This window comes from Dermacentor variabilis, chromosome 8, assembly GCF_050947875.1.
Source record: "Dermacentor variabilis isolate Ectoservices chromosome 8, ASM5094787v1, whole genome shotgun sequence".
Taxonomy (NCBI): domain Eukaryota; kingdom Metazoa; phylum Arthropoda; class Arachnida; order Ixodida; family Ixodidae; genus Dermacentor; species Dermacentor variabilis.
The window spans coordinates 82,246,573-82,318,661 of record NC_134575.1 but is presented as its reverse complement, the minus strand read 5'-3'; positions in this window follow the sequence as shown (position 1 = coordinate 82,318,661).

Here is a 72,089-nt window from a genome sequence, read left to right as displayed (position 1 = left end):
AGTCATGTAAACAGCACAACAAAACATAAATCGAGTGAGCATATGAACCGTAAGGAAATATTCACTTCTCAAAACATTACTTAACAGTATGAGGAAAAATAACGAGGCGAATGAATTTTAGGAAGAACCTGTTTCACCATGACTTTCGACCGTAATGCGATTCTCACCCATGCAATGTAAAGACACAAAGTATTAATAAATACACGTTTATTTAGAATCCGTAGTGCTGATTTTGATTTTTCCGCGGCGGCGTCTATATGCAACATACATATGCTATTTCCAGTATTGGCTGCCTTTGCTGGCACTCGCAGGCCCATGAGCGCGACGGCATGATGACGATTCTGCGAAATGACCAGGGAAGAAGAAGAAATGACGTTCATGGAACAAACGCGATATGAAGACTACCGCTTGATGACATCAGATGACGATTGTGAAATAGCAGCAATGGTGTAGTGACGACCAAGCCATGGCAACGTCATGAAAACATTGGGATGAGGACGAGTGTATGATGATGATAGCCTAGCGACGAAGAGCATGACATAATTTACACCAGAAAGTATATTTACTAGAATGGAAAACTCGCGGTTGTTTTGCGACTTCGGTACGACAGTGAATGTCGGACATGAGCATTAGTGCAGGACAATGACCCCATGATGATGAAGCAATGACGACAATTCAATGAAAAATGAATCATATCAATAGAACCATGACAACAAGACAACAAATATTGACGATTCTGAAGCAATGACCATGGTATAACGACGTCGGCTTGATGAGAATCAGCTGTCCACCAGTGTATGACAACGATGGCGCGTCGACAATACCACGATGGCAAAGGCATTACAACCTTGACTAATGACTAGGTGATTAAACTGGAATGACGACTATGGATAAATCCGGACGGCATGACAATGACGCTACAACTGATACATGATGACGAACATTTGACGCACCTAGGACGATGATGACATAAGGGAAGTATAATAACGATTGGATTGCGCACATTTTATTAGGAGAGAATATCGGAGAAATGAATTCGTTGGAATGACGAAGACGGTATGATGACGACAGCACGACAACAATAGGGTGACGCTGCTGAAGTCGTGACTATAGTAAGATGACTGCGGGATGAGAATAGTAAAACAGAACAGTATAACTGTGGGCCGAAATGGAGCGACGGCGATTTGCGCCGAGGGTCGGCTAAAGGAGTAAGAATCACGGCGAATAGACGACCACTATGACATCACGACGACGGTATAACAATTGATGCATGACGGTGATGGTGCGACAGCGGTGGTATGACAAGCGTCGGATGACAAAGTTCGAATGACGATCGATGCAACAACAATAGCAGCATCATGAGGACATGTGACCACGAATGCGTGACAATGGCTGTTTGATGGCGGTAAAATGGCGACGATAGCACGGGAGCAGTTATGAGGACAAATGAATGACTACGACCACATACCTACTAACCCAAGTACATACACAGCTTGGGCCTCTGGGTTGGCGTAGACGGTGTTAAGACGACGGCTTGACGCGAATCAAAGGATTACGCTAGAGTAACAATGATCGGAAGTCCACGAAGACATCAAGACTCCCAGAAGATGCTGAGAGGCCTAAGTTGGCGGACAAATGACGTCCCTGGGCTGCCGTTAGAGCCTAGATTTCCTCAATATGCCTGAAGTAGTAAAATAAAGCCAATCGCAAGAGAAGCATAATGTTAAGCAAAACAATACCATTTTCAAATACCACTTCTAAAAAGAAATTGCTGCTGCAAGAAAACTGCAATGAAAGAAGGCGAAAACAAGAAAAAAGTTACGGCAGAAAAGCATGCTCAGTGATTATCCCAGTAAACGCGAAGGATTACTGGCACAAATCTTGAATGAATTCCCGTTTTCTCGGAGATACACTCATTCGAGGATGGCCGTAAACGCGGACCTCTACCCTCTGATGACCTATAATCCGAACCACAAGCGGTCGCAGGCGCTACTTGTTGCACTAAAGTCGCTTTCGGTAAAGTGCTTATGGAAGTACGCATCGGAGGCCTGAAGATCACGGCCTCATAATTGGCCCCACTTTCGCTGGGTATGTGCCCCCTTACTGATTCACCGGCTTAGAGCTTCGAGTGCCACTCCATCGTACCTACTGCTTTAGGAAGCCTAGATATATTCCACATCCTAGAAAAACAAATAAATGGAGATGTGCTTTAGGCAAATACGGAGTTACTGAGCATAGCTAGGGCTGGAGGTATTCTACGGCATGATCTGTCAAGCTATCTGAGCTCCACTGAACCAATATTCTAGGTACTCTGCTTATTCGCATTGTTGCTACATTATGCCTGGTGAGTAAAAAGGAAAAAAGAGGAAAAAACGAGGTAGACAGATTTACGCTCTTTTCATCTACCTCGTTTGCCTCCCGTGTTCGTCATTTTATACGCACAACTGTTCCCAACATAGCCGTGCACTGGCTCGCCCAGCAAGACGTTTTTCTAAACCACCGACACAAGCCTTATCTTGTTGGGAATATTTTCACCGGTATGGTTTTGTCCTTAGGCAACTATCAGAAGCATTAACAAGCAAGGCACGGCGTGTTGTGTGATCGGGAAGACCTTCTCTTCTAATTTGTTTCTTTCAATTTTTGCAAACCACTATAGTCATATTGTTTTCAGTCCTTTCATCCAATTTACTGTGCGTGCGTATCACTCTCTTTTGATGATTCCTCGTTGTCTACTTACAATTTCATGTACACTATACGTGGCTGCCAAATTTCTGGACCCCTTCTTTTGTTCTGTGTCGATGCTTTTGAGGTACCGATACTTCGCTACTTTTGTCACATATATATTTTCATTTGTGTTCAAAGTCAATTTTGCTCGGAACTCTGACACCAGAGGCTCAACACATGTCACCTTCAACTGCCTTATTTCTGGATTTAGCCGGGGCTCCAAAAGCCAGCCGGTCTTGCCAATTTCGTTAAAACGCCAACAAGATATCCCATTTTAAGCACAGAAAGGCATTTGCGATCGTTAGCACTGGTACCGTTAATTTTGTCTAGATTCCGCGCCCAACGTCATTACTATCGTATACTAAAAGTTCTCTTTTTCATTATTGCTACATTCCGCTTCCCATTCATTTTATTACATTCATCTATAACATAACTCTTCGTGTCTTCAAAGAAGAACCAGATTACGGATTTTTCTGGGCTAAACTTAAGGCATAGATGTGTCGCTTCATTGCTACACATATTCAAAAGGCTCTATATACTCATTGGATTATCGGCTAGTGGAGCTATGTTGTCTGAATACATCACTCCGGAGACCTTTTAAAGAACCGTCTGTTAAGGTAGTTGGTCTAACACTGTAAATTCCAAATACAGCGCAAAAGGTACACATAAACATAACGAAGACATGAAAGACGCGGACGACAGCTACAGTCAACTGTTTGTTCTAAACGACGCACCGTATGACTTTATAAATTTTGACACGCCCAAGTGTCACGCCCCCTTTGCCATGCGAATGTGATAAACATTATATCTAAAAGGTGACCAATACTGTTGCCTTCTTCAGATAGTAGAATTCTAGGAGTTTCAGAGAATTCAAGGGGTTCAAGGAAACCGCATGGTTTCCCGAACAGGCCAATAAAACGCCCTCCTCTTTTAAGGCGGTCACTTGCTTTCTTGAAAAGCGAATAACATTGCCTACACTGAGCGGCTTGTCTTATCTAACTCGCTGACAAGAGGCGAGGAACACGCTCAAGTGGAGAGGGATTCGGCGGGGCCGAGCCGCTGCACTATATATAGACAACCGAATGAAGATAGTGGTGTCGGCGTCTGCGATTGGTCCGCTTTCCCTTACTTAGCTTGCGGTGGCTGGTTGAAACACGGGGCTGCGTGCACCGGAAGGTTAAGAATGCCGCTAAAACGGATCCTCAACAAAGAAACGTTGGCAGAGCGAGGTAGTAAACGTGCCTAAAGTGCTCAAAAACGTTACATGGCCACGCGAAAAGTTTTGTTGCACGCAAATAAAGCCAAGCTGTACGCCAGCTGCGAGTTGCAGTGCATGAGCAACCCTGGGCAGCCATCTTTTATTTCTTTGAGACCGGGCCAGCCTGCAGCTATAAAGAAAAAAATTTGGGGGGCATGTTAATACATCTTTAACTCGTACACGTCACTTTGACTGGTGAGTTTTCGCGGTTTTGTGACGTTACGTGACACGCAGGTGAAGCTGGTGCAGCCCGAAATGTTCGGACTAATAGCAGAGGTTGAACGACGATAACGACATTAATCAGAAACAGCAATTTTTGGTTCAGTGCAGTCATGCACAATCAGCGTGTGCACGTTATGTCAGATGGGGAGCTATGGCGGTTTTTGTGACATCGCGTGACAGACAGGCAAAGTGGAGGTGGCCCAAAAAAGTTTTTGACCAATCGCGGAGGGCTGATTGCATAATTAGAATTGAAATGTTTGGAATAGCTATGCGTTATAGCACCCATTGTATGCTTCTGAAGCCACTTGAGCCGTCTGGTTCGCAGATTTGCCTAAGATAGTAGCCTCGGAAAAAAGTTCCTCGCAACCACACGCGATGATATGGGCAACCAAATGTGCCTATTTGTCTTAATTTATCTTAGCTTTTAGGGTATGCTCCCTGAGCAGGTCGTTGATGCACCTTTCGGTATGACCAATGTACATTTTTGCACACTTCAATTGAACTGAATATACCACTCCTGTCACACACCCTGCGTGGGGGTGATTATGTCTGGTTTTGGAACCTTGCTTGCTCTCAATGCAAATCTGATGGCAGAGCCTACAAAGTCTATTAGGAGCCTATTATGAGTTGCGCAAGCAACGGCTCGCCACTTACCATTCCTAGGTACGCTATCTCTCTGGCTTGACGGGTGCAACCGAATACTCTTCGCTGATGGTGCAGATTAAACAGTTCATTTGGAAAGACGCAGCCTGCAAACTTTTATTGCTGCCTTAGACACCAGAGACGCCCTTCTATTTTTGGTTGCCCACACCGGAGAACGTAATCCAGGATAAAGTGGCTGAGTGCATTCACCTTGCCCTTCACAATACTCCTGTCGCTGTGCCACTCATCAATGCCCCGGCCCCCACGATGCCCACGATGCTGACCCACACCGCATTTCAAGCACCACTGCGGACATGCCCTCGATGTTTGCGCCACAGTATCCCCACGTGCAAAACCTAGGGTGCACACCAGAGAACTCGCCGATTTTTTACTCTTATGAAATTGCTGGCCACGTGGCGTCTTTATGCCGGCGTCGTATGCTGCGTATTGCTCGCTTCTGGCAAACGACTTTTAAATACTCACCAAGAGAATTTCAACACTATGCTTCACAGGATCTGAATTTAGATTCTGTAAGTAAATTGCACGAATACGCTTTCGCCAGTCGTCGATCACTTTCCCGTCGCCGCCGCTTTCTTACACCCATGAGGCGCTGGCCTAGCACTCATCCGTAGGAAAACTAGCCACCGCATTTCGGGAGGCGAGAACTAAGTGCGCTGCGAAATCTTCAAGGCGTCTGGTTTTCCCTCGTAACGTAATGGATGTGATCGTGGAAGGATTACAGACGCAGGCACATGTAGACACTGGAGCCGCCGTTCAGGTTATCCATGCCCACCTCTGCCTCAAACTTCGGAACGTGAAGACAAAGCTTTCTGATCTTTCACTATGCGTAAGTGCGCAGCACATTAAGCCATTAGGAGCGCGCACAGCCCTAGTCGTCAACGAAGGGGAGCTCTACGTTAATGAACCTTTTGTTCTCGCCTCTTGTTATCACGACGTCATCTTGTGATGGGAATTTATTTCTAGCTGTCATACCGTCATTCACCGCGCCCACGCCGAGGTTGCGCTCCTTCCTCTTTGCGACATGCCACTAGAAGAGCAGCCTCATGCAAACTTGTCGTTACAGAATGCTTCGACACACGTGTCCAGTCGTCTGCAATCATCCTTTTGTCGTACGACTCCCTGTGGGATGGTAGTGTGCTTTTTATGCCGTCACAGCTCTTCGCGCATTGCCGAATGGTTCCTCTGCCAGTTACTGTGCTTGATTTGCGTACTGGTGCTGCTTCCTAGTATCTCTTTAACCCAACGGCGCTCCCGCTTCATTCGTTACTCCGCGAGCGCCTCATTTTTGAACATGGATGGAGACCCACGTGCCGCTTACGTCCCCGCTGTGGTCCTTGTGCTTTTGAGTTTCTCACCGCACCCCTTTAACGCGCCAATCAACTGTTACCTTACTATGACGCAGCGCGATCAGCTTTTCCGTCTTCTTCACCATTTCAGCTCTTCATTTGACTACCACATAATTTCTTTGGGTCGTGCGACAGCTGCCTCCCACACCATTGGCACTGGCTATCATGCTCCTCTTCGGCAGCGACCTTACCGTATTTCGTCCACACGGAGGCGGGTTACTGATGGCCAGATGAACGAGATGCTCACTCGAGGCGTTATTCAGCCATCAAGCGCTCCATGGGTAACCCCATCAGTTCTTGGTAAAGAGAGAGATGGTTCCATCCGATTTTGCGTCAATTATCGTCGTTTTATTAAGATTACGCGAAAGGATGTTTAACCGTTACCGCGCAAGGAGGATGCACTTGACTTCATACATTGAGCCGAATCTTTTTCTTTCTTAGATATTCGCTCTGGATGCTGGCAGGGGCCCATGGCGACGACGCAAGCTGCCTTACGCAAGCTGACCTGCAGCTTAAGCTGAAGTGTGTTTTCTGTGCAAAACTTTACTATGCTGGGCCATGTTATTTCCAAGCATCGTGCACCTGGTGCTCCCGCTTAGCTCCAAGCAGTGGTCAAATTTCCTAAGCGAATGATACTTAAAGAACTGCGCAGCTTCATAGGGCTGTGCAAATATTTTAGCCGTCTTTAGCGAAATTTCGCTACCAAGACTGCACCCCGGAAAATGGTGCTTGCCGGCACCAATGGCTTTTCCATTACGTCTAACGAGTGTAACGTCGCATTTATCACCTTATGTTGTCTACTTAGCTCGCCACCAATTTTATTTCTCTTCGATGGGAATGCTCCTAGAGAACTTTACGCTTATACCAGCTACGTCGTCCTGGAGGTAGCGCTAGCTCAAATGAAACCTGGCTTTGGCGAGAACGTTGTTGCCAACGACAGCCGAAATTTCGCGAAAGCTGAATCGAAGTGATGTTTTGCTGAAGAGGAATGCTTACCCCGAGCATGGAGTATTGCTAAATTAAAGCCTTACATCACGGTCGTCCTATCAACAACGTCGTCAGAGACCGCAATGCGTTCTGCTGGTTGTCGTCCCCCAAAGACCCGTGTGGCTGCATGACGGGCCCTACATATACAAGAATCAGAGCTGTCTACCATCCGTGCGCAAACTTTCTCATGCCGACGCTTCGGGAAGTCCATCCGACGTCGATATTGTGTTGCCCGTGACGCCCTCTCTGTCACGTTTGAACATCATCGATTTACCACAGAGTACCTAAAAAACCCCTCGATACCCGCTCTTCTGAACCTCGTAAATAATTATGTCGGACTACCAGTGTCTCGGGCGCACTGCTGTCAAGCGTCACATTTCACAATTCGAGATGGACTTATATACCGGCGAAACTACCATTGCGATGGCCCCAAGAGGCTTCTAGTAAACTACCGCCAAGTCGGTGGCTATCTCCGCTCTAAATTTCACGCTGACCCGCAGTACGGCCATGGCGGCGTGTCCAAGACCTACGCACAACTGCGACATCAATTTCACTAATAGAGCTTGTTTGATTAGGTCAGCAAATACGCCCAATGCTGCTCCAATTGCCGACGTCGCAAAGCGGCTCACCATCCAGCCTATTCGTTGCGGCCACATTCATGCCGAGTCCGTCTCTTTGACCATGTCGGAATTGATTTATACGGTACTCCCTCATGTAAGGTCATAGGTCATAAGGTCATAGTCGCGGTCGATCACCTGACGTGACATGCAAAACCACTGCCCTTCCAAAGGCGAGAGCGCGCGCAGTAGTTTTCGTCATCCTCCATCACCTCATCCCACGTGATGGCGCTCCTCATAAACTCTTGAGTTACCGAGGGCGCGAGCTTCTTTCTGAAGTAATGAAGTCTCTCCTTCATCAATGCCACATGTACACAGCCGCGCGACCACCTATCAGCCCCAGACCAAGGGTCTAACGGAATGGTTCAACCGTACTTTCGGCGATGTGCTGTCCATCTATGTCGCCTCGAATTATTCTGACTGGGACTTTGTTTTGCCGTTCGTAACATACGGATTCCCTCCAGTTTTAGTTCTGTACAGCCGTAAACCTTCCTATACAATCGACAGAAGTCTTCCGCATCATCCAGATGCTCTAAGGTGGACTGCTGTTTTCACCGGTCCTAAGCATGCCCGGGAATGTCGGCAGCCCACTCGCTCGCTCGCTCGCTCGCTCACTATCGCAGACAAATGCCGCACATAGCTTCAACGTGACAGCATCCGACCTGCTTTTACCTTCCCGACCAAAAGCCACCTACGAGTCCTGTGCGCGCTTCTAAATTAGTATTGGAGATTGATGGTCTTTATCGCGTCATTGACCAAACTTCGTCCGTCAACAACATCGCCGAGTCAGTGACACCTTCAAGAGGCCACTTTTGCCGCGGAAGTGAAATTGCTCATATCGAAAGGCTCAACAATATTATGAGCCCATCGTTTCGTTATCGCTTAGGGTGACAAAGATAGCTCGTTTCTCAGCAAGGGACAATTTTAAGGAAGAAGAAAGGCACTGGAAAGCCTTGCCATTACCCGCCTCTGAGACAGAAAAGATCGGCACGCTAGAATGCGCTGTCGCAGTCGCGTGTCAAGAGGCTTGTTTGATAATCTAGCTGAGCTATTGTTGCTGCCGCTGTGCTCCTGGCTGCCACTTGAGGAGTCCAATGAACTCTGTCACTCACTCATCGATACAGGAGCCCACCTCTCTATTATGGCTGCTGCCTTTCGACAACGGCGACTCTGAAAACTCCTCGCCCCAGCGTCAGCATGAGTGGCCTGTGTGGTGTATTGTGTCACTGTCCTATCGTCGGCATGTGTACGGCACATGTTCGGATCGCCGGTCGCCACACTCCCGTCCATTACAGTGTGATTTCTCACCATCCGCGTGAATTAATCCCGCAATCAATTTTATTTCTGCAGACACGATTCCTAATGACTACTGTGGCGGTACTCTTCGTCTTGAGTTGCCGATTCACTCAGAATATTTTCACATGATTGCTGGCATCAATAAAAGTTGACTCTCTCTCTCTCTCACGCAACACCATGCGGCTTAAGCCCCACCAGCTTTACTCATCTTCCGTTAAAAATCACTGGCCTATAATAAATGATCGTCTTCCCCACGTGCTCCAGGTTCCGCGGCCTGATATTCCACTACAGTACGATGTCACTGTGCAACAGAGTTTCCTCACTATTGCAGCGAAGCGGATTCACATGCCTGTTTTACCGCTGAATTGTCCAAGGTAACTAATACACAATGTATTCGACTTGCCAACGTTGACTTTGTAGGTGACCACGAAGTGGCGACTTCATGAACCGACAATTCTTGCGAGCTTAGCAGGCACCCCACGGCTGCCTCTGGCGTCCATGCCAACGTAAAGCACTCGCTGTGAAGACTGCCATCCATACTTGCGGTGCTACGCCTATCTACCGACGACAGTATCGAGTTTCGGTATCGGAACTCCACTTATTTGAAACTTAAGTGAAGAAGATGCTCCAGAAAACATCATTAGGGATTTTTTCCGTTCCTGGGTGTCGCGGGTGGCATTGGTTATCAATAGAGAATACGCATGGCGCTTCTATGTATGCTACCACTATTTGAACAAAATTATTAGGGCACCTAGCCGCTGCCAAGTATAGACGACGCACTTAACTGCCTCCGTGGTTTCAGCTACTTCTCCCTTATTGATATTCGTTGTGCGTAATAACAGCTTGCCCTTAAAATGCGGATGCATAAAAACCGCGTTTATAATCCTCGATGGCCTATACCAATTTGAAGCAAGGGCCTTTTGAATATTTAACGCTCAGGCCACCTTTGAGGGTATGTTGGAATTCTTGCTTCAATGTTTTAAATGGTCCACATGAATATTTTACTCCGACAACATCATCGACGTCTCGCCAAAGTTTCAAACTCGCCATGAGCGTCTAACAGCCATACCCAGTGTTTTCCTAAAGACGAAGTTGCAACTCAACTCTTAAAAATGTAATCTTGGCCGCCGGCAATTAACTCTATTAGGCCATCTTGCCGACAAATCTTGTGTACAGCCTGATAGTCACGAAAATCGGGCAGGCCGAGAATTTCTGGTCTCAAAAACAGCTGCAGACGAACATGTGGAGGGCTATGCTCATGCTTCGGTCGTTTTGTTGAAGATTTTGTGGCAATTGCTCGACCCTTGACTAAGCTTTTGAAGAAAGACGTATAGTTCTCGCGAGGTAACGCAGAATCCACCACCTTCGCTCGTCTCACCATCCTTATCATCTCACAACCGTTCATTCCCCACTTCAACCCTAATGCACCTACAGAATTGCATACAGATGCTAGCGGTCATGGCGTAGGCGCTGTGCTAGTCCAGCGTCAGCATGGCGAGGATTGCGTTCTTGCTTTTCAAGCGGACTCCTAAAAACATCGGATTCAATTACAAAAAGCGAAGGCCATGCGTTTGTCTGAGCGGTTGCGAAGTTCTGAGCCTACCTCTGCGGCCGTCATTTCTTCATAGTCACTCATCACCATGGTCTCAGCTGGCTTTAGTATCTAGCTAGGTAGTTGGACGTTGAGGCTCGAAGAGTTTTGGTATCCCGTGGTTTACAAGTCCTGCCGCCGATACCAATATGTTGACACTTCGTTGTGCTAGCGTGTTAACAAATCGGACACCTTTATGATGACTGTGCTGCTTGTGTTTTCTCTGTATCACAGCTCCTCCATATTGGCGACAAGCAACGTTATGATACTGACATCAAAGCACTCCTCCACCATTACGAAGACTCTCAGGTATATGCTACTCTACGCCCCTTTGCCTTCCGTGAAGGTAATCTGTACCGTTAGAGTACTCATTCGGAAGGCTCCGATTTCCTAATAGCATTTTCTAAACAAATACGTTAAACTGTTCTAAAAAATTCACGACGCACCAGCCGCGCCGCAACACAGTGTATCTCGGCTGATTACGCGGCCACATTTTTTTGGCCGAGCCTTGGCTATTTCGAACGAGGTTACATCGGTGCTTCTGACCTATGTCAACGATGCAAAAAGCCATCCAAGCTCCCAGCTAGTTACCTGCTGTCCCTCGGCATTCCGATTGAGTTCTGTCATGTCAGCTTAGACCTTCCCGGATGTTTTCCTTAATGTATATAAGGGGACAAATGTGCTGCTGTTGCTGCGCACTATGCGACCCGCTACGCCTTGACACGCGCTCTTCCAAACAGTTAAGCAAGTGATGTTGTGGAGTTCCTCCTACACGACAATAGTTTGATGCATGGTGTTCCGCGTCAAATACTCGCAGACCTTGGGCGTACATTTTTGCACGAAATCATCGCTTACATGGTGCTTGCCTGCCCTATACAGCATAAGCTTACCACTTCCTACCACCCACAAATGAATGACCTCACTGAGCGTGTAAACCGAATCCTTGTAGACACGCTATCGAAACACGTTTCAGCCGACCACCATGACTGGGGCCATGTTCTGCCTTACGTTCCTTACAAGGTTTCCCGTCTCGAAATTGCTGGCTACTCTCCGTTTTTCCTCGCGTATGGCTGACAACCGATGCTACATATACAGTGTGTTTCCGTCCACCACTACTCTAAGTAGCGTTAATACCAGTGATGCCAGCAGCCTTGCTGAAGATGCTAACCAATTAGCAAACGCTCGTCTGCAAGTGTGTCAAGAGAAAGAGTAGCGAAGCTAGTACATACGTTGCCGTAATGTCCACTTTTCATCCGACGCCCATCACGTTTTTCGTCACATTCGCGTAAAGTTTGGCATTGTGAAAATCTACTAACGAGTTACAGAGGCTTGTATCATGTGCTCCAAAAAGTGACTGATGCCCACTGTGAAATGGATGTACCACGCCCACAAGATGTGCCTCTGTGACAACCGGTAGCATTGTCTGTGTCTGAAGGCTCAAATTCTATATTAAATGCCCCGGGATGGCGCTTTTGCGATGGTTCGTAGCCTTACAATGCCGTCGAGAGATGCTGAAGAAACGAGCCACCGCGAAGATGATGAAAAGTCTGGGCTCTGGGCACGAACAAATATCTACCTTGTACTCTGACTGTAGAGAGAGAGAGAAAGAGAGAGAAAAAACGATGAATGAAAGGCAGGGAACAAGACGACGACTGAGCCTGGTTGGCTATTCTGCCCTGGGAGAAGGGAAAAGGGGTGGAAATATTAAGGAAAGGAGAGAATGTCCGCAGTGAATGTGGCCAATACAGACAGTTTTCTTATCTAAATCACAGACAGTCACTCAATTTGGTAGCTTTCAAAAATTGCGACGGGACTTTTGTGGGCTTTTATACTTGCGCTATTCGAAGCCATGGTCCCCGTGCGGGCCGTGTGAGGCCATTCACCATGGGCATGCGAGATCAGGCCAAGGTGGATGGTTTTCGGTCGAGCTGACATAGAGCTGTACCGAGATCGTACCTCATTTTGAAGAGATGACCAGTAGCACAGTAGGTATTCTTGTGTTCCTGAGATCAAAGGCATTGCACTCTGCACTATCAGTCATTACAATTAAACATATATATGTATTGGTGAATACACCACCCAGACGTAACAGGCACTTAATTGTTTCCTGACATAGCGGAAGCCTAGGTAACAGCCACAGTTGCATAGATGGGTTGGGAGAATGCAATCCAGTCTGGGTAAATTCAGGTGCGTGCCACTTCTCCATTGTTATACGTTGCGCTAGCTTACTTAAGTACTGGGCTGCGCCAGTGCTACGTAAAGATTTGTTTTTTCTTGTGCTTTGCTAGCAGATTCATCAGCGAGGTCGTTGCAGGGGCTACCGCAATGACCCGACAGTCACTTAAACACGACATCGTGTCCTTTCGTGATCATATGATGGTACGTTTCTCTTATAGGTGACACGAATTCTTCACAAAACTTGCGACAAACAGCTCATAAAATATATTTTAGGACCGCCTTCGAGTAACAAAATATTATCCATGGATAAGCCGATTTATCGTTAATATAATCATGGTGCTTCGGAGGGCAACGACCTCCGAATCAGTCAATATTTTGACGTGAGAAATCTTGTAGGTGATGCTTATTGAACGTGATAGGATAATCACTGTGCCGGTGGAGCTGGTGAGTGGATAAGCCAACCGTATATATAACTCGGTGAAAGTAGAAAGTATGCAACCAATCAAGGGTTCCTAGTTTTAAGGCCAAGGTAGGCAAAGCAGTTGTCTTTCTTATTCCTGGAAGGGAAAGGTGCACTTCTGGTTGTTGTAAACACCATAAGGTTGAGGATGAACGTGCAATGCATGTGAGGGCCGACGGTAGGGAGGCACGATGAGTGCTGACAAGGTTGGAAAACGACGCCTGTGGCCATTGTTCTGGCAGGGATTCATCGCGAACTGTGGCGAATATGCCCCCTAGCATGTCGGCGGCAATATATGTCGTGATCGGATCGTTTCCATCCATTATAACTGCGAACGCTACTGAGGCGATCCGCGGAAGCCTTAGGCAAACGCGCAGTACCTGAGCTTGCACATTATAAACTGATTGAAGACGTTCACAGCACCGACGCCGTTGAAGAACATCCAAAGTGTCGGTACCACATCATCACCCTCTGTGCAGCCCAGGCCAAGCGTAGTTGGCTCTAAGGACAAAGAAGCTTCGTACAACACGGCTCCTGACGCTCGGCCTGAACTTCCGACGTCACCTGTACATGCTGAGCGAGATTACACTTCTACAGCAAAGGGCGCATTGCCTGTTCCTAATAAATAGACCGACCAAGTTGAACAAATTGGTTTCATGCTCATCTCTCTGTTTCGTAGTATTCTTGTTCTTCTGGTAAAGCTACACACAACAGCTTGAAGTGCATTGCAAGTTCTATATGCCACAAATAAAGTTCACGCAAGTCTTCAGCAGTTCAGTGCTTGTGAACGCATACAGCAAAGCAGGCTAGTCGACAGCAAAGCAAGGGCTAGTCGACAGCAGCAGTAATCCTACCGGAATAATGACAGAAGCGCCTCCATATTCGAATCGAACGCGAGAGGCCTAAGATTACGTATTTCGAATTTCTTGCAGTTCATGCTTGAAAATCCATTAGGTGTATGGTCATCGCTTATATGACCCTTTCGTTTCAACCACGTGTGCCACAAGTATTAAGGTACTGGTTTACAATCGCAAGGACCTTGCTTATTTCACTCGGCACACATCTCGATACGACGGTAACCAATAGGTGCTTGTTACAGTGGAAGAGAGCCTGCCTTTTACTTATGGTTGTATCTACCTTTCGCCAACAGATCAAATCGATTGCAAGCAGTATAAGATACTAAGGCTGCGGCTCCAGGTATTTGTATAATAACAGGGGACCTTAACCCTCTCCACCTGAGATGACGAAGCTCCAGGATAAATTCTAGGGGCAGGTCACTCAAATCCTTGCATGAGGCGACAGCCTGTCTTTTAAATGGTGGAAAGGCGACATTTCTGCGAGGAACAAAATACAGCAACTGCCTAGACTTGACACTGGTGTCACGTTGCCTTATTCCGAGCGCGCAGTGGTTCAGTGATGTTGAAACCCATGGAAGTGATCATATTCCACCACTGTCCAGTGTGTGGCGCGCCCGACAAGACCGGCGCTCATGTCACCAGCAACGACACATTTTTAACGCCCTTGCACTCTTTCAAAACCGCTGTGAGATGCACGTTATGAAAGAATTTTGTGCGAAAATGGCCATCCGGACAACTTTAGATCCTGAAATGGTATTATAAAACATTTATAGTTCAGGAAGAATAAGTATAAATGCCCCATTTTTTATGCAAGAGCTAGTAGCTGCTATAGAGCTCTGTAGGTTCTCGCCTTCACCAAGGCCCGATGGTACAACACACACTGCTTTGCGTCACATAGATGAAGAAGTGCGACGAGAACAGCTCCGTAGTTTTAATAGGTGATGACAATAAGGCATCGTTCCACAAGAAAGCAAACGCAACCAACTGGTGCTGCAGGTAATGCCAGGAAAGTCATCGCTGTAACTAGTGTGGAACAACTCATGGAACTTCTCATCCTCGTTTGTCTCCAATGGTACCTCGAACAACCCAGAATTTACTCTGACTCCATGGCCAGATTTGATCGAGGCCATTCATCGATGGACAATATCGTCGATGGATTGTCATCTGTAGAGCAGGAAATATTTGTGGAGTGATTATGAGTAGCTTTATTGACGTTATGTGACGCCCTTATTCAGCATGCTATCTGGAGTCCTGGCGTTACTGAGCACTCTGCGTTTGCTGGCGCCCATGAAAACTTACCTAAAGGTGCCACAAGTGCCTTGTCTACATTTGGCAAGCAGCAGTTGCGGCTGATCGACGTACTTCTAAATATTACGCTTTCTTTGTGCAGCTTTGTAGCATTCCATTCGCTTTTTTATTATTGCTTGACTTCGTAGCGGTGGCTGCTGGCCGCGCCTCTTTGTTGTACATAGCGCTATGCCTTCGAATGCTTACTTTGCTAAGTGACTTGATGTTCCTGAAAGTCTGTTCATGGGTTGGCATGACTGTGTATTCGGCGACCTTGTGTAAATGCACTGAAAAGCTGCTTAAACTTGAATGTGAGCCTGACAATGCACGACTTTACCGGAAAGTTTTCAGCCCCTGAGCAATGTTTCTGACGACAAGAGAATGAAGCGGTGTGAGTGGAGGGCTCTCAACCGGGCAGTCATCGCAAGAAATTACGAGTTGGTAAAGAAAGCTGCTGATCTGGAAGAGTATTCTCGACTCAGCAATGTTTAAATCACAGGCGTTCCTGTCAATGAATTGAAGATTGCTTTGAAATGTTGAGACCATTAGCGATGCCTTCGATTGCCGTTTCTGTGCTTCTGACTTGTACATTGTCCATCTAGTGCCCAGGAAGTGCAAAGGAATGATTATCGCTCGCTGTTGTTGCCACAAGAAGAGCAATTTTCTTCCTGAGGGCCGCTAGGCCCATGTATGCACTGGAAAAATTGCATTTTCTAGTAACTCTGAGTTTGCACTGTACGTTAACGGCCACTTGATATCTCAGAAGAAACGTTTCTCTTGAAAATCACTAGCTTTTAAGAACGAGCTGGCAGTTTCTCTGGAGGTACAATTGCCAGATTAAGTCGCGTAGGACTTGCGGCAACAGAATGTTGCTTATAAACTACAGGAAGAACCACCGGGGTTTGCTCTACTTCGTGTGTCACTGAACTAACGGCCTTTTGAAAAATTTTCCGGTTCGATTTTTCTTCGGCTATCTGCTATCGCATGTGTCTTTAGGCTGGCGAGTTTATTTCATTGCTTTATAACAAACATCGCTCTCTAGTTAAATTCAATACCCGTGGCCTGCGAAAAGATATTGATAGCGTCATTGCTTTCATTCACTGACGGAAGAATATTCTTTCATTTATTTACGTACGTCAACCCGGCTTTCTGATTATGAAGGTTATATATACGGTTTTCTGCTAAGCGACGACAGCTGGGATCCGAAGAAAATATCGGCCACATGCTGTGCCACTGTCCACGGTACGCCCCAGAAAGACAACAATGTGCTAACGCTCTCCAAAAACTGGACAATCGGCCGTTCGCTGTGCAAGGGCTCATGGAACATCATCGGTTGTCGTCCCATCAAGCGGTGAAGGCGCTTTTGTGCTACTCAAGGACGACGGGCTTGTGTGAATGTATGTGATTATTAATGCAATTTCTATTAGACCACGCGCGTCAGCGAACTCACCGCTAATTTCGTTTCTTCGTTCCTTCCTTTCTCTCCCTGTCAACTTTGTTTTCCCCTTTCACATTCCTCCGGTGTAAGGTAGCTAACGAGACGTTATTCTGGTTAACCTCCCTGCCTTCTGCTTTTCCCTTTCCTGCCCTCCACAGGGGGGGGGGGGGTCTGGTAGGTTGCGAATAGTATTGCGAAACATCATTCCAGCTGCGTGTTTATTTGTGTGCCGGAGCATTGTTTCACGATTGTCCTCTGTACAAATCTGAGCCCTATCACCGTGCATTTGATGCTAACGAAGGCTCAGCCATTTTCACTTCTCCTGAACTCGATTACACTCGTAGGCTACATCATTCCATTGATATTTCACATTGGGAATTGCCTTGGGTATAAGTCAAACAACGTTATTTAACATACACGTGAAAGAAATTACATCCTGCTAGCATCTATTGCTCTCCTTCGTATTCACTTGCCCTATTCTTATCAATTCTTGAGACCGTCCTGAAGAGTTCATTTCTAGAAAACAAAAACATTTTGCAAGAAGGCAATATCAAGGTCAACTTATTAGGTTATAATACGACTAGCATCACCGCATATACTTACTTACCCACATTTCTACATACCCACATTAGATGTAACATACTTTTCCGGATGATACATTTCCAAACTTCAGCCGTCGGGGCTCTGGCGTAGCTAATGTAGACATTACCGATCATTATCTCTTATTTGTCATGTTTGAGAGTGCTGTAGCTGTAGCTGTAGCCGTAGCTGTGCTGTAGGAAACAATTGTACGCAACTAGTACGTCACTGAAAGCACAGCAAGTAGATGTCGTTTGGGGGTGCTTGGGGGTGCCTACGAATGCCTTATATGCACTTTGATAATTAGGATGCCACTTCTCCAATTACATAGTTAATTGCAATTGTCGAAATAAATCTCAGTAACCAAAGAAGTACTGGCGGCTGCTACACTGTACTGGAAACAATATGCACTAGGTTTTCTTCGCGCAACACAGTTGCTCTTCTTTTAAGTCTTGGAGCATGATAGTTGTGGAGCACTGTATATTTCGCTCAGTAACCGAAATGAGGCCAAGCCGCATTTACTCGTAATCAGAATCAACAGCAGCCATGTTCCATAACGCTTAATCTCGGGCTCACAGAAAAAACAAGAAACACAGAGATAGGCTGCAGTTTCGCCGGAAAGGCAAACTAGTGTGAGTGATAACGAAGTAAACGACAATTACACGAAGGGAGATTACGCCACCGAGAGAAGCCAGATTCTCGTATGCGGCTGTCACTTCAGTGAATAATTGTTCAAGGTCAAAGTTTCGTCATATGCAAGATATATATATATATATATATATATATATATATATATATATATATATATATATATATATATATATATATATATATATATATATATATATATATATATGTATATATGTGGGGTTCGGAAAGCTGGTCGGGCTCCGGCCTTTCGCCGCCCCCTTCCCCCGAAAATCAAAAAGCTTTATCCCATGATTTTTAACACCTTACCACCACACGTCAGGAAACGCTATTATGAAAATGAATGCATAAAAATGTAAGAACAAACCATAAACCAATGAAAGCTAACATGGTGTGCCTGCCAAAACTGGCGTAGCGTAAAATGACGGCACACTAAATGCTCGAGTTTTACAATGTGTCAAAGTAGCGCCTCATATATGAAACATGATAGTCACCGTTTGGCAGGATGTTCATTGAATTTTTACATATGCCTGACCTGAGCTCACCTATAATGAAAATAAGTTGCAATAAAGTCATTTATCACTCTGCTGATATCGGAAAGGTGGCATTTTATTATCTGAAAGATGTTTCTTCTGCTAAATTACCACGTTCACCTCACTTATTTCTTTATCCTTCCTTTTTCTGAGATAATAGCATCATCTATTCGTAATCCTAAACACACTTCTCCGTGTCTGGATAACGTTTGTGAACGTGATTGAAAGATGATACTTCATATGATTTCTGGTACATTTTTGCTCGTTTTTGCTGAACATTACTTTCCTGATTCATTAAAGCGTACGAATGTCAAACCAATATTGCGCAAAGGTGATCAAGCTGTAATACTGCATTATAGGCCTATATGTATGTATGTATGTATGTATGTATGTATGTATGTATGTATGTATGTATGTATGTATGTATGTATGTATGTATGTATGTATGTATGTATGTATGTATATATATATATATATTCGTGATTTGGTAACTTCATTGAACACTTTTTTTGTTGACCCACCTTAATACCTCCCTTACGAAACTTATTATTCCTAAACTTTGTCTGTTTGTTTTTCGCGGAGGAAGCTCCACTGACCATGCTTTAGTTTCTTTGACTGATTTCATTACACAGGCAGATGATAGTGGTAAATGCCTAAATTCTGTGTTTTTCTATTCATATAAATCCTTTTAAATGCTCAATTATTCTTTCTATTCGCCAAGCCCGTATCCTATGGTATCACCTCTCCCACCTTTATCTTCTTGAAGAGTTACCCGCTTAACCGACGACACATGGCCTTCACGGGTGGCTCTTACTCAAAGACTAAGATTATCAGTCATGGTATTCTTCAGAGGTCTTCATTATATTATATATGACCCCCCTAGCGTTTTCAGTTCTGGACATTGCGCGTTTTATGCTGACAATAATAAAGTATCCTGTAGAGGCTAAATGGCTTCCTGTATAACATCAAAACTAAACTGTTCCATGCATGAAGTTATCTCCTTCTATAATAGTGGTCCAACTATAAGCCCCCCTACATCAGAATTCGTAATTTTCAGAGCCATTCAAAAGCCGATATTTACTCTGGTAGTTCTGATGCTACGTCCTAATATAATCTTTGCTTGTGACTCTGTCTCATTTCATGCGGCACATTTTGACGTAATTCTTAATTTTGTTTTGCCTATCGTTGACGTAGACAAAATAAAACTGCTTTTGGTATTCGTACATTCAATAAATTTAGCTATATTTTTGACTAACGAATTGTTACCTCTCCATTTTGCTTCCATACGCAGTCATTTATTATGCGGTTTAATTACCTTGGGGAATACATATCAATCGTATATTTCAATGGCGCAGTAAATCCAGTACCCGGCAATCCTTATCACCACGCTCAGTCCTTCCCTTTCTAAGTTTATTTCATTATGTGGCAGCGCAATATTTTATATCTAAGGGAGTTATTTCAATTGAGTTTTACCTACTCGTATTGAAAAATAATAAATCGTCAAGTACTTTTGAAGATTTCAACTGCGACGTATCAGCAAACACTAACTATACACGTTTTGCATCCAGAGGAAGCTGATTATTAGCACAAATTTGCTCTAACAACGGAATCAAAACCTGGCCATTTACAGCCATCTCATTATCGAAAGTCTTTGCTGCTGAACCTAAAGTCGTTGAGGAGGAGGAGGAGGAAGTAAACTTTATTGCCCTAGAAAGAGTAATTCAGCGGTCGGGGCGGATGTCTTCATCTTCTATTGGTTGATGCCGATCTCCGGCCTGCATGGTTGGCGCCCCTATTCCAGGGCACCACTGAGCGTGGCCGCTCGTCGGGCATGATCCACCAGCCTCCGTTGGAGGCTAGGCTCACCGCTGGAGAGCACGCTCTTCCACTGCTCCGCACTCGGATTTTCTATTTTGAGGAATGCCTTATTCGTATTGCACCCCCATGTGATGTGATAAAGTGTAGGTATTGCGCCAGACCACGGGCATGTGTCCCTGTATTGACCTGGGAACATTTTGTATATTTTATGGAAATTTGGGAAAGTTCCTGTCTGCAGCTTTCGCCAGTAAACTGCCTCTTCTTGAGTGAGTGTATTGTGAGGCGGGGGATATTTGATCCTCGTCCCTCTATGGTAATTTAGTATGTCAGAGTACGTTGGGGTCACTGTCATGAAGTCCTCAGGATCTCTGTTTAGGTCCGCTCAGTTTGTATGCTCGCGAGCTATCCTATCTACCCTTTGGTTGCCCTCAATCTCAGTGTGCCCCGGTACCCAAAAGATGGCGTGTCTAATGCGTTTATTCTGTTGGCCAGCGCGGAGGAAGATTTGGAGCGCTTTTAGACCGATTCTGCCGTTAATGTAGTTTCGGCATGCTTCCTTGGAGTCTGTTAGAATTATAAGGGATCTATTTGTGCGGTAGCCCCCCACAGCTGCTAGAGCAACAGCCATTTCCTATCCCTCGGTTATCGTACAATCCCGTGCCGACGCGCAAGCGATTTCCCTATAGTCCGAGCCTATTACTGCCGCGACGACTCTTTGTTCTTTTTCCCTTCGTTCTCGAGGATATACCGCGGCGTCCGTGTATACCGTGTTCGCCTTGGTTGCTAGGTATTTTTCTACATACTTTGCCCTTGCGTTCCACCTGGCTGTGTGTAAATTCGGGTCCATGTTTCTTGGCAGGGACTCTACCTTGATGGTACTGCGATACTCATCGGGTAGGTTTGCCATTCTTTGTTCTTCCCTTTCAATTTCTTTGTGCCCCAGTTTTTTTAGGAGCTTTCTGCCCGTGGTAGCCTGCTGGAGTCTGAGTAGCTGCGACCATAATTGTGCTTCTTTAAGCTCCTCGAACGTGTTGTCGAGTCCGAGGGCCCGCAGCTTCTCTGTCGAGGCGTTGGCCGGCTGGTGAAGCACTGTTTTGAACGCTTTCCTTATGATGGCGTCGGCCTGGTCCCGTTCGCCTTTGTTTGTGTTGTAATATGCGAGGGCGTACGTAATCCGGCTGATTATGAGGCTCTTAACCAACTTGACTGTATCTTCCTCCTTCATGCCACTTGTTTTTTGTGAGACACGGGTGATCATACGTGCCACCTCTGCCTTCGCTTGCTTGAGTAGGTTTATGGTGTGTGTGCAGCGTTCATTGCTCTGCACCGACATTCCCAGAATCCTGACGGCTTCTTTTTCTGGTATTTTTTGTCCTTCTAGGGTGACGCTGATTTGTTCTTCCGAGCGTTTTCCTATTCTGACTCGCAGGAGCTCTGACTTCTCCGTCGTGCAGGCGAGACCTCTTTCCCTAACACATTCTTCCACGCATGTTGCTGCGGCTTGTAGTCGTTCTTCTTTTTGGCTGAGCGAGCCTTGGTTAGTCCAGATGGTGATATAGTCGGCATAAATGGCGTGATTTACGCCGTCGATCTCTTCCAGCTTCCGGGCTATACCAATCGTTGGAATGTTGAAAAGGATCGGTGAGATCACGGATCCCTGCGGGGTTCCTTTGTTAGGTGTGTGGAACTTGTCTGTCCGCAGGTCTCCTAACCCAACCGTGGCTGTTCTGTTTGATAGGAACGCTGTCACGTAGCCGTGGATTCTTCGTCCGCTATTGAGATCGTCCAGTCCCTTGAGGATGGCCGCGTGGCTGACGTTGTCGAATGCTCCTTTGACATCGAGTGCCATTATTATGTTTTCTCCGTTGTAGGGGATGTTGCTTGGAACCCCCTCTTTAATTTGTAGTAGGTCGTCTTGGGTTGATAATTTGGTGCGAAAGCCGAACATACTGTGGGGATACAGATCTTCATCTTCCATGTATTGTTGTAGCCTCCTTGTCACGATTCGCTCGTACAACTTGCCAAGGCACGAAGTGAGTGATATCGGCCGCAGATTTTCTACTAGTAGCTTTTTCCCTGGCTTGGGGATCATAACTACTTCCGCATGTTTCCATTCCTCTGGCAGTGTCCCTACTTCCCAATGTGCGTTGAGGAAGTTCGTCAGCTGTGTGACCACCTCATCACTTAGGTTGCGGATTAATGCGTTCCTAATCTTGTCCGCACCTGCTGCTGTCTTCCGGGTCGATGCCTTAACTGCTGCGAAAACTTCCTCCCTGGTGATGGGTCTGTCTAGGTCGGGGTTTTCTTCGCCTCGGTATCTTTGCGTGTACGCGTCGGGTTTATCTTGCCCGTAGCACTTTACACGAACTTTTTCCAGTAGCTCTTCTTCTGTCCCTTCAAATTGGTGTACTAGTCTTTGGATGGCCTTGTTACTTTCTGACTTGGTCTTGGTTGGGTCCATTAGAGCCTTGAGGATACGACAGGTCTTTGTGGTGCTGAGGGTTCTATTCAGCCAGTCGCTAAATTTTTGCCAACTTTGTCGTGTGAGTTGGGCTGCGTATTCCTCTGCCTCATTTTTAACCTCTGCTATCTTCTTCTTTAGCTTCTTATTTAGTCGTTGTTTCTTCCACCTTTTTGTTAGTCCACGCCTTGCCTCCCGTAGCCTAAGGAGTCGCGAGTCCACCTCCAGTGTTTGCTCTGACCTTTCGACCTCCTGGGTGTATTGTTTCTGTATTTCCTGAAGTAGTTTGCACCATTCCTCTATGGAGGTTATCGCCCCCTCCTTGTGCTTGCATTCTCTGCGAAAAGCGTTCCAGTCCGTTATTTTGGCTGTCCCTATCTTGCGCTTGATGTTCTCTGCTGACACTTGCGTTCTTATAATATAATGGTAGCTACCCAGGTTCTCCAGCAGGTTCTCCCACGTGGCTTGCCTTGCTCCCCTGACGTATGTCAGGTCTGGGCATGTGTCGGGACTAACGCTGTTGCCTAGGCGAGCTGGATGGTTTGCGTCCGTTAAAAGGGTGCAGCTTCTGATTTCTGCTGCGTCGCTAACTTGCGTTCCCTTCTTAGTGTCTTTTTGATATCCACAGCTCTGCCCCCTGGCATTAAAGTCACCCATTATTAGCAGGGTGCTGGATTTCGCTAGCTTGCTGGCTCCTATGAAAAGTTTCTGAAAATCCCCGTCATTTTCCCGTTGAACCTTTGTACGTTTAAGAACGCTTTGAATTTTTTTCCTTCTGTCATGTCAACCTTCTGATAATGCGTAGCCAACTTGCATTATTACATGGGTTCTCTCGTTTGATATATTCCTCGCTGTGGTTCTTATAGCTATGATTTTTTGTATTTTGTTGGAGGCACTGCTTCATAAATGTTACTTTTGTTTTCTTTTCACTCATCCATGTGTTGTTCATCTTTGTATCTTTATGATGGTCCCCCTGCAGTCTTCGGGCTATCGAACTAGTCTTTAAAATGAGTTTGCATGATCTATATCATTATTATTAAGATATATATAAATTCTCATATCTGCTGGATTATTGCCCTGCTTCGCAACTCCCGTTTTATATTCAATAAAGCGTGGCTAAGTTCCAAAATTTCCGCATATTACATATATGTGAGTAACACTAAAATATAGCATGCGTACTGAAGATTGAAAGCATCCAAACTGTTTTAATTGGCCATAAATATATACATTGATATAGGCGGCACTAAACGCTTCAGTGAAACCAATTTGAATGTACCCAGCGGCCAACAGCAGGCAAGCCAATTTGCGAAAATTGGGACTTCCGCTACAACCTGATATATTTTATTGAATTTGTGCTCTATTTACTTCAGTTTACATGCAGTTGATCTAAATTGCTTGCTTTCATTTACAGAGTTGGTTTCGGATCAAGCGCAAAACTGTAAGGAAAATTTAAACTTTTTATTTTTTATGCGGTGGGTTCAGCTTTTATTGCACGTTCCTGTAAACAGGGAAACAAAAAATTTTTTGAGAAACAGCCGTTTAGTCCAGTTCAGGCATGCTTACAACTGAATATTAGCCTAAAAGAACAGAATTTGGAACTGAAGGTATAAAAAAAGAATTTTTTTTCATCCAGAGCCAAACCTTAGCCAAACATCAGACTCCGTCTCGGGGGTTTTACCTGTCAACAAGGTTTATCTCTTTTTTATTGAACGCCACCGAAGGAAATCCAAGGAGGATAGTATATAAAGGGTTACATTACTTAACATGATTGGGATACTTAAGTAATATAATACATTACCGCAGACCCGCCGTGGTTGCTTAGTCGCTATGGTGTTGGGCTGCTGAGCACGAGTTCGCGAGATCAAATACAGGCCACGGCGGCCGCATTTCGATGGGGGCGAAATGTGAAACACCCGTGTACTTAGATTTAGGTGCACGGTAAAGAACCCCAGGTGGTCGAAATTTTCGGAGTCCTCCACTACGGCGTCCCTCATAAGAAGAAAGTTGTTTTGGCACGTAAAACCCACAGTTTAGTTTTACATTACCGCAGACCCGCCGTGGTTGCTTAGTCGCTATGGTGTTGGGCTGCTGAGCACGAGTTCGCGAGATCAAATACAGGCCACGGCGGCCGCATTTCGATGGGGGCGAAATGTGAAACACCCGTGTACTTAGATTTAGGTGCACGGTAAAGAACCCCAGGTGGTCGAAATTTTCGGAGTCCTCCACTACGGCGTCCCTCATAAGAAGAAAGTTGTTTTGGCACGTAAAACCCACAGTTTAGTTTTACATTACCGCGGCGTACGCACGAGTGGCCATACTTTTCATGTGCATGGGGACGACGCACGATCCTTATTAGGTGTAAAAAACGAATAAAAATTAAGATGTTCAAAAAAGATTATTGATAAGAGATAAATTGTAGGCCGGGAGCATGCCTAATCAGCGACACTTGCGGTGCAGAATGACCACTGATACTTCTTTGTACATACAGCAGCCATGGCAACATACACCCGCCATGGTTGCTCAGTGCCTATGGTGTTGGGCTGCTGAGCACGAGGTCGCGGGATCGAATCCCCGTTATGGCGGCCGCATTTCGATGGGGGCGAAATGCGAAAACACCCGTGTGCTTAGATATACGTGCACGCTAACGAATCCCAGGTGGTCAAAATTTCCGGAGTCCTCCACTACGGCGTGCCTCATAATCAGAAAGTGGTTTTGGCACGTCAAACCCCAAATAATAATATTATTATTATTATTATTATTATTATTATGGTAACATACACTCCACCTTTAGGCAAAGTGCCTCCATCGCTAAATAAACTTGACGTTGGCTCGTTCCGTTAGTCTAGTGGAAATATCCCGTATCTTTTTCTCAGGAAGGCTGCAGCTCGTATTGGAATCAAATAACTGATGATCAGTGCTCTACAAAGAAAGTGACGCGGCCTTATTCATCTGCTGGTAATTAGGACCGCAGCTTAACGAATTCGCGTGCTATAAGCACAAAGCGAAACAGAACAACTTGACTTCCAGAATATATTCGTGTTGTTGCAGTTTGTTGCTGTTTTCAGCCCTAGCACAATCGAGGCTCCCCGCGTATAAATGGGACTGCGAAATTTTTCGAAGCTTTATACGAAGTGACTGCACATCGCAATCATATACACTCCAATTGATCTCAATCTCAAAGCAATTCTCAAGACCATGCAAGTAGCAAATCAGGCGGCCCGATCAGTTGTACTTTTCGCTTCGCACTTCAATTTATAAGGAAATAAATTATTCGCTTTTATGCGCAAAACCAAGATTGGAATGTGAGGTACGCCGTAGTGGCGGACTCCGAAATTTTGACTGTTTGGGGTTCTTTAACGTACGTGCACATAAATCTAGCTTCACGGCTATTGTCGTATTTCGCCCTCATCAAAATGCAGCTGCCGTGGCCGTTATCTGACACGGCGACGTCGTGTTTAGCAGCCGAACACCATAGCCACTAAGCAACCGCGTCGGTTCACCTCAATTTATGCTAATGGTACTTTCGCTTGAATCGCAAACCAGTTTTTGAGATCACACTTGTGGCAAACGGCAGGAACTTTCTTATAGTCTAGCTTCGCACTCACTTTTGTGTCGCAATACGACAACTCCGCTATGCTCGAAGTTTTGCAGCATGTGCACCGAATTATGGTTGTTTCAGTCCTGTTTAATTTGTCTGGCATTCTTTTCTCAGAATCCTATAATATTCTGTTTCCCGTAGTTCTTTACCAAGCCGTATTTATAAATCCTTGTTCTTCGCCGCCGCTATATCAACATTTGTTTCACACGTTTTTCATAATATAATCGGCAGCACAAGGTAGATAGCACCACCAATTGGTGTTTTTCACCGTGCCAGACAGCCACTTAAGATTTTCACATCAATAATGCATGTTTTCTCTTTTACAGAACGTCGGATAAAAGAATAATAACTACGTACGTAAAGATTCATTTTTGTGGTCATTTACATTACACATTTTGACGCAGAAAAAAGTATACGAGACTAGACGGTTGAGGTATGCTAGTTGGAACATGCAGGTGTTTTTTTTTTGCATTTACCAAAATGTTAATGATCATTAGCGAATAGAGCACATAGGTACTAATTTAGATTAATTATTCAGATGTATGTACTTATTCTACGAAAAACGAAATCGCATATATCACTTATCATTTTTCATGAAATGATTTGGCACATATTGCAATTACTACGGAATTTAGTCGTTTTTCAAGTTATGTGCAATCATAACAGAAGTTAATTAGCATCACTTAGTGACAACCACTGTCGAAGCTGCCGTAAAAATTTTATGCTCCACCGTTCTCGCCAAAATGCTCTGAAGCTCCTAAATAGCTAAAAATCTAGTGAATTTTGTCTCAAATTTGAAAAATCATAGCTCTAAAGTGAAGTGACTCCTACATTTCTTTTCCGTACGAACATGTTTATTTATTGATGGATGTACGTGTTTATTTAGTGCTTCTACAGGCCATTTTTGTAACCGTACATAACTTCATTTAAGTGAAGGGAAGGAATGAGACGACAGGAAAAAGCACTTTATGAAACCTAAATGCAAAAAAAGCTCCTATAGAAAATAAGCACTCGAATCATACGTTATCACTACATGAAAACAATATCTATGTAAATCAAATACGTATCGAATGTCGCCTACGTACAATCCCAATGTTCACTGTGCCAATGTTCTAAGGTTACGAATTTTCGCATCACATACACACACGCAAAGCTCATATCATATATATTACCCGTTTTACTTCCCGACGATTGTTTAACCAACTTAATGTACATTTTCTATCAACCTCTCTCAAATTCCTTAAGTAGTCTAAAGTTGGGTTCACATGTTGCTCTTATTTTGATCACGTGAGTGTAGGGGCATTCCAAACCGTTTTTTTTCTATACCTTCCTCTTCGCCCCCGTATATTAACCCAAGTGTGTTGCTCAAGTTTGGTACAATATTATCGGCTGCACATATCACATAGCAACATGAGCTTCCATTATTCTACACCATACATGAGTTCAAGTTGCCTAACCACATACTCACACTGCTGCGATTCCTTATTCTCGCTTGTCAACTGGAGAATGAAATGGTCTTTCAGACAACATTATCATCATCACCAGCCCGAGCGTAATTTTTTTAGAGCTATAACCGATAAGCACTCGTCGTAAGCCAGATGCCAACTTGTTCATCATTTTCTATATTTGAAGCTGTTTTATGTTTCCACCTGCAGGGGTCTTTAGGGTCATTAACTGCATTGAGCTAATTTGTTCAGTAATTATAGTAAGAAGAAATATTTATGGTACTTTGTTTCAATTAGAATAATATGAGGAAATTAGGAAAAGCTCTGTTTGTAATGTGGAGGAGTGAACTTTAGTACACCAGATTAAGGAAACCTATTATCAATGATATTTTTTTACAATATTCCTGGAATAGCCTAAATAGACATGGTAAAGCTACTAAATAAATTTTATTCTAGACACTTCTGCGTCGTTCATGCGTCTTTAACGTTGTCATGCGCAAGCGCCCATATGGTCTATCAAGTTAAATAGGTGAAAAAAATAAAGCTCAACACCAAATTTTCCACCTTTTCTATTTTTGGAAATAAATGTTGGCTAAGGCCGGGGTATGAATACAACAATCAAACCCCGGCCCTCAGTCCCCAGCAGCCGCGAAGCAACTGACCACGGCGGCGGTCAGATCTGTGACGCTGCAGAGGGTGCTAAGAATACCTGGCTCCGGACAGGCCGCCATTGGAATCTGAACCTGGCAACGTTTAACGTTAGAACGCTATCTAGCGAGGCGAGTCTAGCAGTGTTATTGGAGGAATTAGAGGGTAGTAAATGGGATATAATAGGGCTCAGTGAGGTTAGGAGGACAAAAGAAGCATATACAGTGCTAAAAAGCGGGCATGTACTGTGTTACCGGGGCTTAGCAGAGAGACGAGAACTAGGAGTCGGATTCCTGATTAATAAGGAAATAGCTGATAACATACAGGAATTCTATAGCATTAACGAGAGGGTGGCAGGTCTTGTTATGAAGCTTAATAGGAGGTACAAATTGAAGGTGGTACAAGTCAATGCCCCTACATGCAGTCATGATGACCAGGAAGTCGAAAGCTTTTATGAAGACGTGGAATCGGTGATGGGTAAAGTCAAAACAAAATACACTATACCGATGGGCGACTTCAATGCCAGGGTAGGCAAGAAGCAGGCTGGAGACAAGACAGTGGGGGAATATGGCATAGGCTCTAGGAATAGCAGAGGAGAATTATTAGTAGAGTTTGCAGAACAGAATAATATGCGGATAATGAACACCTTTTTCCGCAAGCGGGTTAGTCGAAAGTGGACGTGGAGGAGCCCGAATGGTGAGACTAGAAATGAAATCGACTTCATACTCTGCGCGAACCCTGGCATCATACAAGATGTAGACGTGCTCGGCAAGGTACGCTGCAGTGACCATAGAATGGTAAGAACTCGAATTAGCCTAGACTTGAGGAGGGAACGGAAGAAACTGGTACACAAGAAGCCAATCAATGAGTTAGCGGTAAGAGGGAAACTAGAGGAATTCCGGATCAAGCTACAGAACAGGTACTCGGCTTTAACTCAGGAAGAGGACCTTAGTGTTGCAGAAATACACGACAATCTCATGGGCATCATTAAGGAGTGTGCAATAGAAGTCGGTGGTAACGCCGTTATACAGGAAACCAGTAAGCTATCGCAGGAGACGAAAGATCTGATCAAGAAACGCCAATGTATGAAAGCCTCTAACCCTACAGCTAGAATAGAACTGGCAGAACTTTCTAAGTTAATCAACAAGCGTAAGACAGCCGACATCAGAAACTATAATATGGATAGAATTGAACAGGCTCTCAGGAACGGAGGAAGCCTAAAAACAGTGAAGAAGAAACTAGGAATAGGCAAGAATCAGACGTGTGCGTTAAAAGACAAAGCCGGCAATATCGTTACCAATATGGATGAGATAGTTCAAGTGGCTGAGGAGTTCTATAGAGATTTATACAGTACCAGTGGTACCCACGACGATAATGGAAGAGAAAATAGTCTAGAGGAATTCGAAATCCCGAAGGTAACGCCGGAAGAAGAAAAGAAAGGGGACCCATAAGAAAGGGGACGCCAAAGACTTGAAAAATTATAGACCGGTCAGCTTACTGTCCGTTGCCTACAAAGTATTTACTGAGGTAATCGCAAATAGAATCAGGAACACCTTAGACTTCTGTCAACCAAAGGACCAGGCAGGATTCCGTAAAGGCTACTCAACAATAGACCATATTCACACTGTCAATCAAGTGATAGAGAAATGTGCAGAATATAACCAACCCTTATATATAACTTTCATTGATTACGAGAAAGCGTTTGATTCAGTCGAAACCTCAGCAGTCATGGAGGCATTACGGAATCAGGGTGTAGATGAGCCATATGTAAAAATACTGGAAGATATCAATAGCGGCTCCACAGCCACCGTAGTCCTCCACAAAGAAAGTAACAAAATCCCTATAAAGAAAGGCGTCAGACAGGGAGATACGATATCTCCAATGCTATTCACAGCATGTTTACAGGAGGTATTCAGAGGCCTGGAGTGGGAAGAATTGGGGATAAAAGTTGATGGAGAATACCTTAGCAACTTGCAATTCGCTGATGATATTGCCTTGCTTAGTAACTCAGGAGACCAATTGCAATGCATCCTCACTGACCTGGAGAGGCAAAGCAGAAGGGTGGGTCTGAAAATTAATTTGCAGAAAACTAAAGTATTGTTTAACAGTCTCGGAAGAGAACAGCAGTTTACGATAGGTAGCGAAGCACTGGAAGTGGTAAGGGAATACATCTACTTAGGGCAGGTAGTGACCACGGATCCGGATCATGAGACTGAAATAACCAGAAGAATAAGAATGGGCTGGGGTGCGTTTGGCAGGCATTCTCAAATCATGAACAGCAGGTTGCCACTATCCCTCAAAAGGAAAGTGTATAACAGCTGTGTGTTACCAGTACTCACATATGGGGCAGAAACCTGGAGGCTTACGAAAAGGGTTCTGCTGAAATTGAGGACGACGCAACGAGCTATGGAAAGAAGAATGATGGGTGTAACGTTAAGTGATAAGAAAAGAGCAGATTGGGTGAGGCAACAAACGCGGGTAAACGACATCTTAGTTGAAATCAAGAAAAAGAAATGGGCATGGGCAGGACATGTAATGAGGAGGGAAGATAACCGATGGTCATTAAGGGTTACGGACTGGATTCCAAGGGAAGGGAAGCGTAGCAGGGGGCGGCAGAAAGTTAGGTGGGCGGATGAAATTAAGATGTTTGCAGGGACAACATGGCCACAATTAGTACATGACCGTGGTAGTTGGAGAAGTATGGGAGAGGCCTTTGCCCTGCTGTGGGCGTAACTAGGCTGATGATGATGATGATAATGAAGGACCAAGAAAGCAACCACGCACCCTATATTTGTTCGGAGGAGGTTACCCCGTGGTACGTTCCGCCATTGCAGACTATAACTTATGCTCAGTTCGAAAAGACTACTTTTTAGCGATTTGCTAAAATGGTTGTAATACGGAGTTTCCAGCTAAAATTTTTATGAGTGTAACGCCTAAGTGGTTCATTTCGCCATTTTTAACAATATCAAGGTTATTTACAGTATCAATAGTCTAGAGTCTATGTTTTGGTAAAAAGTACAGCTTGTCGTTATTGAAGCGGTAAGTTTGAAACCCATTTTCCATGCCATGCATAATTGAAATCGATTGATCAAAGAAATCAAAAACACCGGCGAGGCCAACTTGTCGGCCTCGGTTACTTAGGTTTCAAAACATCTAGCACACATCTGAATTAAGAATAAACTTGATAGGCAGCTAAAGCTGTAAATTATCTATAATATTGTGACGTAGTAGTGACGACGAAGAAGGCACCAAATCTTTGAATGGCGAAACTAGCGCAACAATGGGCGAACATGTGCCCTCAAAAGCAAGTTACACCCAAAGGACATCGATAGCGGCGAACACAGTCGGCGACCTTCGAAAATCTGATCTGCCGGTCAAGCGCGTGGGCTTTCGTACACGAATCATTCAAACTTACAGAGTAATCGCTGGTGCCCACGTGTATACCAGAAAGACCTGCACAATACACGTCGCATTTGCAATCAGATTACACAAGATTCAGTGACAACAGACTGCAGATAGAACCACCGATATCATTCGAGAAACTTCCGATACATGCGGGCGTGTCCCACGTTGAGCGAAATCATTTCTTAAGACGGTGAAAAGCGGTCACCTGAAAATGATAAACAAGTACGCGTGTCAATATGGCCGTGAGCACATTACACATCGGCACACTACTTAAGGGCCGCCAGTGGGAGAATAAAGTTCTTTTCGTTTGAATGCCCTGGTAGGTTGACAAGAAAAAAAAAGCCTTGAAGGTTATGTGTCCTTACATAACCTTCAAGGCGGGGAAGGTTATGTAAAGACAAAAGAACTTCAAGGCTTTTTCTCAAGGCTTCAGGGAACGCGGTATATGGAAATTCAAGATGATTACCAAAACGAGAACAATGTGAAAGTCCGAGGTAACATTTCGAGAAGCACACTTGTCGAAACGGGGACTCCGGCTTTCACTTTGCCCACATTTTGTTCATCGTCATCATAGCGTAAGGTCTCTTAAAGGTACATAAATTTCGCAGTGGCTACAGAATTCTTTGCTCGAGTTTGAGTGCTGAAGTGGAATTAAGTTGCAGAAAATCACTTCCAAAAAATTCGAATGTGGACTTTAGAAAGATTTTGGAATTTGTTGAGTACTAGGGTATTGTGTTTATTGGTATCCGCCACAATACTGTCCTATAGTGTTTCAAAAGGCAAGTGGGCACTGAGTTCTGATAGGAACTGAAAAGAAACACTTCCATAGAATTGCTGAATGGACTTGCTTTACAGATACTAAAGAGAAGTCCTCCAGAACATTTCTGTGTATTTGCGTTTAAAATAGGGAAAACCTTCTCATTACATGTCCTGCCCATGCCCATTTTTGTTTCTTGATTTCAAGTAACACGTCATTAACTCGCGTTTGTTCCCTCACCCTATAGGCTCTTTTCCTATCCCTTAACGTTACAGGCATCATTCTTCTTTCCATGGCCTTTCCATGGCTAGAGCCCTTTTCGTAAGTCTCCAGGTTTCTGCCCCGTAGCTGCTTACTGGTAAGACACAGCTATAATGCACTTTTTCTTGAGGGATAATGGCAACCTGCTGTTCTTGATTTGAGAATGCCTGCTAGACGCACTCCAGCCCATTCTTATTCCTTTGATTATTTCAGTCTCGTGGTACAGATCCGCGGTCGCTACCTGCCCTAATTAGATGTATTCCCTTACCACTTCCAGTGCCTCGCTACCTATCGCAAACTGCTCTTCTCTACCGAGACTGTTAAACATTCCTTCAGTTTTCTGTAGATTAATTTTTAGACCCACCCTTCGGTTTTGCCTCTCCAGGTCAGTGAGCATGCATTGCAGTTGGTTCCCTGTGTTACTAAGCAAGGCAATATCATCAGCGAATCGCAAGTTACTAAGGTATTTTCCATTACCTATTATCCCCAATTCTTCCCAATCGATGTCTCTGAATGCCACCTGTAAACACGCTGTGAATGGCATTGGAGAGATCGTATCTCCCTGCCTGACACCTTTCTTTATTGGGATTTTCTGGCTTGCTTTATGGAGGACTACGGTGGCTGTGGAGCCGCTATAGATATCTTTCAGTATTTTTACATACGGCTCGTCTACACCCTGATTCCGTAATGCCTCTATGACTGGTGAGGTTTCGACAGAATCAAACGCTTTCTCGTAATCAATGAAAGCTATATATAAGGGTTGGTTATATTCCACACATTTCTCTATCACCTGCTTGATAGTGTGAATAGGTATATTGTTGAGTCGCCTTTGCGGAATCCTGCCTGGTGCTTTGATTGACAGAAGTATAATGTGTTCCTGATTCTATTTGCGATTACCTCAGCAAATACTTTGTAGGCAACGGACAGTAAGCTGATCGGTCTATAATTTTTCAAATCTTTGGCGTCCCCTTTCTCATGGATTAGGATTATGGTAGCGTTCTTCGAAGATTCCGGTACGCTCGAGGTCATGCGGTATTGCTTTTACAGGGTGGCCAGTTTCTCTAGAACAATCTGACCACCATCCATCAACAAATCTGCTGTTACCTGATCCTCCCCAGTTGCCTTCCCCCTTTGTCTAGCTCCGAAGGCTTTCTTTAATTCTTCAGGCGTTACTTGTGGGATTTCAAAATTCTCTCTTTCATTCTCTCCTTCATTATTGCAGTGGGTGCCACTGGTACTGTATAAATGTCTATAGAATTTCTCTGCCAGTCGAACTATCTCATCCATATTACTAATGATATTGCCGGCTTTGTCTCTTAACGCATACTACTGATTCTTGCCAATTCCTGGTTTCTTCTTCACTGCTTTTAGGCTTCCTCCGTTCCTGAGAGTATGTTCAATTTTATCCATATTATACTTCCTTGTGTCAGCTGTCTTACGCTTCTCGATTACCTTCGAAAGTTCTCCCAGTTCTATTCTAGCTGTAGGCTTAGAGGCTTTCAGGCATTTGCGTTTCTCGATCAGATCTTTCGTCTCCTGCGATAGCTTACTGTTATGCTGTCTAACGGAGTTACCACGGACTTCTATTGCGCACTCCTTAATGATGCCCTTAAGATTGTCATTCATTGTTTCAACACTAAAATCATCTTCTTGAATTGAAGCCGAATACCTTTTCCGTAGCTTGATGTGGAATTCCTCTATTTTCCCTCTTACTGCTAACTCATTGATTGGCCTCTTATGTACCAGTTTCTTCCGTTCCCTCCTCAAGCCTAGACTAATTCGAGTTCTTACCATCGTATGGTCACTGCAGCGCACCTTGCCAAAGCACTTCGACATCTTGTATGATGCCAGGGCTACCGCAGAGTATAAAGTCTATTTCATTTCTAGTATTGCCATGCGGGCTCCTCCACGTCCACTTTCGGCTATCCCGCTAGCGAAAGAAGGTGTTCATTATCGGCATAATATTCTATCCTGCAAAGTCTACTAATAACTCTCCCCTGCTATTCCTAGTTCCTATGCCATGTTACCCCACTGACTTGTCTCCAGCCTGCTTCTTACCTACCTTGGCATTGAAGTCGCCCATCAGTATTGTGTATTTTGCTTTGACTTTACCCATCGCCGATTCCACGTCTTCATAGAAGCTTTCGACTTCCTGGTCATCCTGACTGGATGTAGGGGCGTAGACCTGTATGACCTTCAATTTGCACCTCTTATTAAGTTTCACAACAATACCTGCCACCCTCTCGTTAATGCTGTGGAATCCCTGTACGTTACCAGCTACATTCTTGTTTATCAGAAATGCGACTCCTAGTTCTCGTTTCTCTGCTAAGCCCCGGTAGCACAGGACGTGCCCGCTATTAAGCACTGTATATGATTCATTTGTCCTCCTAACTTCCCTGAACCCTATTATATCCCATTTACTGGCCTCTAATTCCTCCAATAGCACTGCTAGACTCGCCTCACTAGATAACCTTCTAGCGCTAAACGTTGCCAGGTTCAGATTCCAATGGTGGCCTCTCCGGATGTCCAGTACATGCAAAATGTAGGAATGATATTGAGGGAACCACAGGATTGCTTTCAATTAAATCTGTAGCATTTTAAATGAAGGGCAATTAAAGCCGTAGCAGGAAGGATCTTTATTTAGAGAACAGAAGTAAAAAATCTTTAAATTGGCAGGCTAAGAATATACAAACACGAATTTTATTTTTCCACGACTGTGGACGGAAAACAAATATCGCTGCGCTGCACCCGGAATCTGATATGTCTAAAGTCAAGAAATTTATATATGAATATATAGCGTATGAAAAATTCTTACTGTGCCTACAGGCATTTTTCACGTCCCACTGACAAATTAGCGATCGTCTCTCAGAGCAGGTATGCTACGTCTTTTCTAACTTTAGGTATGATATTAGCTGCAACTAACAGTACTGCAATATTGTTTTCTTATTAACGAATAAGGGTTTTTTACAACCTAGCTTCGTTTCTTAAAATCTTGCAATTTTCTAGAATTTGTATAGAAAACGAGTTTGCCCCGTGGTAGCACTCAAGCGGGTCATCTACCCGCGGTACATTATAGAGGTCGCTCATAGAGATTGTGTTAACGCAGAGATAATTCACACAGAATTACCAGATATTAGTAGTAAACGAGAAGACAGGGGGTTAGCCGAGGGGCCCGATTTTTATTAATCATGTTATAAGGGTTTGTTGGCTTCTTATAATATGACAGATATTAGTAGTAGTATGATATATCGCTATGGGCACAGAAAACGCTTTTTTGTCAGAGGTAACGCAATATAACTACCTTTGCTTGTGCATAACAAAGGACCTCTCCTGGTCAAAGCACCTTGAAACAGTAATAGCAAACTGTCGCCGCAAGTTGTTTTTTCTAAGACGCGTATTAAAATCCTCCACACCAACAGTATGTCTATTGGATACAAAACACTCATCCGCCCCGTTTTAGGATTTGCTGTAGATATATGGGGCCCATTAACTAAAGGCGATCTTGGAAAGCTAGAAAGCTTACAGAAAAAAGCAGTTCGATTTATCTACACTACATATGGGCGCAGTTCTATTACTAACCTTTTATCTCAGAGCGGCTTGCCTTCTATAGGTGACAGAAATTGTGTATGTCGTCTACAACTCTTTTTCGAACAAATATATGGTGAATTCAACATCGACACGTCTCAGATTATCACCTATACAACAGGTTACGCTACCACACAGCGACCCTCACTAGCCGTAACTCCATTTAAAACACGTGTCAACTGCTTCAAATATTATTTTTTCCTAGAGCTATAGTAGATTGGAATAACCTGGCCGATAAAACTGCAACACAGCACTCATCATCACTTTTCGAGAAACATCTTTAATAAAAGAATTTTTTTTCACTGGGTAAGATTGTTAGTGAAAGCACTGTTTGGCTCTATGATTGGGATAGACCGCAGAAGTAACGTTGAAGCGCTTGTTATTGTGCCCGTTTTTTGGCACTTGTGTGAAGGTTTGTGGGAAGAATGTTTTGAGCGAAGTTTCCCATTTTTCTATTTATTTTGTTTTGTAAAGTTACTCGTGTACCAAGCCGCTAAGATCTTGTTTAAGATCGCAGTATTTATAAATAAAAGATCAAAACAAATCGATGCAAGTTGACGGGGTCGACGGGCAGAGGGTGCATAGGTAGTTGACGTCACAATGTGGAAGTCTTCAATGGCAGACAATGTGGCAACTGTAATGCCTGCGGGGAGCAGCTATGTGGACACTGAGAAGTCCTACACCGAAAGACAAGCTTCGTGTTGGCTGATGGTGGTGACGACGTTAGGGAGAACGACGAAGCACAAGAGACGCTGACTTTTACGGGCAAACAATAACGCCCCCTTTGAAGAGACAAACACCGCAGGCCTCCTTGGCAGCAGTAACGGCCATGAAGGGCAGTCTCATAACCCCGACGGCCTGACCATCACGGAGGGGAGTGAATCAGTGCCGGCAACTTCCGAGGATACAGCGTACACCCTTTTTCAGGTTGCCTAGGCATTGCTTAGTAGGTGGGTCCGAAGGCTCGACATCAGAGGCAGAGTTCAGCAAGGTGGTGCGAGCACGGGTGGGATATTGAGAACCACTCGGTCATTATGAAGGTGGCAGGCCAGTGATCCTCACAGACGCCCCAGTCCGGACAAGAGACCCGAGAACCGGATCACAACAACTGGTTGACATCAATGAGATGTAACCTGCAGACAGGGCCAATAGCCAGCAACCGGTTGGCGAGCGGCTCAATGAACGCATCGCATCATGACTGCAGGGTACAGGGTGGGAGAGCCTGGCTCCACGCCGGACGTTTATCGGTTCTTTTAGCCTAAATCGGATGAAAAACGATATAACGTGTAGAACGGCGTATAGTAATACTGTGTTTTGTGTTTTAGCACAAGGCAGCTTTCAGCATACATCTTAACCACTTATTGAAGACGTTCGCAATTATGTGGGAAAAATTGGGACGTTGCTATCTACTGGAATTCTAATCAAATGAAAACGCTAAGGATCAACGATTACTTTCAGCTGATTGGAAAATTTGGAGAACTTAGACTCTAGGTGCTACTTCGGTGAATGGGCTCTTGGTTACTGCTATAATATTTCCAACGTTTCACATTCTCCTGCAAACACAGATTTGAACCGCTGAAGGTTTTTACTTGCATTTCATGTATGGGGGTTTCGCATACATTACAATGGGACAGCGGAGCGAACGCGAAATTTAGAGATCATGGAGCTTATGAGCTCAGGGAGAGCTAGCTTGCTGCGGCTGTTTGCGGAGCTCGACGAAGAGGTACAGAATGAGAGGTGAAGCGCTGAAATTAAGGAAGCCAATTCAGAAGAAAACGGTGATCAGGAAGGCATTCATTAGTTAGGCAACGTAATTCTAAAAGAACAGGAACAAGTAGCAATTAGGCAGGAGAAGAAAATGCATCGACAGGAATGGATTAAGTAACAAGCAGAATAGATGGAAGCACTAAGACAAGAAGTTGTAAGAATGGAGCTGGAGTTTGAAGCGGAGCAGCAAAAATATAAGGCACCCGTAAAAGTAGCGCATGGAACGGTGCGAAGTAACACGGACGGTTCTGCCGATGGTCAGAAAAGTGACTAATCCCTATGACCCTAAATGTATGTTCATACGTGATGCAAGATCAGTAGACCGTGGCGCAGTGGCTGAGAAGCTTGTTTTTGAAGGCCGGAGTGAACGCGACAGTGTTCAGCGCCAATGAAAGTCTAGACAAGCTGCTACGCCAGCTGTTGACCATTTGGCGCAGTTATCAAGAAATTGCGTAGTGAAGGTCCCTTTTGCAGATGAAGTCCGAATTGATACCGACTCCCTAGGCAAGAGCGCCAGCATACAATTGAATGAAAGATCGGGAAAGTGCGCCAGAACACAAAGTGGGCAGGACAGCGCAGTTTTGGGCAGAAACAAGGTATGCCAGCTGCCTTGCCTTAAAAAAAATTGTCATATTGTGCCGAAGTGCTTCAAGCTATCCACCAATCGAGGTAGCAATAGAAGGAACAATTTACCCGCCAACCATTTTGATTTTGCCGTGAATAGCCGAGTTGCAATGGCTTACACGAGATGAGAGCGAAAGGCTCAGAAAAGAGCACCGGAAAGCGGGCTATGAAAAGCGGCGTCTAAGAGTTAGGAATGCAGCAGAGAATGCAAAGGGACGAAATAAAGCAAAGGGCGCTAAACCCTGCGTGGGAGAAGTTAGGAAAGAAAATCTGTACAATATGCCCAAGGGCAGTGTCTTGCTATTTGAGGTTCTAAGTTATTTTCTAAGCAAAAAAAAATGCTACAGAAATTCTAAGATTGTTTACTAATGCGTAATCATTGTTTGCCTCGGCTGTTACTTGGTCTTTCCTTACAAGCTTATACTTACTAATGCATGTATACGCATCGCTTTCCCCGTGCCTAAAAAATAAAAAAATAAATCCGTGCACTGAATGCTAGGGAGATCAGCCCGAACTCCTTCACAAACGGTTTACCACAGTTCATTCTTTCCTTCGTTTATTTCTTTTATTTTTACCATTTTTTTGTTACTACCTTCACGCGGTGACGGCGAAGTCAACAGCAATTTTTTTTGAACGCGACATTGATTAATTCCTAATTTTATGCTATGTAACCCCCCAGCAAGGTTTTCTGCACAGACACACGTACTGCGGGAATGCAAGCTTTCGAGGCAGCCTGACAAGAACCGTTTTCTCTCTGATCAATATTATGTACTTTTTCTGGATGCAAGTGCTCCTTTTCGATATAGAAAGCTACCTGTCATCTACATTTAGGCTGTTGCAACGGTTAAACGTCTTACATTCGCAAATAACACGTTTTTCTGCACATACAAGGCATTAGACTTTTTGCATGGCAGACATTTTGATAAGGTACTCACCGAACATTGTGTACACATTGAAAACAAACCGGATCATATATTCATAACAATGTCAGCCATGCGTATTATGCAGCAAAAATCGGGAGAGCACTCAGCACATCACAATGGAATCCTAAGGGTTTCACCCAGTGAGACGCGAAGGTAGCGTACACCTACCAGAAATACGCGGGTATAAAGGGGACTGAAGTATCAGCCGGTCAGCAATGCAGATGTGTAACAGATACTTAGAATGTTGGTGGAAGAAAGGTAATGAAAGAAATTGGTACAACTAGATTCTTTAGAAGCATAGGTAGCGATAGAAGTCAGATAAATTCTGAGTAAAAGAACGATAGTGTATGTGTACAAATTACTAGAATAAGGAACACTAGCGGTATGCCAGGTTAAATCAAGAAGGCTAGGTAGCTATTCTACACCAACACGTTTCAAAGAGTTTACCAAGACATTATCATCGGCGCAGTAATCGAACTAGAAAAGCACGCTTGTCCGAGTCGCTTTGACCCGGCCAATCGCTTGGAATGTTTCCAGTCAGAGCACGTTCGAACCCCCGGACAAGAAAGAACAAAAAAGGAAGGATGTTCGGCACAATGGAGGGCATAAGCCAGCGGACTGGTATGTTATCCCTCGTTTGGCTCGTTTCGAGGTACGCTATGTATGACACAAGCGCGAGGTGATACTTTGATGCGAAATGGTCATGCGAGGCTGTCAAGTTTGTCCATTTCCCCGTAAAGGCGAAACTGAATGCGATAAGAACATGTTGCAATATTGCGTAAGGCTCGTTGTTTCATTGGTAGTTTGAAGTGCAGTCAACTTAAGGTAACTAAGCACGCATAGTGTGGCTTATGCACAAATACTTGAACAAGTAGAAGTCGGTGAACGTAAGCAGCATCGGTTAGAATTACATAGTCCTGTCGGCGTTGTCGCCTTGCGGCGTCGCGTTTCTCCACTAAGGCCTGCTCACGGTGGGCGCGATGCACGTACGCTCGCGTGTTTAAACAGAAAGGTGCGGTCGACGTTGTCGCTTAGCCTCTGCCTCCTCTTCCTGCAGCATCGCGTCTGGGCGCCTCCAGCATTGAGCGACAGCGTGTGCCACACGCGCAGCAGCACGGTGTTCCTGCGTCTGGACCACGGGGTGTGTTGGCGCGTATGCTCATTCGCCTTACTTCGATGTGTTTAGCATTGCGGTGCAAGGCCTCGGCCGGCATTCTGGCAACATGCCCCCGTGGTTTTTGTGTGTGTGTGAAAACCATGAAACAAGCCACCGGCATAAATTGCATTGCAATTCATTCTAGGTAGCAAAGCTGTCTTACCAGATGTCCTGTAATACTGCTTCTTCTGTGCGATTAGAATACAAGAAGACCTAGAAATATTTCACCCCTTTCAGCTTAAAACGTGTCATCAAGAGAAATCGCATAGTTATTGTGAGTAATATCCTTCAGAGTACACAGTAAAACAAAAAGGACCTGCATTTTTAAGTTGTTTTTCCGCGATGCGCAAAAAGGGCATGAAATATTGAAGTAATTGATATTGCAATAACACGCGCGAAGCGGCTCAGAGCGCTGACTTTCCGCTCAAAATTTCTAAGGATATTCTATTCTGTTCTATTCGCCCGTGGCCAAATTGCTGAGCATCGGGCTTACTTTATAGAGGTTCTTTGCTCAAAACTTAGGGTTGGACCGTTCTGTATGTATGTACGTATATTTATTCATTTATTTGTTTATACCTCGCCTGCCGCGAAGACCGTTGGGTGAGGGTGCATATAAAAGGAAATACAGTACAAAAATAATATTCCGGAATGACGGTACAACAGATGCGGTACAAGACAAATATACAAAAGAAATACAATGTTGATTAAAAAAAGGCATAAAAGTGATATAGTAACACGAAGATTAAAATACAAAACAAATGCGAAAACGGCAAGAAGTGATAACCAAGTACAAGTGAAGCAGTAGTACAAAATAAAACATTTAAACAAGTGAAAAAGTAGTATAACAGAAAACAGATAACCCTGTTGCGGTGTTTTACATCAGGAATTAGTAAACACGATGAAGTAGTAAATAGAACTCATCTAGCAGTAAAATAAGTAAATGTGGACATGTGTAATATTTAGCGAGTTAAAAATAATAATTCACTCGAGTTATACACAAACATTTCAATGCAGCGTGTTAGAACCTGGAGAGTACGAACAACGCGTAACACTATTTATTAATGTCAGCCATAACCACTTTATGTTTATCAGGCTGGATATTGTTTACAGAATCTGCGGGTATTTGTTCCAATCTTTTGGGTTTGGAAAAACAATGATGTCATACGCGCAGGAGTTTGGACATGTGAGGGATGAGTGGCTTTTTGGTGACTTATACGAAATGGTAGTTGATGACCGTGAGTGATGACAGCGGGAATAATCGACGAGTAAGAAGACCATGTCCAGAGAAGACCATAGGGGTCGTCGCCAGGCGCTAGAAAACATTGTATCGATACCATGGTCGCCAACAACATGTGTATTACGTGGACGTTGCCGGCTCACACCACGGAAGGCGCTACATGGCTGCAGTTGTACACAATACAAACACAGTTAACGCACTCGCTTTCAAATCCTACAGCACAAACACACGCGGAGTAGATTCCCACTGCTCTGGTTCTCAATAATCTCAAGTCAAAACACATGGTCACCTAACCGTCAAGGGCTTATCGAAGCTATGAACTAGGGTGGGCGCCCCCTCTGGCCCACCGCATGCTGCAATCTAGCTGCCGATAAGTAGATCCTACTCCGCGTAACCTGATTTTGGTCCCTGCCCCCACTGATTCCAGGGCAATGAGTAGGCCGATCAGGCCGACCGCGCACTCTCTTCCCGAGCTACCTACCGGTCCTCGGAAGCCTACTATACCAATCAGACAATCTGGCGCTTTCATTCAGACATCACATGGAGCACCGGTGTTACCAGGCCCCTTGTAAGAGACTGAATCACGGTGACAATTGCCTCTTCATCGAAACTCTCACCAATACTGTACTGTGGCCGGCGGTGCTTAAGCATATCAACCAATTCTTATAGCACGTGCCAGTTCTGTGGGGAGGTGACTGACACCTTCCCATTGTCTGTGCGCGCCAGTCAGACTCATCTATCTCCCCCAAACGAAAGCCCACCAGAGAGGACTGGGAACTGGCCCTGCTCGGCTGTCAAGACCTCAATACGCAAAATCCCTTCGTTCAACGCAGGCAGGCGACGTTGCTTGCCAATGGCGCCCTGGAAGAGGGGCTCCACCTAGTACTGTGAAGTCAATCACCTCTCTGTAAACATTTATGGGGTATTGTTTTTTACCACTAACACCACCAGCTGCTCACCCTCGCATACTTTCGCTCGCACGTACAGTGTACGGCACGGGGCGACAATTTTATCGTGATTGGACGTTTACCTAACCTTCGGCGACGGCCATGGCTACGGCGATGCCATTATTGCGCCTGGAGTGTCCATACATTTGCTATCACAATAATGTATATTTCTTCTCATTTACGCAATTGATAGATTTCTTGCCCCAAGTAGCGCGTGCTACCTGGTGTAATAATAAGCAACTGCAGTGCAGAGTGTGCACGTATCGACGTTACCCAGCACGTATGTCATGTGTCTCCTCGCATGCTAGGACACGTTGTCAGGGCATTTTTTGCTGCAAGCCAGCAAGGGCTGTCGTGGCTCAATGGCAGAGCAGCTGACTCCTACGTAGCCGGCCCGGGTTCGATCCTGGCTTGAACTGCGTACGTTTTCGCATTCCCTGATATAGCTGCTACGGACACCGGAGACCGGCGGTGGCGGGCACTATCCTTAACCGAGATGGTTATTGCAAGGAACTCATAACAGCGAACGCCGTAAAATGGCTTTGAGATTTATTTGAACCAAAAAAATGCTATAAATGCCCCATCGGCCCGATTTATTTACGAGAAGTAACAGAAGTATCTGAGCACGCGTATATGCACTGTGCGAACCTCGCTTGCTAAAAGCGCATGTAACTAAATTCTTTAGTGTTATTAAAGCGAAGCTTTCTTTGCCTTTTCCTTCGACTTTCCCACTGTTGCTGCTGCTGCTGCTGTTCGGCACACCACGTCCACGGGGGGTTCAGAGCGTCTGTACACATGGAAGACTTATGGCGGAGAAGGAAAGAGACGCGAGGAACTCCTTTGGACAACACCGGGTCGAGTGTGCACAATGCCCTCTGGAGCTCCCGCGTGGTCGCCACATTAGCCGGTTGACAGCTATAATTACCTGTGCACGCAGCGACAGCTTTGGGAATGTGGCTTTGCTCGAGGTCGAGGGTTTGGCCTAGGCAGCGGCATTTCGACGGGGTCGAAATAAAAGACAATCGCGCACTTTGGTTTAGGGGCGCTTGTAAGAACACTACGGTGCCAAAATTAATCCGGAGTGCACCACGACGACCTGCTTTATAATCCGATTGTGGTTTGAGCACGTACAGCCTCATAATGCAGTTCAAGTTTAATGCTTCTGCCACGATGCGATGTGCCATACGAGGCAATGGCAATGCTCAACCTTTTCAGATATTATGAAGTATGGTGCGCAACAACGATTTAAGCAAACACCTTTTCCTTGGTCCTTTATCCTTAATTGACCAACAGCAGTGGTACACACAACATAACGTTTAACATCAACTCAGCAAACTTGCGTTGGAGAAAACGTTGAAGAAATTGAATAATCGCCGTCAACATCACCGCTAATTATCGTCAATCAAAGCAAACAGCTCATATAGCTTCTCTTATATCGACTTCCACAGTGCATGGGATCTGCATAATTTGTACATATTTTACTTTTACATCTTTCTGATCAGTGTGCCACTCTACCACTTCAGAGCGGCCTCTTTGTGGTAGAATGCGCACAGGATGTCCTCAACTGCGTAAGCACTAGAGCGAATCTGTATTTCAATATTGCATTAGAAATGTGCGCCACCGAGGCACACATTCGAACCCTGTTACCTAATTAGGGCAGCCCTATGCACTACCCATTCGACTGCACGATATTAGTGACCTTGGTATGAAAGTGGCTATATAGGATAATACACTCACAGAAACGTCCTGAACACATACATACATACATACATACATACATACATACATACATACATACATACATACATACATACATACATACATACATACATACATACATACATACATACATACATACATACATACATACATACATACATACATACATACATACATACACACACAAATACATAGTGAGAGCATCATTCACACGCTTAATCTTCTCATCTGTCCGCACTCATCATCGTCGTTTTCAATCTGTGTCATGGCGATCTCGCTCGGAAGAATATAGAAGAGTCTGAAAATATAAACCATTTCTCACAAGTGGTGGAGTGTGCGGTCCGGATCTTGACTCCTCTAGCTCCCAGTTGCTCTCCCGCTTAAACTACACGATATACCTGGAGCTCCGCCCGGGATGCCACCTCTAATAACTGCACTCGCGCATGTTGCAACACCAGAAGGACAATGGCACAACATCCACCTTGCCTGCTCCGGTGGGGACACCTTCTTGGACAGTCACCCCCCCCCCTTCCCCCGAAGGACTCACCGGTGTTTGATGGACTTCGTGATGGCGACGTTGATAACTGGTTGGAGCGGTACGTTCGCGTGGGTTCCTTTAAAAACTGGGACGAATCTGCACAATTTGCACTCGTCGCATTCTATCTAACACGTGTAGAGAAAGCTTGGTTTTATGACCATTAGCTTAATTTCATAGGCTGGCTCACGTTTAAATACCACCAAGGACAGATTTTCACGAACTCTTCTGTCCGCAAAGATATTGCCAAGAAGAATCTTGCTTAGCAGGTTCAGCACACGGGATAGTAATAGATTTTCTACATAGAGGACGTTCTCGCCCCCTGCTGCCATGTGGGCAGCTCAATGACGGAGAGTCACCGCGCACGCCACCTGCTCAATGGCTTTTGTTCTGGGGCATTCATTTCTCTTGTAGTGCAGAATCCCACAACTGTTGCAGACATCAGCTCGTGTCAGCACCTCGATGAGCTTCATATAATCCGCTTACGCCGTTACACATTTGATTTCAGGGCGTCCAGCGATGGTGAGCTACGGCCACTCTACGGCTCCATCATCGGAATGGAATTGCCCACACAAGTTTGTCAATTCTTCTTGAGTTCCATGTGACGCCTTCTAGTGGCGGTCTTCGCCATATTGCGAAGGAAGAAATAGCTGCCGCTACATGCCTGCAAATCCTTAGCGGACACCCCATACCTACGCCACCTTACGCCCAGGTTACTGCTATAGTACCACCCTCCTCGACACGTTTGCTGCTTTTGCAGCAACCGTGGCCACATATCAAGGTTTTGCCGACACTGTCAACAAGATGAACGACGTGACTATACCGGATGTGAAAGGGATGTCTTTCTTGGCTCTTTACCATATCGTCTGCATTCATACTACATTTATCCACTACGTTCCGCATCTCCGCAGGAGCTCAACACTTCCGGTTCATCGCGTACAAATTAGCGTACCTAACTAGACAGCATAGCTTCAGGAGGGAAAGCTGCATCCTTCGGACAACATGAAACTCCTTCGGAGCGCCCGTCAAATATACTTATGGTGCGTGTCCAAGAAGTACGGACTGAACGCTTGATTGACACAGGTGCGTCACTTTCCATTTTTAGTACTCACTCGCTCGCGAAAGGTGAAGACGCCATATAATGGTCTTCCCCTTCTTTGTGGTAATGCAGTTTTATACACCACCGCGGTGTTCCACTACGGATGTTTTTATTGATGGCATCCTAAACCTCATCCATTTTGTCCTGCTATTTACGTGTATCCATTCAATGATATTGGGATGGGACTTCCTGTCCTCAGTGCCAGCTTTAATATCTTGCCGTCAGCGAATTATTCATATGACGGACACTGAATCATCATTCGATGTCGATGCTGACAGCGTGCGTTCCCTTACGTCTACTCGCTGTTTCATTTTCTCAGGCAATGGACATATTCTAACACTGACTTCCAGCATCATTGTCAATGGTGATGTGTTCCTTAAAATAAGCGGTCGCTCCATATCCGGTGGACTTTGCATTGGTGCTAGCCTGGTGCAGTTTCACGATGGTAGAGAGTTGATCGCTGTACTTAACCCATATTCGTCGGCTTTCTTGCTCTCCCAGGCCCCCACTTTGTCTTGCTTTACTGACACCGAACCGTTTTCACTAGTACCTCTTCACACCGAATCATCAACTTTGTCTACTACAACTGATGATCATGCTGCGACCGCTGCTTCAGCGGCCGCGATAAATCCCGATGTGTCTGCTGCCCAGAAATATCTTTTTGCCCCAATACAAAAACGCAGCGCTTTATTGGATGTTCACTCCAGCTTTTGGGGAGCACTTCCGATGCAGTGCTTTGCATATAAACCGAAGGTAGTTCGATTGTATGCCGCCATCCATGCCGCGTGTCTTCCGTTGAAGGGAAATATTCGCGGAAAGCGTTCATGACATGCTCCAAAAAGACATCATTCGGCAGTCGTCCAGTTCCTGGTCGTCTCCTGTTGTGTTGGCCCGGAAGCAAAATGGCTCTGCTCAATTTTGCGTCGGTTATCGAACACTTGGTCGCCAAAGAAAACGGACCCTTGCAACGTTTAACACCCGAACAATCTCGAGTAAGGCTAGCTTAGCAGGACTCTTGAGAAACTATCAGACTTTTTTTGGGATATCAACGATGGCCTTCGTGAGATTACAACTCGTGAGGCTTATACAATGCTGAATAAAGGACATGTCCTCTGCTATAGAGGTCTCCTAGATGAGAAGCAATATGGGGTAGGATTCCTAATCCATAAGGATATAGCGGGCAACACTGACGAATTCTACAGCATTATTGAGAGAAGAGTAGCTGTAGTCGTAATCAAACATAATAGGACGTATAGATTAAAGGTATTACAAGTCTATGCTCAAACATCCACTCACGTTGGTAAGGAAGTAGATCAGTTTCGTGAAAATGTTGAATTAACGATGAGAAAAGTGCAAGCTCAGTATACTGTAGTAAGGGGCGACTTCAATGCAAAAGTGAGACAAAAGTGAGGAGGCTGGTGAACAAGCGATTGGCAACTACGGCACGGATTCTAGGAACGCTAGAGCGGAGATGCTGGTAGAAATTGCACCATGGAATAAGCTTCGAATAATGAACACCTTTGTCAGCAAGCATAGCAACAGATAGCGGACCTGGAAAAAGACTAAAAAAGCCAGAAATGAAATTGACCTCATATTTTCTGCTGATCCCAGCATAGCGCAGGAGGTAGAAGTGATAGGTAGGGTAAATTGCAGTGATCACCGGTTAATGAGGGCTGAGATTCACCTCAATTTGAAGAGAGAAAGAGCAAAATTGGTCAAGAAGAAACAGATAAAACTTGAGGTAGTAATGGTAACAGCAGAAAAATTCAGGCTGGTACTTGCAAAAAAAATATGCAGCCTTAGAACAGAGAGGTGAGGATGACACAGGGCTAATGAATGATACCATAATCAGGCTGGCTTCAGAGGCAGCAATTCAAGTGGGAGGCAAGGCACCAAGGCTACCACTAGGCAAGCTCTCCCCAGTAACAGACAACCTAATAAAGAAACGACAAAGAATGAAAGTTTCCAACTCATGAGATAAGATAGAATTCGCGGAACGGTCAAAGCTGATCAACAAAGTGAATATACGTGATATTTGAAACTATAAGGTGAGAAAGACTGAGGCAGCTGTAAAAAATGGACGCAGCCTGAAAAGAGCGAGAAAGAAACTTGGCATAGCACAAACCAAGATGTATGCACTGAAAGATAAGCAGGGTAATATCATTTGCGATCTCGAAGATATTGTAAAAGAAGCAGAATATTTCTATACTGACCTGCAAAATATCCATAGGAGTGAGAATATTTTGAATAAAAACAGTAATGAACAGGATACAGAAATTCCTCCTGTAACTGTTGCTCTCCAATGATATGCACTGCGTGCTTGGCAGAATTATTCAAGCTACTAAACTTGGAAGGCTTAGGGGTGAGCATCGACGGGGAATATCTCAGCAAGCTTCGGTTTGCCGATGACATTGTTCGATTCTGCAACAATGCAGACGAGTTACAACAAATGATTGACGAACTCAACAGAGAGAGTGTAAGAGTGAGGTTCAAGATTAATATGCAAAAGACAAAGATAATGATAAATAGCCGGGCAAAAGAACAAGAGTTCAGGATCGCCAGTCAGCCTCTAGAGTTTGTGAAGGAGAACATTTATCTAGGTCAATTAATCACAGGCAACCCTGATCATGAGAAGGAAATTCATAGAAGAACAACACTGGGTAGGATCGCATACGGCAGACATTGTCAACTTCTGACTGGAAGCTTACCATTATCATTGAAAATGAAGGTGTACAATCAGCGCAGTTTACCAGTGCGGACATATGGTGCAGAGACTTGGAGACCGAGAAAGAAGCTTGAGAACAAGTTAAGGACCGCACAAAGAGCGATGGAACGAAGAATGCTAGGCATAACGTTAAGGACAGAAAGAGAGCGATTTGGACCCGAGAGAAAACGGCTGTAGACGATTTTATAACTGACACCAAGAGAAAAAAATGCAGCTTGGCATGTCATGTAATGTGCCGGTTAGATAACCGTCGGACTATTAAGGTTACAGAGTTTTAGAAAGATAAGGGAAACGCAGTCGAGGACGTCAGAAGACAAGGTGGAGCGATAAAATTAGTAAATTTGCGGGCGCTAGTTGGAGTCGGTTGGCGCAGGATAGGGGTAATTGGAGATCGCAGGGAGAGGCCTTCATCCTACAATGGACATAAAGCAGACTGCTGCTGCTGCTACTGATGATGATGATGATCGAGCTCTTAATAATTTCAGCTGCAAAGATGTATATACATTGCCTACAGTCGACGATGCCATTGCATCCCTCCAGGGAGCTGAATATATCGAAAGTCTAGACCTCCAGTCCGGGTATTGGCAAATCCCTATGGGCGAGGCGGACAAGAACAAGACAGCATTTGCAGTACCAGACGGATTTTGCGAGTTCAGCGCAATGCCATTCGGTTTATGTAATGCTCCCAGAACATTTGAACACATGATAGACTCATTTTTACCGCGTCTTAATTGGAAAAACAGTTTGTGTTATTTAGATGGCATGGTTATTTTTTCTACAACTTTCCGTCAACACAATGAGCGCTTGCATAAAGTTTCGACATGCATCTCCAGCGCTGGACTTCTACTGAACACAAATAATGTCAATTTAGCAGAAAGAGCACCAAAACTTGGGGCACTTTATCAGTAAAGATGACGCTCGAACATATCATGGCAAGGTTGCTGCCGTGATTCTGTTCCCTCTGCCCGAAAAATACAAAGCATAACACGTTTCTTGGGCCTGGCATCCTACTTGTGCCGTTCATCTTTGTTTTTTTGCAATGGCGTCACCGCTGTACATGTTGCTGACGTCAGACGCTGCTTTCACTTGGACAGCCGACTGAGCATTTTCTTTCCAAGCCCTCAAGCAAGACTGAACTTGAGACAGCGTCCTTTGTCAGTTCGAGGGGAGCCCACCAATGTGCTTGCGCACTGACACTAATGACCATGGGATCGGTGCTATCATTGTACAGTCTGATACCACGACACGAGAGAGAGTTGTCGCTCATGCTAGTCCCGCATTAACGGCTGCCGAACAGTGGTACCCGATAACAGAGCAGAAATGCCTCGCAGTAGTTTGGGTGATATAAAAAGGTCGGCCAAACCTTTATGGACGCCACTTCACTATCATGACAGACCATCACGCTTTGTGCTGATTGTTATCTCTGAAAAAGTTTTCTGGACACCTTTGTCGCTGGCTGCTCCGAGGTTGAGGTTGTGTACAAGTCTGGAAAAACATCAGAACGCCGATGCTCTGTCTCACTACCCTTTGTCACTATTATCTTCGAGCACGTCTCTGCACTGCTTTGCACTTGATGATGCGACTATGTCTTAATTTACGTTATCACCGCTAGTGGCTACTCACACGCTTTCCTCCAATCGCCGCGCTCAAATTGCCTCAACCGCGTTATCCACCGCCTTCGCGGAACTTCTTGTGCACCCAATGCTAGATTACGTTGAGAACTAGGACTAATTAAGCTTGTAAACGAAGTGCTGCCCCGCTATAATTGCAAGACCGTCGGACACCGCTAGGTGCCTGTTCTGCCACGTTCGCTGCGCAAGCAAATGCTTGAAGCCTTTCACGACGCCCCATCTGCTGGCCACTCGGGCATTAACAAAACATACAACTGCGTTAGAAGCTAACGTTAGAAACACGAAGTTGTTTTCTTAAGCTTTATGAATTAAGCTGTATGATTTAAGGCTTTCAGGTGAGTTACTTTAACCAGAAATTTTTCCTGCGACAAGATAAGAGGCTTTACTTTGTACATCTGATCTACTAGTATTGCTTGGGGCATATCCCTCTGAGGTTGACTTTTTTTTGTGCTTGTGCGCGCATGTTCACCGCAGGTATTATATGAAGCGTGCCTATTTATAATGAATTAGTCGAGAATGCATCGTCCATCCATGTGTTTGCCTTCTAAATCTGAAAGTAGCTTTTGCGATCTGGTCTCTAAGCTTAGTAGGATGGTGGCGCAATTTGACAACCAGCTTGCAAGAGCACTTAAAGACGTTTGCACGTTGCCTGTATCCATGAGAAAGCCAAATAATGATCATGACCCACTGATGCGCGCGTGGCAACCTAATTCAAAGCAAATTCAAGAACTGAAGAAACGTTATGTGGGCTAGCCAACACTCATCACCCGCAATTTGGGTATACCAATTTGGGTATACCACCCACGGGTATACTTACCATTATGTTTTTCAGGGCTTGCATTCATAATATCTGGGTGATTCACGCCCACAGATAAGTAAGCAGGAAAGAAACCTCCTTTACAAGCTGCTATTTTCACCTTCAGGAAAACAGGAAACGGATACTACCAATCACGAATTGTATAAATAGAGGCTGTATTTTCGCAGTTAATTATTCACAGTGGAAAGCAGAACCTATAACGCTGCATTTCCGACATAATAACAGTGGATGACGCGCAAGTTGATGGCGTCGCAGCTGAATATTCAACACACTTACGACAGCCGCCTTTTTCTGCAGCGTAGAAATTGCGGAGCAATAATGGTAATGAGCAGGCCAGAAGAATAAAATAAAACACGCACAAACTCCACTGGATTTTTCTATGTATGCGCAAACATAGCCGCTATTTCAATTGGCTCATCCCCAAATTAAGTTAGCCAACCTCAAAATTTTAGGTGGGCCAGCCCTAAATTTCAAGTTGGGCCAACCGTAAAGTTCGAGTTGCGCCATCCCCCAATTGGATGTTGGCCCAGTCCTAAACTTCACGTTGGCACACCCCCTAATTTAGGTTGGGCCACCCCCAAATACAAGTTCGCCCCTGACAAAATTTCATGTTGGCCTCCCCAAAATTTAGATTTGCCAACCCGCTAAATTAAGCGACAAGGACAACGACAATTAAGGTTAGCCTACAGCGATAGTTCAGTTGGCCTACCCCTACTAAAGGCTTGCCCATGGATTTTTGTGGAGCACTATCTATCTCTATGGGAATTCGCGCTCTGATAAATTTATTTTAAATTTCGTTTTATTTTTCCGTATTGCCTATGAAGCTTCAGATAATGTACATTCACACTGTTATAACGATTGAACGTCATACCTTTGCAAATTACGCGTTTTCGTGAACATACAAGGCGTTACACTTTTCGCGTGTCGGAGTGGGATACATGAAAGGAATGTCTGCGCATTAAAATGCAGCATTAGGGGTTCCTTTGACATTATGAATAAGAAAGGCGCGTTACCTTGCAAACAACACTGTCCTCATCGGAACAAAGTACTTTGAGCCAATGTTGTGTAGCCACTGCTTTTTGTGCAAGCCATCACGCTTTCCTCGGGGTATCATAAATACTATATAACTATCTTAGGTGCCATGCTGAAGATATATGCGCTGCAGCACAGCGCTAGAGCAACACTACAGGAAACGCAGCGTGTAAACTTTCGTTCCGCCGAGACAACCGAGCTTAGGAGCAAAATGGCGCCAACAAAAAAGGAAAACACGCAAAACGCAAGACCCGCGCGCTTCCACGGGCAACGGCAGTGAGAGCAATCGTCGGGCAGAAAAATGGGCGCAGAACCGGTTCCTGCGAAGGGGACGCGCAAGGGGTGCGGAGGAGGCGAGGAAGTTGCGTGGCAGTGGCAGAGTTTAAAGCGTGCCAGTATCTTCGAATTATCAAGGGACTTTAAGTAAAGTCGTGGTTTCTTTTAAAGGGAGCGTTAGCTCGGGCCTAACACCGATGCCGCCTATTGAGATACACTTAAAATGCAGAACCGCTTTTATAGGACGACCACTGGTTCGATAATAACGAAATATGTTGTATTTCACAAAGAAAGTAATACTTTGGTCAATGTTCTAAGTCGGATTTCGATTTAGGTATGAATGCTTCCAATAATTTTCAAGAATGGGCAAGTTTGAAAAAAAAATAGCAGCAGGAAGTTTCGTAGCTCCGCGCCAAGAAGAGATATCGCAGTTCTGTAGAGTGCATCCCTTAGACCACCAAATCGGACAAGTTTGTTACAATTTTTTATATTTTATATAAACTGTTTACAATGTGTGCGAAGGTTTTGCGGAAGTGCTACTCACGTATTTGTGGTGTAACTGAGAGCCACGTATAATACATTAAATTTCTGTGCTTTATATGTACTATTAGATATAATTTAGAGAATTGGTATATCCTTCTTTGTCGCTAAGTTACAGTGTCGTAAGCCTAATAGACGTAAACATAGACGGCATACAAATAAAACCTATTGAATATCCACTTGACTTAATCTCAGCACCAATTGCCCATGTCTTTCATTTGGCTTTCTCTATGGGAGACTTCTCTAAAAGGATGCAAGTATCGAAAGTTATTGTGGTTTTAAGGGGGGGGGGGGGGCGCAAACAGAACTTGTCGAACTACCGCTCAATTTTTATGTCGCATGTATTTTCCGAAGGGTTGGAAAAGATAATGCATGACTTAATTTCAAACTTCGCAGTAAAATTCAATAACTAAATACCGATCAATGCGGCTTTTGCAAGGGAAGGTCCGCTGAACAAGCGTTTAAACTCAAATAAAATTATACTCAAAGCCTTTAAAGAAAAGGGGCTCGTAGCTGGCTTGTACGTCAATTTTTCAAAGGCGCTGGACCGTCTAAACCCCACAACGTTGCTCAATATACTGGAACATTACAGAATACGAGGCTTGCCTTTAACACTTATAACTCCTTATCTCTCATACCACATGTATAGTGCTGCTATAGAGGATCTTTGTGTATACTTAAGGTGATAAGCACTGGAGTTTCCCAAAGGAGTATTCTTGGACCACTGTCTCTCCATTTTTATGTCAATGATATACTAGTATAAACCAAAAACCAACATTCATCATATACGTGGATGATACAACACTTTCATTTCGTCATACTGATTGCAAATTGCCTCAACGTGACATAAATGAATGCCTTGAAAGTTTGAGCTTATGGAGTACATTAAACACATTAGAGATAAATGCTAACAAAATCAAATCCATTCGTTTCATTGCAAGACAACTGACCGCCGCACTAACAGGAAATCTTATTCTTAACACTTCTGCTGCGGAGGTGCTTGACTCAGTTAAAACACTTGGAGTATACTTTCATAAACATTGGTCCTGGGATACCCACATCTATTACATAATTACTAGAATATCAAAAGCTGTTGGCATGTTTGCAAACTTCCATTTTTTCTATCATATAGTAGTAAATTATCTATCTACTATGCACTGTTTGCCTCTCACTTCAATTATTGCCTGCTTGCTTGGGCTAAAACAAATTTAAGAAACTTAAACCGTCCGCATACGTTTCAAAAGAAAGCACTGCGACACATAGCTGGTTAGCCTTTCCACGCCCGTAGTAAACCCCTTTTCAAGCGCTTTAACCTTAATTGCGTTCCCAGTCTTTACGCATATACACTGGCAATGGGCAGCACATGTAATGAGGCGGGAAGATAACCGACGGTCATTAAGGGTTACGGAGTGGATTCCAAGGGAAGAGAAGCGTAGCAGGGGGTGGCAGAAAGTTAGGTGGACGAATGAGAATGAGAAGTTTGCAGGGACGACATAGGCACCATTAGTACACGACCGGGGTAGTTGGAGAAGTATGGGAGAGTCCTTTGCCCTGCAGTTGGCATAACCAGTCTGATGATGATGATGATGATGATGATGATGATGATGATGATTGGCAATAAAATACAAACAAAATATTATTACCCCTGAGGAGATGCACGGCCGGTCTCTTGTGGAGTGCGCGCTTTCCTTCTTACGGCCTTTGCATTCGCCGCGGAAGCAATGGGAGTTTTTCTCCAAGAGCTACGCCTTTCGCCGCCGCCAGGGGCGCGACGACCCTACTGCTAGGGAACGCTCTCTGCCCGCCTGCTTCCGCGGCGGCGGGCGCACATCCCCTGGTTTCGTGCTGTTCTTCCGCTGCTTCTTGTTCAACGATTCACCGAAACGAAAGAAAACAAAAAGCAAATGATTTATCTACATGTCAGCCAATACGTTCACACGTGAACGGAGTTTTCATAGAAAAATTCGAACCATAGAAACATCAAAGGTCCAATCACTCTCGTTCCTGAAAGGTATGACAGGGAAATGACAGATGTTGCGGTCTGAAATGCCGAAGGTCGTATTTCGGTGAATTCCTTGCACGTCTCATAGTCCATGCCGAAGTTAAGTGCTGGTAGAGAATTTAGTTAATGCGAAGGTTAACGGAATGGTTTGTGGTTTATGGGGGTTTAACGTCCCAAAGCGACTCGGGCTATGAGGGACGCCAATGTTAAGGGCTCTGGAAATTTCGACCACCTGGCGTTCCTCAACGTGCACAGACACTGCACAGTTCATGGGGCTGTAGAATTTCACCTTCATAGAATAGACTCAGTAGCTTAGCACTCCAACCACTGAGCCATTGCGGCGGATTCATATAAGTTTCAATGCCGCCATATTCATTGCTTTCTTTTTCTCGCCACATTGTCAGGAATAGGGGGTATCGTCTCCTGACTCGGCTACCTGACGACGCCATTGTCGCCGCTACTTCCGCGAACTGCATTCCTCGCAGCTGCGTGTCGAATTATGTCTCGAATTCCGACTCATCCGCCTTTACGTTGGTTTTCTAAGAATCCTCCCAAGGTCCAAATTCGCCGATCTTAACAATGTGCAGAAAACCCTGCCAACTTGACTTCCCTCTTATGTGCGAAGCGCAAACGTCACTGTTGGTCTGCGCTTGCTTTTTTTTTCAGAGCCTCGCATATTTCTCTCTTGGACGGGGAGTGCTCTCATCGCACTGTGTGCCGGCAGGCAGCGTGGCCTTTAGTGTTGTGAGCGCTGGTGCACTTTTCTACCCGTTTCTTCCACGGATTAAGTTATTTGCTGTTCGACGGTGTTTATTGCCCGCCGTTGATCATCCAACGCGGCGATGGTGTACTGCTGCGTACCGCTTTGCAAGTCGCAGTTGGGTAACACTCAGGGCGTTTCTTTTCATCAATTCCCGAGTGATTCAGAACTGTTTGCAAAGTGGCTCAAAAACATCTCCAGAAAAAATTTCGTGTTCAGCAACAAGTCGGCATCGAGTGTGGTTTGCAGCCGGCATTTCCTCGCGACTGACTACGTTTCAGGGTGCCGCATCAGAAAACTTTTGCCTGGTGCTGTGCCAACCGTGTTCGATGAGTCCAGCGTCCGAATCCGGCCAGCGTCATGAATTCATGCTAAGTCCGCTTTCGTGCAAAACAATAATGGCAGCGCTTGAGATTTTAGGAGCTATATTTTATTCGCTTCGGAGTTCTGAGGAATCTGTCATATAAACGCTTCAGGTCGCTTATAATTCTACACACTGGTTAAAACCCGTCAGTACGCAAACTGAAGAGGCTGATAGATTTGTTTCTCTCCGAATTTAACGGGTAGAAAGTGTTGACGTGAGTGTAGCAAAGCCTCGTGCGACCATGCAGTCATACTGAAGAAGAGCACGCGATGGCGCGCGGTAGTTATTCGGTTTATAACTCTTAGCTGGCAAATCGAAGAGGCTGATTGCGCGGTCTTTGCATAATGCATAGCGGTGAAATATCAGGACCTGACGGTTACCACTCACGTGGGACGGACTTGGAGCGGGCGCGCGTTCTCCTTCCGCGTGAACGGCGGTCGCAGTGGCGGAGCAGTGGGGCAGTGGCGACCGCACCGCGGTGCGGTGGGAGGCGGCAACAGACCCCATTGCGAAGGCCGTAAGAAGAGAAGCGCGCCCACCCCTCGAAACCGGCCATTGGAGATGCTATAGATTCTATGGCTCATTTACCATTGGATAGACGCAGTTACCTTACACATCATGCAGGTATTTGGAGCGTGCCATATTCCCATACTAGTTATGGTACGCAGATTCGTCGACACACTATCCCTGTTCTTGTGAATTATCTGTATGTGAAGGAGATTTCAATTGAAAATGTAAATAAAAAAGCTTTACGCACATTTTCTGTTATGCAACTGTAGGGCTCCTTGTATTTATATTCCGTATATTTAGTATAATTTTCTCAAATTACACACATTCACATTGTTATATGCTTTATATTCTCTTTTGCATTCCTCTACGTTACTCATACCTGTGCTTGTATAACACTTGTATAATAATTAATAATCAATTGTATTACTAAGTAAATTTTTTTCCCTGGTCACCACGGCTGTCTGTTATGTACACGGGGACCTGAACCTTCGCCAAGTGAACCAGTTTTCAGTTTTTCTGCAGGCCTCCCTTCATTTTTCTTCTAGAAAAATAAACTTAATTTGATTTGATAATCTCGGTTTATGAATATTCTTGATTTTCAATAATTTTTATTCAATTAATTAAACTTAAATCAATATTTCGCTACAGACAATCACTAGCTTTTAAATATTTTGTTATTTGCAACATGCTTGATTGAATTTGGTGCAGCATTGGTGAGAAAAACTATTTCCGCGTTCACAAGTTATAGGTTGCTCTTTATTTCCACTCACTTTGAGGAATAATAACGACGACGAATTCCGATTCTCAAGCTTCTGACGGCGATGGGTGTACTCTGAGCAGCTGTCAGTTCTGCAGGAGTATCTGTGTTGTTACTTCCGATTAAGACTTGCTCCTCGGACAGTGGTGGAGGCTCTTGAGGAACGGCTTCCACCTTCGGTACATGTAGTACCGGTTGCGTTGCAAGTAGTGCCTTGGAAACGTTCTACTTTGGAGATGATTTCTCAAGTCTGGCGGCTGGTGTTTTTTCATGAATGGGTCATACTCTTTGATTTTATAGAGCAACACCTGTAAACGTTGTGCTTAGAAGCTTTGTACTCAAACCTCGTACCAGATGGCTTTCAGGAGAGAGTTTCCTTGCAATGGCACATCAGATTGCAGCAGTGTGGCAGGACGAACACTTTTCTCAGCCGATTTTTCTGTTTCAGCTATGTCATTTAAAGAGTTGGCAGTAGATTTGATTGTAACACATCCAGAAGTGTCTTATTTTTCTGCTAAGTACCTGTTAACAAGCATCTGGTCATCCACATCGTGTGGAGTTGCTCTTTAGTGAAACATAGTCTTACCGTATGGGTTTCGAAGACAACTGCTGCCCTTTTGATGAACTCGTCCTTTAAAATTTGCACCCTACGCTCTGATAACTATAATTACACCATGGATAAGCCTCTATTTACTCGGACAAATTGTGAAATACATCCCAGATTAATCTGAAAGCTTGACCAGGCTTTTCCGGGAATTTCCATGATGTGTGGTGTGGTACAATGACTGTTGCTGGGTTTGGCTCAAGACACACTCTCTAACATGACTTGTGCGACCGTTGTTTACTCCTACCCACCACAAATGGCGCCTAGCAATCACCTGTGATTCTTCTACACCCGGATTCCTGGGTACAGAACCTTAAATTCTGGATGTTGAGTGCCTTAGAGAACACTACATAAGATTGTTTCAAACGACTGCCTTTCCCAATATTCCAAGGGAACCCAGCTCTTCCCTTCCTGCAAACGGGTGGCAGTAAGAACAACATCAACCAATTGCGAGTGCAGAAAGTTTCATCTTCCCAGTGAAGAAATAGGAACAATAGTTGCTGGCGAAAGGAAATATTGTTATATTTTAACACAGTGGCGAACTGAAAAGCATACTGATAATTTTATTCCAGTTCGGGAGACCGTGTATGGTTGGGCCGTGGCCTAGTGCCTTTTGGGAATTCAGGTTAAACTCGCTGACGCAATAAGAGCGTGATTGTTCTAGCGCTTCGTGTGGTTCATAAAAAATTTCTCGTCCCTACGCGGTGCTCAATTGTTAGTTACCACGGTGCTATCATAATGGTTTTGTTCTACTTATGAATTGGAAATAAAATGTTTCCCGATAGTACGCCTGCTGGTAATGTAGTCAGTTTCGCTACCAAATCGCTCCTACGCTAGCAGATTACAATTGGCTGTTTTATGGGCCCACTGTGAGAAGTCCGAATGCAATTTTTATCTTAAAATGAATTTTCAGCACATTAACTGAAGTTGTAAAATACATTTGAAGTAAAGGCAATATTCGAAAAATGTATTTTGCAGGAAAACATGTGTTACTACGTTCAGAAGAAGGAAGGTTATTGGAAATCAGAAAATTCGTCATCCACTCCCACCCTCACAGGTGGTGCTTCCCATCTTCCTTCAGCGGAAGCTATTGCAAAGCGTACGGTGGAACGCGCCGGTCCCTGCAACCATTGGCAACTAATGAATAAGAGATTGTTCAGCTAAATTATGCTCCTAATGTACACCTAAAGGCCACTATTTTCTGTTTTGTTACTTAATAATAACTAAGCCTAAATATATTGTTACAGGGATGTTGGGAGTATACGACTGTATACTCCCAACAGTATACGACTGTACGACAGCTTTTACTTGCAGCCTCCTCCATCAAGTAAATGGAAATAAAGCTATTCTATTCTATTCTATATAGAATGTATGTACAAGCAGAGCGAATGGGGCTAAAATAGCAGACTAGTCACAACACGCTGCAGCCAGCGTCTCGCGATCTTCTTCTTCCTCTTTCTGTTCTTTCATTCTTCCGTAACAGAACACCCGGGTGGTGAAGCGCCGCCTCGGCGCCCGGTAGGCGAAGTATGGATTCATTCGCGAAACGTGCACGACGTCAACAGGCGGCGAACTTGAGGATGGACGAAACTGTAACGGCGCGATCCCGTAATTGACGACCTTAACTAGACGTAGGACTTAATAGGGCCTTGCGTAGCAAGACAGAAGCTTCTGGGAGAGGACGACCCGACGACATGGTCACCAAAGCAGCACCCAAGCACCTGAGGAGAACTGAAAATTGCGATGGCATCGGTTACAACGCTCTTTTTGCAGATGCTGCGAGGCTAATAAGCGAGATTAAGCGACTTGACGAGCCATGTGAGCGCGATCGATGACTTCACGAGCGTACTCGGTGGCAACGTGGGACACAGAAGGCAGGATGGCGTCGAACGGCAACTGGGGTCGTGACCATACAAAAGGTAAAAGTGTGAATATCCTAGGTGTCATTTTGGGACGAGTTATACGCGAATGTAACGTTGGCCAGCGTGGCATCCTAGTAGCGGTGATCGTTGGAAGCGTATATCGACAGCATCTCTGTGAGTGTTCGGTTGACACGTTCCGGAAGCCCATTCGTTTGTGGTTGGTAGGCGGTTGACAGCTGGTGCTCAATGGGACAAGAGGCGGAGGAGGTCGTCCACAACTGGAGACAAGAACGAGCAGCCGCAGTCTGTAAATAACTGTCGAGGTGCACCATGCTGGAGAATGACATCGTGAAGGAGAAAATCGGTTACGTCATTTGCGCAACTAGTCGGCAACGCCTTTGTCATCGCGTAGCGTGTCGCGTAATCAGTAGCGACAGCGATCCACTCATTCCTTCTAGTCGTCGTCCGAAAAGGGACAAGCAGGTCAAGGCTTACACTAAAGAATGGTTCGGAGGGAGCTTCAATTGGTTGCAGTCGGCCGGCAGTTGGCAGGGGAGATTTCTTCCAGCGCTGACACGATTCGCAAGTTGCGACATAACAACGCACAGAGTGGTAGAGACCCAGCCAGAAGAGCCGGTGCGGTGCGCGGTTGTATGTACGCAAACCTCCAAGGTGTCCCGCCGTCGGTGCACCGTGAAATTGTTCGAGAACGGCGGATCCCAGATGACGAAGAAGCACAAGGAGCAACTCAGGGACATCAGGGTTTAAATTGAGACGGTAGGGGAGGCCGTCATGCCGCACGAACATGTGGCACGGGGTGTCGGTGTTTTCAGATTGCAGTCCGGCGATGATGGACTGTAAGGATGCGTCGCATTGCTGTTGAGTGCGCATGTCGGTCACGTCAGTCAAAGCCATCACGCAGGTCACCGGATCATGTGCAACAGGATCATTGAGGATCCACGAGGTGACGCGGGAGGCAGTCAGCGTCCTTGTGCAGACGTCCAGACTTATAGTTGACAACAAAGTAATATTTCAGTTGCCGCAAAGCTCCAGCGATCAAACCATCCTGTGGGGTCCTGTAGTCAAGACAGACAGCAGAGGGCGTGGTAGTCTGTAAGGACTGAAAACGTGCGGCCGTACAAATATGGCCGGAACTTGGCTACAGCCCAAGCTAAAGCCAAGCACTCCCTCTTGGTGATGGAGTAATTTCTCTCAGCAGGTGACAGCAAGCGGCTGACGTAAGCTATCATGCACTCGGTACCATTCTGCTGTTGGGCGAGAACAGCGCCGATGCCGTGGCCGCTTGCGTCAGTGTGGCCTTCGGTCGGTGCAGATGGATCAAAGTGGGCAAGTATGGGAAGTGTGGTCAGAAACCCGATAAAAGCGGTGAAGGCGTGAGCTTGCTTAGGGCCCCATGATGATGACGTCTTGTTTAGAAGATCTCTCAAACGCCGAGCAACGTCGGCGATGTTTTTGACGAAAAGGGGAAAGTAAGAACCCAGGCCGACGAAGCAGCGCACGGCAGAAGCGGAACGTGGCACAGGGAAACTGCGTACGGCACGAAAATTTTCCGAATCTGGTTAAATACCGGATGCGTCAAGGAGGTGTCCCAACACGGTAATTTGACGGAGTCCGAACTGACGCCTCGTGCAGTTCAGTTGCAGGTCGGCGCTTCGGAAGACCGCAAGAATGGCAGCGAGTTGGGTAAGGTGGCTGCCAAAGGTGGGAGAAAAACAATAACGTCGTCAAGGTAACAGAGACAGCTGGTCCATTTGTAGCCTCCCGGAAGAGACTCCATGATACGTTCAAATGTCGCAGGAGAATTGCATAGAGCAAAGAGCATGACTTTGAACTGATATCAGCCATCCGGCGTGATGAAGACCGTCTTCTCGCGGTCCATGTCATCAAGTGAAATCTGCCAGTAGCCAGATCGAAGATCGATGGACGAGCAGTATATAGCGCCGTGCAAGCAGTACAAGACGTCATCTATGCGTGGTACTCGGTAGACGACTTTTCGGGTGATCTTGCCTTAATGGCGATAATCGACGCAAGAACGCAGATTACCATCTTTTTTTGTTCACGAGGACGACAGGCGAAGCACAAGGGCTGGCTGATGGTTAGATGACCCCTTTGCGGAGCATTTTGTCCACTTCTCATTGGATGACTCGACGTCCAGCATGCGATACACGATAGTGACGCCAAATAATACGACTTGTGTCTCCAGTGTTGATATGGTTGGGAACAAGAGATCTTTGTCCTAAAGGCTTGTTGCCGAAATCAAAGATGACAAGGTAAAATTCGAGGAGAACACGTGTGTCCGTTGCCTGTGCAGAGATAAGATCAGGTGCAGTCATCTTCGCAAAGTCATCCGTTAGGGAACCAGAGCTATGAGCTGCAATTGGTGCTAAGAAACCACTCTCGGCATTCAGACTTTCAATGTCAAATTCGGAAGTATTTGAAAAGCTGGACAAGAACATGCCGGCTGGAAGCACTTGAGGGCAAAGGCTGGAATTGAGAAGCTGATGAACGACGTTGTAATTAGTACTCGTCACCAGCATATGCGGAAGAGCAACGTTCCGGTTAAAAGCACGTCGATGTGAAGAGCACATCGGGGCGAAGGAAATATTCACCGTAGGGAATCTGTGGCTGTACCGTCCAAGCGACATATGTGACGGCCTCAGGGGACAGACGCACATCTTGAAGCGAACACAAGGGCGGTGGAGCGGTGCTCGGAGAATCGGTGACTTGAAGCAGTTCCAACTGAAGAACGCCGGCTGCACAGTCGATGAGGGCGAATTGATGGGATAAAAAGTATAATCCAAGAATAATGTTGTGAGGGCAGTTGTTGGTCACAGCAAAGAGAACAGAAGCAAGGCTGCCGGCCTGACTGGTGCGCGCATTACACATTCCAAGTACAACCAGCACGCCGCCGTAGGCCACACGAAGCACCCGGGCCGCTGCTGGAGTGAGGATCTTCTTTAAACACCTACGCAGGCTAGCACTCATCAGATACGTGGGCTCCAGGGTCGACGAGTCTCTGGACAGCTAAGCCCCCCCCCCCCCATTTTAACCTCCATTACACTTCTCTTTGTGGGCGCAGACAGAGGATTTGCTACAAAAGTGGGCAATGCAGTACAACTTCCGAGGGCTGCATTTCTTAGTTTTCCGAAATGGCGTGGTCAAAAGCCATAGGCGACCAAAGGTGAAGTGGCTGCGGCGTACGGGATGATTGGCGACGTGTTTGTGGTTAGGAGACTGGTGTCCGCTCGGCGATGGTGAGCGACTGTACCACGTGTTTCCAGCAGAGTTGTTGGCGCTGTTAGATTCGGCAGTGGGCGAAGCATTGCGGGCATTTCCATTAAAACGGCTCAGGTTGGTCGGCGTGCGAGGTGTTTAGGGCCGCGAGTTGGGACAGAGTCTGGCGACGTGACCAAGTCTGGTTGCGAGAATGCGCCGAAAACTGTCGGGGTGGAGCGAAAATAGTAGAAGAGCGTTCGTTGGCTCTGGGGTTGGTAACAGCTCAGACAGAAAGTAGGCCAAAGTTTTCAAGTTCCTGTCGCACGATGGCCTGCACGAGGGAATTGAAAAACAGATAGCATCAGGGCTACGCGAACAGAAAGCTACAGGCGCCATCGCATCCAGTTCGCATAGAACGAGTCGCACCACGTTCTTTGATGGCGAGGCATCCTGCTGTGCTGGCTGATCTTCACACATCAACGTGGCGGCAGTATATGGCAGTAATGGCCGTAATGGCTGCAGGACGCGTGGCCTTTTGGCCTGCTCAAATTGTCGGCACGCGTTAATGATAGCATCAAATGTAAAGCGGCTTTTTCACATAAGCAAAATAAAAGCATCGTCAGCTTTTCCCTTGAGCACATTCCCTACCTTCTCAGCTTCTGTCATGTCCTGATAGGCTTTACGACAAAGCACCAGCACGTCCTGGATATAGTAAACACAGGACTGTTTGGCGGATTGGGCACGAAAGGCCAGTTCCTGTTTTGCGGCGATTTCACGGACGGCTGGTTTGCCACACAACTCTGTTAACTTCTCTTTGCGTTGATCCCAGCTGATCAGCTCCTCTCCATCATTTTTGAACCACACCTTTGCCGTGCCACTTAGGCAGAACATCAGGTTAGCTAGCATAAGCTTATGTTCCCATCTGTTGATTCCACTGACACGTTCGTATACAGCTACCCAATCTTCAACGTCGACGCCATCAGTCCCGCAGAAAGTTCCGGGATCCTTGGGCTGCACAACCACAACCGAAGGGGACAGTGACTTAGCGGTCGATGGTGACATTGGAGGCTGCAACAACGTTGATCCCGAGTGCTCAATGTCATTCCTGGTGAGGACGGTGATGCGACGTCCACTGCGGAGCTCCGCTTCCTGCCATGATACCCCGCACCTCCCACCAATATGTTACGGGCATGTTGGGATTATAAGACTGTATTTACAATGTATGTACATGTAGAGTCAAGGGGGTTAGAATGGCTCATTAGTCACAACACGCAGCAGCCAGTGCCTCACGATTTTTCTTCTTCCTCTCTCTTCTTTTATCCTTCTGTAACAATATTTGAACCTACGATAAAGTTACTTCAGGGCTTATGTGCTACAATGACATGCACTAATTTGCTAATTGAGGTGGTAAACCGGTAAATTTTTTCAATGTGGTTCAAAAAGACTGCGTAGGATTGCATCCGTGGCCGCCTGACATAGTGCACTGCCAAGCGGTCATGTGGGCTCGCAATTTGTTGCTTAAGGCACAACGAACTATGCTATTAAACAGTGGCCATACGCTTGAGTGCTGGCATGGCCTTCGACGCATACACCCAGCACAACCATCTGATATGGGGCCAGAACTAAACAAGACAAGCAGCCTCCAAATAATAAAAGAACATAACTAAAGTTTTATGTCCCCATTTTGAACGGAACGTTGCTTCCTATTTTCGGTATGCGTAAACACCTAAAGTATCACCGTTGCAGACACTTTGGTAAGTGTTCATAAAGCTATGTTATGACCGGGATGTTTGCTAATATTAAACCAAGAGTGGCATGCTGGCATGATTGCGTCTTCATGTGCGAATAACATGGCGGAGATCGGACAAAGCTACATGAATGTAGGACTGATATCTACAGCGGCTACATATACGTTCCCGGCTGCAAAGGAGTCACTGATATTTAATTCGGGTGTTCATGGAAGCATCGTATTGCGTGTACTATGACTGACTTACCATGTTGAAAAAGTGTTGCAGGCCACTCTAAACTTTGCGCTCACCCTGGTGTTTCGTTAATTTTTTGAACAAGACAGCGTGAACAAAGCGCGCTTAAATAAAAACAACATCGTTTTTGTTTTCAGAAACCAGCATGTCGAATTCAGTGTCAGCAGCCAGGACGATGAGGCAAGGGTCATTCTCCAATATGCATTACTCCGTAAGAATTCCTTTCTTGCCTTGTAATATTAGGTATGATGTTATATTTGCCTGTTTACAAAGATAATTATTCATACTCAGAACTTGGTGTCAATACATCTCGCAGCCAGAAAGGTGCGCTGGTCTTGAGTGAAAATGGTCGCGAGTTATTTGTTTATAGCTGCCTAAAAAATATGGTGCATGTAGCCATCTTATAGCAATTGGCACAGCGGGCGTTCAGTACTGTCTTAGCACAAATAATATTTGTACACACTCGTGTCATTCATTGCATTGTAAAAATAATGAGTCTTCTTAAATACCCTGTTGAGCAATGGGCGAACAGAAATATGAAATCAGAGTATAGAAGTAGTAACAACCCTTGAAAAAAAGAGTTCTTGAAAGTCAGCTCACAAATGATTTACTAATTACGCACTGTATTTATTGAGACATGCCCCAAACTGACCTACGTTAGGTTTGGTTACAACGTCGTGAACAATATTTAATGTGAAGTATTTATTACAAAGATGTATAGGATTTATAGCAGCTCTGTGTGATATAGCTCAGTTGTATAGTTTTCCATACGCTGGTTATGTGTAGAGTTATGTGTCTTCCACTGAGTTAGGTAAGCAAATATTTGAACACTCCCCTCCCCTTGAGCCTTTACCACTTTTTTCGGTTGCTGTGTTGCTTGGTTAAGCGCTATTTTATGCTAGCATATGTGACCAGGTCTGCCTAGTACCAAACTTTTGGTTATTGTAGTGCTAATAACATTTACAGTTCAAGAAAAATAAAAAAAATTGAATTGGTGACAGCGCTATTATTCAAACTGCGTTGACATTTTGAACGGATCAAAACTGAAAAAGAATTTCCTGAAAGTTCTGATGCGCACTGTTATCAAGCGCTGATCACTTCACAAGTGAAGAAGTCTAGGTTAATTGGTGTTGCGCTACGAAAGCTAAAATACAGTAATGCGCTTAGGAGTGAGTGAAGACAAGCATGCTAACTTGCAACTCCGCATACAGTGGGAACCATACTTTTTTTTTAAACGGTAACGTATGCGAAAATTGAACATTTATGCACGCACTCCGCTACTGTCCCATAGAAGAGGTCACTGTTGTGACTGTATAGTTTAATCACATTCAGTTACACGCTTTGAATGGCGGGTTAGCGAGAGGGAGTGTCCCCTACCCCCCCCCCCCCCCGCCCTATTGCAGCTACTAATAAACCCAGAGCACCTACTTTCTAGCGGTTGTGTAAGTGCATCTAGACGGCTTGCAAGGAAGAAAAGTAAGCCGTCTTGGAAGGCGGTTGTGACTTCGAAGGTATGGCATGGCCTAAAAATGTTGCACAATTGGATTTCTTACGTTATGCTATTACAACAGTGAATAAACTAAATTTATTTTTTATCCAGAAGTGTGCAATCGGTAATAATCTGACAATATTGCTGGAAAAGTTACTTTTACTATGAGCGAGCAAACAATAATCTGTGGCGTATTAGATTATGGACACATGCATGATATTTTGACAAAGTGAATAAGTGCCAGCGTATGTTTAGATGCACATTACCACAAATGTCGATTAGTCGTGCACGTTGTCCTCGTTATTACAGTAATTTACCAGATTCGCGCATGCTAAATTTACAGCAAAGAATGGCGGCGCTGTACTTTTGCATGATATATAAAGAAACAATGAAATCGCCCATAACGCTTTTGAAATCCAACGGTCATAAAGAATATCAAATTATTAATCCTACAAAATTATATTCTCCATAAAACATCTGCGAGATTAAATTTTCATAATACCTCACATATACGGAACCAATACAGATACAAATTACCTGCCAGAACATAAACCATAGTTACGGAGTACGTATGAATGCAGGGAGAATCTTTTAATCCAATTAATAACAGCATAGTTATTTTTTGTGTTTATAAGGGCCCTTGGCAACCATGTAAATTGCTATATTAGGTGGCTAAAATTATCGAAAATCTGCATCTTACGAAAGCTTAAACGGCGGAGTTCTATTTTCTCTTTTTTTGAGCAGTAGACGAAATAGTCTCTGAAGTACTGGTAAGGTACTGATGAGGGCTAGTTGGTTCATATTGTTGAATGTGGAAAGACACAGACAGAAGAGGCTATTTACAGGCTATTTACGCTAGAGCCATGCAGCCAGGCCGACACTCGCTCGCGCCAAGCGCACCGACCAACTTCATCATCGTTCTCGCGGCGGCTCGTTTCTTGACCATCGCTCGATGATATCGTAATACTACCTCCCCCGCCCCCCCGGCGGCAAAGGCACCGTCACGGTGCTGTTAAACATCCGAGCCGCGTGGAGAGTTGTAGGGCTTGAGTCGGGCGACGTGGACAATGTCACTGGTTGTCACAGCGGAGGACGTAGTGGGCGTGGCTAGAACGATTTCATAGGTGGCATCCGTCACTTTGCACGCGAAATGGGCCTGTGTAACAAGAAAGTAGTTTTTCACATAGGCGAACTTTACGCGAGGGTGACCAAAGCAAACACGAGGCTTCCGGGCAAAATATGGACATTACGGTGATGGAGGTCGTAGCGTTGCTTCTGCTTGCCTTGAGATACTTGTAAAAGAGCGCGCGCAAGCTGGCGAGCGTGGTCAGCTTGGGCGATTGCATCACGAGCATAATCGCTAGTTGAAGCTGTGGCGGACGGAAGCGCAGTGCCCAGTGGTAGCGTTGGTTCGCAGCCATACAAGAGGTAAAACGGGGAAAAGCCAGCAGTTTCGAGACGAGAAGGGTTGTATGCAATGGTAATGTAAGGTAGAGCCAGGTCCCAGTCACGGTGGTCGTCGGAAGCATATTTGAATAGAATGTCTGTAAGGGCGCCGTTCAAGCGCTCAGTGAGGCCGTTCGTTTGGGGATGGTCCGTTGTGGTAAATTTATGCTGTATTGAGCAGGCATGCATAATGTCGTCGATGACTTTGGACGAATACGTACGGCCATGGTCTGTTAGCAATTGACGCGGAGCACCATGCATCAAAATAATATCATGTAGGAAGAAGTCCGCAACATCCGTTGCCCAAACTAGTCGGAAGAGCACGGGTTACGGCGTAGCGGGTCGCGTAGGCCACCCTGACTGCAACCCACTTGTTCCCTGATGTAGATTCCGGAAATGGGCCGAGAAGGTCTTAGCCGACACGATGAAAGGGCTCGGCATGGATGTCGAGCGGCTGCAGCTAAGCAGCGGGGAGCTGAGAAGGTTTCTTGCATCGTTGGCAAACTTCACAAGCGGCGACGTAACGTCGTACGGAACGGGCAAGGCCCGGCCAGCAAAAACGGCGACGTATACGGTTATAGGTTCGAGATACGCCGAGATGTCCTGCCGTTGGCGCGTCGTGGAGCTCTTCTATAACGGTGGAGCGGAGGTGTTTAGGTATTACAAGTTATTACTCAGAGCCGTCCGGATGAAGGTTACGACGGTACAGAGTACCGTCGCGGAGGGCGAAGAGGCGTAGAGTAGCATCGGCCGGAGAGGGCTCAAAGCGGTCGATGAGTGCTCTGATGTAGGCGTCACAGCGTTGCTCGTCGGCGAAATGAAGCAGCTGTGATATCAAGAATACACAAAAAGAACTGGCAATATTAGAGGTGTCAGGGTCGTCAACAGGGCAACGCGACAAGCTGTCAGCGTCTTGGTGCAGGCGGCCAGACTTGTACACCACGGGATATGAAAATTATTGTAGCCTCGAAGCCCATCGACCAAGCCGGCCTGTACGATCTTGTAGCGAAGAGAGCCGTTCTCGTCGTTCTCGCGGCGGCTCGTTTCTTGAGCATCCCTCGGTGATATCGTAATAATATTTAGAACTGAGATTAAACAGCGCGAATAAAACAAGGGCACGAGGGAACAAATGCCACAGACAAGCGTTGACTGCCAACTGGAAGTTTATTTGAAATTCTCCAGCCATTTTATACCTTTTTCAGCCTAGGAATGCGTATACCAGTCGCTAAAACATCCGAAAATCAGCCACATCGTAATCTTTTATCAGAGAAAAGCTATTTCTTTTCTCAGCAAGGCAAGAGAGGGAGTCCTTACACATTTATATAAGAAGGTCGAAATGACTGGAGAATTTCGAATAAACTTCCAGTTGGCAGTCAGCGCTTGTCTGTGGTATTTGTTTCCTCGTGTCATTGTTTTAGTTGCGCTGTTTAACCTCAGTTCTGGTTTGCCATATTGGGAGATGTATACGCCAAATGTCCTTAATGACTGCTCCAAGTTATTAGAATTGTGTGTGCTTTTTTCGGGAATTTTGGCATTATGAACGAAAGCGTTAACGCCCGCTCCTCCAACTTTCAGCAAGCACTGTGAAACATTTAAATACAAAACAATTGTACGTAAGCGGGGAATTCAAAGTCCTCGAAGCTCAAGAAGATTGCCTGATTGTGGAACTTGAGCGTGGAATGGATGGTGAGTGCACCTCTACCAGAGCCGTTTGAATTTAGCAGCTATAACTTAAAGCAGCCTGATAAATATAGTACTGTAGTAGTACCATATGTTCAAGCAACGCAGCAAACTCCAATTTGCATGCCGATCATAAAAAGAACATAAAGCCACCAGGTAATGAAGCCAAAGATAGCAGAGAGCTGTGGTTCAAACTGAAATGCAGTGAAAAAAGAAAGCGGAAATAAAAAATGAACGTAAAAAAGACTTGTGACCGGATCGGCCCGAACCCCTAACCTTCACTTTAAGCGTGTGCTGGACTACCGATCGTACTACAGCGAAGGCCTTCAATCCGCCAAAATTGAGTGGGGTATTTGTACTTATGCGTACGCAATTGAATATGTGCACACAAATTACCTTTGTAATTGGGCGAGAGAGAGAGATGCAAATAAGAGAAAGGCAGGGAGGTTAACCAGACTTAAAAGGTCCGGTTTGCTGCCCTGCACTAGGGGAATGGAAAGGGGAAGTAAAGACAGAAAGAAGAGCGTGAGAAAAATAAAAGCGTGAGGAAAAAATATGGAAGGGACGAAATGGGGTCATTATAGTCTTTCTAATAGGCCACTGTAACGTAGAAAAGTCATCAAAGCCTTTACCGAGTTTTGCTCCGACGACAGTTCATGTCGCCATTCCAAATCTGACTGTTCTGAAAGTGGCCTGTCGTCTCGGTGTGCCAACGTGGTCGCTATGTGCAGTTTGGCATGTGTACTGGGTCAAGTCCTTGGACATTTAGCATACGCCACTTAGAGCCATTGCGGGCAAAGTAGAACAGTCTTTTGCAGGATGGTGTCATGTAACAGGGTAACCAAAAAGCAGGCGCGTGGCTTATATGGCCTAGTATGTTACTTATTGGCATCAATGCTAACAAATTCGAGACCCTCACTCTGAATGAACGAGAAGAAAGGAAACCGAGGGGCCAAATTTTCGGTGCTGACGACCATATAAAGCCCGCAGACAATTAGGCCATGGGAAGCATCGGGGAAGTTAGCTGTACTTCACTTGAAGGGTATAAAATATTGATAAATATGGAAACGAATGAAATAATTAGGGGGTTTTAGGTGCCATAACCACAATCTGATTATAAGGCACGCCATAGTGAGGAACTCCGTAATAATTTGGACGACCAGGAGTTCTTTAACGTGCACCTAAATCTAAGTACAGGGGTGTTTTCTGATTTCGACCACATCAAAATACGGCCTTCTTGGCCTATCGGCTCAGATCTAAACGAAAGAACACGATACGATAATTTGCCTAATAGCCCCTTCATGGCACTTCACTGTTGAATAGCACTTCAAAGATAACGCGCAATTTGACTAAGAGGCGGTGCACATTTTCGCAATGCAAAGCGGAGAAGCTACACCACCAAGGCAACAGTTCCAAGACCTTGCACCAGATCTGTATCAAGAATTGTTCTATACTAAAATAACTAGACCAAACTATGGAGCTCCCATCTTTTCGCTGGATGAAGGATAATTTTTAATACATAAATATGTCTGATTTTGGTGATCGTAGCCACAGAGCTTCTTGTGGCTTTATCAATCCCTCCTTGTGTGCACTCATCGGCCTAAATTTCAAACACATCTTATATTGGCATAAAACGTATTTAAAATTTACCAGAGAAGGTCGCTTGATAAAATCTGCGTGCTATTATTGGTTATATCGTTGCAACC